Source organism: Spinacia oleracea, chromosome 1 (assembly GCF_020520425.1).
Source record: "Spinacia oleracea cultivar Varoflay chromosome 1, BTI_SOV_V1, whole genome shotgun sequence".
NCBI classification, from domain to species: Eukaryota; Viridiplantae; Streptophyta; class Magnoliopsida; order Caryophyllales; family Amaranthaceae; genus Spinacia; species Spinacia oleracea.
In genome coordinates, this window is record NC_079487.1 from 28,761,611 (window position 1) to 28,833,699 (window position 72,089).

Here is a 72,089-nt window from a genome sequence, read left to right on the forward strand (position 1 = left end):
GACTTGGTGGTTCCATCAAAGAGCCAATAGCTATAGCACTTGTGCTAAATTCTCTTCAAAGGGATTATGAAGGGTTTAAGATGCACTATGTCTTTAATTAGAAAGAGAGCACATTCAGTGAACTTGTGGAATTTCTCAAGAAATTTGAGAGAATCCTAAAGTTCAAGCAAGACCCTTTGAATGTGAAGTGCACTAAATTCAAGAAAGTGTGCAAGGGGAATAAAAGCAAGGCTGCATCTTCATCCACTCCCGGAGGGCAACTGACTCCTTCCAAGAGCAAGATGAGGAAGAACGCTTCTCCTTCTACATCGCAATGCTTAAATTGTAATGAAATTGGTCATTACAAAAGAGATTGCCTCAAATTAAAGGAAGGAAAGAAGGACGAAAACGTTGTTTCTCCTTCAAGGATGTATGTTATACATTGTAATCCTTGAAAATTCTACTTCTTGGGTATTAGATACTGGTTGTGGCTCACACTTATGTTCCAATTCACAGGGACTAAGGAGAAGTAGAAATCTTGATAAAGGCGAGATGGATCCACGCGTGCGAAATGGAGCACGGATTGCTGCATTAGCCGTAGGATCTTATTTTATATCTTTGCCTAGTGGTTTTGTTTTGGAACTAGAAAATTGTTACTATGTTCCTAGTATCACCATAAACATTATTTCCGTTTCATGTTTGGATTCTAAAGGTTTTAGTTTTCAATTTAAAGACAATAGTTGTTCTTTTTCTTTGAATGGAATGTTTTATGGTTCATCACAACAAGAAAATGGTCTATATGTGGTAGATACAAGCAAACAAATTTATAACATAAATACCAAAAAGGCTAAAACTAGTGATTCTGATCTCACATATCTGTGGCATTGTCGATTAGGCCATATAAACACAAAGCGCATGGAAAGACTTCAAAGGAAGGGCATTCTAGAATCATTCGACTTAGAGAAGATTGTTCAATGCGAATCTTGTTTACTTGGAAAAATGACAAAGCGACCTTTCTCAAAGGTGGGAGAAAGAGCAAGCGAACTACTAGGGCTAATACATACGGGCATATGTGGGCCTATGAGTACGAAAGCTAGAGGTGATTTCAGCTATTTCATAACGTTTACGGACGATTTCAGTAGATATGGCTATATTTACTTAATGAAACACAAGTCTGAATCGTTTGAGAAATTCCGAGAATTTCAAAATGAAGCATAGAATCAACATGGCAAGAAAATCAAAGCTCTAAGATCAGATCGAGGAGGTGAATATCTTAGCCACGAGTTTGATGACCATCTAAAAGAATGCGGTATTCTTTCTTAATTGACTGATCCGGGGACACCTCAATGGAATGGAGTGTCGGAACGGAGAAATAGGACTTACTCAATATGGTCAGGTCAGTGATGGGTCAAGCCAAACTTCCTTTACAATTTTGGGGACATGCGTTGCAAACAGCAGTACTCACACTGAATCGTGCTCCGTCAAAAGCTTTTGAAAATACTCCATACGAATTATGGACTGGGAAACTTCCAAAGTTGTCTTTTCTAAAGATTTGGGGTTGCGAAGCATATGTAAAGCGATTAATTTCGGACAAGCTCGAACCAGAATCTGACAAATGTTTCTTCGTTGGGTATCCAAAAGAAACTAAGGGGTATTAATTCTACAACAAGTCAGAGAACAAGGTATTCGTTGCTCGTGACGGTGTCTTTTTGGAAAGAAATCACATTTCCAAAATGACAAGTGGGAGAATAATAGACCTCGAAGATATTCGAGACGAACAATGAACCAAGAACTCTTTAGAAGCAGTTCAAGGTGAAGAACCTCCAAGGCCTTCAGAAGAGCCAGTGGGAGTGATTCCTCAAGACGCTGTTTCCCCTCATAGGTCACATAGAACTAAGGTTCAGCCGGACATATGGACAGACGTCCTCTTGCCTGAAAACTTAGAAGTTCTCATATTAGATAGTGATGAACCTATGACCTACGAGCAAGCTATGACGAGCCCAAGCTCCACTAAATGGTTAGAGGCCATGAAATCTGAGATAGACTTCATGTCTGAAAATCAAGTCTGGGATTTGAAAGATTTGTCGGATGGTTTACACCTATCGGGTGTAAATGGGTCTTAAAATTGAAGAAAGACAAGGATGTAATTATATAAATATACAAGGCTATATTGGTAGCAAAAGGTTACAGGCAAGTTCACGGCGTTGACTACGATGGAACATTTTCTCCAGTCGTTATGCTTAAGTCTATTCGGATAATCCTTGCGATTGCCGCGTTTCATGACTATGAAATATGGCAAATGGATGTCAAAACTGCCTTCTTGAATGGTGTTCTTGAAGAGACTGTGTTTATGACACAGTCGGAGGGTTTTGTCGATCAAAAGAATCAAGGAAAGGTATGCAAGCTTAAGAAATCCATCTATGGATTAAATCCGGCATCAAGGAGCTGGAATATACGATTTGATGAAGCAGTCAATGCATCTGGATTCATCAAGAATCAGGAAGAATCTTGTGTATACAAGAAAGTCAGTGGGAGTAAAATTGCATTCCTAGTCTTGAATGTAGACGACATACTGCTTATTGGAAATGACATTCCTATGTTGGAGTATGTAAAGACTTGGCTTGGAAAGTGTTTCTCAATGAAAGACTTAGGAGAGGCACAATACATATTAGGCATTAAGATCTATAGGGATAGATCTAAGAGGATGATTGGACTAAGCCAGAGCACTTACATTGACAAAGTGCTAGCTAGGTTCAATATGATGGGAGCCAAGAGAGGCCATCTACCCATGTCACATGGCACATATCTAAGCAAGACTCAGTGTCCCAAGACATCTGATGAGCGTAGAAGGATGAGTGAAACTCAATACGCTTCGGCTATTGGATCCATCATGTATGTTATGATTTGTACAAGGTCGGATGTTTCATTCGCACTCAGTGCAACGAGCAGGTACCAGTAAGACCCAGGTGAGGCGCATTGGACTGCTGCCAAGAATATCCTAAAGTACCTGAAAAGGACAAAGGATCAGTTTATGGTCTATGGTGGTACAGATGAGTTGATTGTTAAAGGCTATACGGACGCAAGCTTTCAAGCCGACAGAGATGATTTCAGATCACAGTCTGGTTTTGTGTTCTGCCTCAATGGCAGAGTAGTAAGCTGTAAAAGTGCTAAGAAAAGCACTATTGCGGATTCTACAACTGAAGCCGAGTACATTGCTACCTCAGATCAGCAAAGGAAGTTGTTTGGATTCGGAAGTTCATCGAAGAACTTGGGGTTTTCCCCTCCATTAAAGGACCAATGGCTTTATATTGCGGCTATAGCGGAGCCATTTCCCAGGCAAAGGAGCCTAGGAGCCACCAGAAGTCCAAGCACGTACTGCGGCGATTTCACATACTTCGAGAAATCGTTGAAAGGAAAGAAATCGAGATTTACAAGGTTGGAACTGACGACAACGTCACAGATCCATTGACTAAACTGTTGCCACAAGTGAAGCACAACGCACATGTAGAAACCATGGGAATCAAGCATGTTGGAGAATGGCTTTGATTTTCTAAGTTTTGTTTTAGAACATCTGTTAGATCTGTGTTTAAAACAATTGGTTTAACCATTTTATATTTATGAAATTATTTATTTCATATTCATTTAATTTTGGTTTAGTATTAAATGAAAAGTCCAAGTGATTCAAAACATTCAAATGGGATGTCAAGATTGATTCTTCGACAAAGAAACACCCATAAGTGAACTTGAATATTGAATTCGCAAAGGATCCCTAATCCAGGTCATTGAAAGGTGGACGACCAATGACTAATGAAGATTTAGATTGCGAGTAGATTTGTAGTTCAGTTTCTTGAACTAGATTGACTGGATATGAAAATCTTTTGCATAGATAGTTATTGGATCTTGTATCGGATTGACTATGAGAACACTTTAAGAGATCAAAGTCATGTCATAAGCAGTTCTCATTAATGGTGATTAGAACCATTCCTAAAAACATGAGTAATTATGATTGCTCGTTTGAAGATTAGTTCGCTCTGATGCTCACTAAACGTCGCACCGTAAAAGGAGACTATAAAAGAAGTTATTGGGCGTACTATGAATCAAAGTGAGTGTTCATAGATTGCAAGACTGGATTTTCCTCCTATCTTTGATAGGATATGGTGTTGTTGTGTAACAAGGCCTCTCGGAGAGGTAGATACTGTGAAAATGCATGGTCGTGCTCAGAATGGTTAAGGCTTAACCCACTAGAGGAAAAATCGTCATGTGTTTCCCTTCAAGTGCGGCTCATTTAGTAAATTGGAAGCACTTGAGAGCATGGAAAATAAAAGAAAAACTACATTTTCACAAGTGCGGGCTATTTTAAAAAAATTGGCAGCACTTAAACTCAAATACGGGCTTTAAACTCAAGTGCGGGCTCATTTTACAAAAGCCGCACAAAAGATTTCTAAAATATTGCAAAAAAAAAAATCTAAAATTAGAGAAGCCTTCGTTTTCTCTCTCCCCGATTCTTCTCCCTTTTTCTCTTCAGCTTCGTTTTCTCTCTCCTCTGTCGTCGTCGTCGCTTCTTCACCACCGGAGATCGATCTCCCCCACCGCCGTTGATCTCTACCCTCTTCCAGATCAGACTACTTCAGGTTTGTTCATCGATTTTTTTTTTCTGGTTATTTTTGGCGATTTTTCTCTTCGATCCTCCGCCCTAATCAATTTCTTTACTCCAACTTCATGGACATTGGAGGACCTCTCATTTTTTGTTAATTATCCATTTTTATGCAAATCTGGGGTTGATGAACTACTTGTTTGTTGCAATTTTCTTTCTCAATTGCCAGATTTACAAAATTGTAGAAGTTTATTTTTGGGTTTTTGTTCTGTTTTGTTGTTCGTTCATGTGTGAATTCGACAGGTTGTCTATTTAATTTCAAAAAGTTATACTATATTGACCTCGTTCTTATAAAAGTATGGGATTGCATTGTTTATTTGGGAATATCAAGGTTTGTCAACAAAATTTTCTTGTTACAGTGATTCCATTTTAGTTGTTTTCCTTGTATTAGGTAGTTTTACAGATTTTCAGAAATTGAGCTTCATTTAAGCTTAATCTGTACTCAAGTACACGTTTTTGATTAATTTCTTTGTAAGTTTTATAGAAAAATGATATATTATTGCAAAACTATTTTAAACTATTTTGCTTTGAGGTTTAATGATCTCTCTGAGGGAATTGGAAGTAATAAATACTTAATTGATTGGAAGTTATAGTCATGATTTGCAGGTCATCGTTGCTACACTCTTCTGTTTGTTCTGGGCTTCTTGTTTTGTTGATGATGGCTGTTGTAGCCTAGATGCTGCTACTGCAGTTCCTGGAGTGAAGCTGATATCTTCTTCTCTGGTAGCAGCTGCTGTTGCGAGAAGTTTGTTGATGGTTGCACTTTGCTAAGTTGGATGACCTGCTCTTCTTTGTTGTTGTTGTGTTAGATGAAGTATTCAAACATACTACTTCACCCGGTAAGTTCTTCTACTTTCTCTCTTTTATTTCATTCACACATTGAAGGTGACGTGTATGTTGGTTATTCTTTTATCAGTTAATGAAGTAGCTAAAGTCTATTCAATAATGAAGTTCTATGTTGGTGTATATATTGTAATAATCAATATGTATTCATTATGGCCTCGGCTAAGCTCGTTTGTGTTTGTTTCTTTCCCTGCTGCGATATTATTCTGCTATTCTTCCTACTACTATTCTGCTATACCTACTGTGATTCTGATATGCTTCTTCTGTTTGACTTGATCTCCATAATTTTGACTTGATCTCCATAATTTTGACTTGATCTTCTGTTTTTGATCTTCTTTTGTTCTACTTCTTCTATTAAGATCCTGTGTTTTTGTTATGATATGCTTATGTTTTGCTTCTTCATGCAACCAGGTGGTCATTTATGGTAAGAGTTTACCACAGTTGACTTTTTGGTGTTTGTGTTTTTTTTGTTTAGCTTGTATGCTCGATTTTTTTTTGGTTTGAAGCACTTTAGGTGTTATTTTTGTTAAGTTGACAATTGTTTTATTTTAGTTCGGAATATGTCAAAATATGCTAAGTTTAAACATCAGTTGATTCCTTTAGCACTTGTTTAACAACCCCCCATCGGTTGATTCCTTTAGCACATGTGCGTAGGTATTTAGGTTCACTATTTCAAAGTTAGGAGCGAACTTACATATTTTAGACAAGGTGTGACCTATATTGATCGAATCAGCCCTAAATGTGCAAACTAGGTGGATTGAGTCTTAGAATCATAAAAGTAAGAACACAAAACATGAATAGGTTTTTCATTATATTATTTGAGTTCATTTTACAAAGTTAGGAACCCATTTTAGATAAGATAAGACTTATATTGAACGAATGTGCCCTAAATATGTGTAACTAGAACAAAGTAGGAGAGATTGAGTCTTAAAAATCATACAAATAAGAATATAATACATGAATACTTTTTATGTTCATTGTATAGGTTTATTATTTCAAAGTTTGGAAAGAAATAACCCATGTTAGACAAGATATGAGCTATAATGATGAACGAACCCTAAATGTCCATAACTAGACCAAACTAGGTGAGATGGACTCTTAGTATCATAAAAATAAGAATATAAAACATGAATAGGTTTTAAGTTAAATATTTAGATCCATTGTTCCAAAGGTAGGAGTGAAATAGCCTATTTTAGGCATGATATGACCTATATTGATCGAATGAACCCTAAGTATGCATAAGTGAATAACTAGACCAAAGTAGTTGAGATTGGGTCTTACAATCATAAAAATAAGAATATAAAATGAGTAGGTTTAAAACTTCATTTTTAGGTTCATTTTTTCAGAGTTAGGAACGAAATAGCCTATTTTAGACAAAATATGACCAATAATGATTGAATAGGCCAAAAATGTGGATAACTAGACCACAATAGGTGTGATTGACATAAAACTAAGTATGTTAAACGTGTAAAGGGTTTAAAATACTTATTTAAGTTCATTAGTTGAAAGTTGGGAGCGAAATAGGCCATTTTAGTAAAAAAAAAAATGACCTATAATGAACAAACTAGGCTTAAATGTGCATAACTTTACCAATGTTAAGTGAGAATGAATCTTAGAAACATTAAATAAGTCTAATGAACATGTAAAGGGTTTAAAATACTTATTTCGGTCATAAGTTGAAAGTTGGGAGCGAAATAAGCCATTTTAGTCAAAATGTGACCTATAATGATCAAACAAGCCTTAAATGTGCATAACTTGACAAAAGTAGGTGAGAATGAGTCTTAGAAACTTAAATATATACATTAAACATGTAAATGGAAAAAAAAAAATACTTATTTAGGTTATTAGTTGAAAGTTAGGAGCAAAATAAGTCAAAATGCTACCTATAATGATCAAACGAGCCTTAAATGTACATAAATTAACCAAAGTAGGTGAGAATAAGTCATTGAAACATAAAACCAAGTATATTAAACATGAAAAGGGTTTAAAGTACTTATTTAAGTTCATTAATTGAAAGTTGGGACCGAAATAAGTCATTTTAATCAAAATATGAGCTATAATGATCAAACGAGCCTTAAATGTGCATAACTTGACCAAAGTAGGTGATAAAGAGTCTTTGAAACATAAAACTATGTTTATTAAACATGTAAAGGGTTTAAAATACTCATTTAAGTACATTAGTTGAAATTTAGGAGCGAAATAAGCCATTTAACCTAAAATATGAACTATATTGAAATAACAAGCCTTAAATGTACATAACTTGACCAAAGTGGGTGATAACTAGTCTTTGAAACATAAAGCTAAGTGTATTAAACATGTAAATGGTTTAAAATACTCATTTCGGTTCATTAGTTGAAAGTTGGAACAGAAATAAGCCATTTTAGTCAAAATGTGACATGTAATTATTAAACGAGTTTTAAATATGTATAATTTGACAAAAGTGGGTGATAATGAGTCTTTTAAACATAAAGCTAAGTGTATTTAACATGTAAAGGGTTTAAATACTCATTTAGGTTCATTAGTTGAAAGTTGGGACCGAAATAAGACATTTTAGTCAGAATATGACGAATAAAAGAGCCTTAAATGTACATAACTTGACCAAAGTAGGTGATAATGAGTCTTTGAAACATAAAACTAAGTTTATTAAGCATATAAAGTGTTTTAAATATTTATTTAAGTTCATTAGTTGAAAGTTGGGACCAAAATAAACCATTTTAGTCAAAATGTGACATATAATGATCAAACGAGCCTTAAATGTGTATAACTTGTCCAAAGTAGGTGAGATTGAGGCTTAGAAACATTAAAATAAGTCTAATAAACATGTAAAAGGTTTTTAATAGTGATTTAGCTTCATTAGTTCAAAGTTGGGACTAAAATAAGCCAATTTAGTCAAAATATGGCCTATAATGATCAAATGAGCCTTAAATGTGTATAACTTGACCAAAAGTAGGTGAGAATGAGTATTTGAAAGTTAAAACTAAGTATATTTTTTTTGGCAAATAAAGTTATATTATTACCAAAAGGGAGTCAGCTTAACAAGCTTACAATGGGCATCAAAAACACAACAGCAACAACAAGACACCAGCAAAGAAACAAAGCTACAGCAAGCAAGCTAGTTCAACAGGAACTGCTTCTGACTATCATTAGCTCTACAGGCAACTCTAAATCTTATATCCTGCAGCAAGTCTTTAGGATCTCTGCACCTTTGATTGAGAACCATATCATTTCTCTGAATCCAAACTCCATAAATGCATTCAGCAAAATACATTAGCAAGAGCTTGTGCCTGTCTCCAGTTCTCTTTGTAGCCTTTAAAATCCAAATGAGCTCTTGATCAAGTTTAGCTGGTATCCTAACAAAGTGTAAGCTATATAATACCTTCTGCCAGATACCAGAAGCAAACTCACATTCAAAAAAGAGATGTGAGACTGATTCAGAACATTTAGAGCATAAGGGGCATAGATCATCAGTCACTACCTTCCACTGTAATAGCCTGTCTTTTGTAGGTAATCTATTCCATAACACCAACCAAGTAATGAACAGACTTTTAGGAGTAGCTGCATTATTACACACAATCCTCCTCCATGGCACCTTCACATGCTCCCCCAGTAAGGCTTGATACATAGTTTTAATAGAGAATTTGCCCTTCTTGCACACAGCATCCCATCCACCAACATCATCAATGCTTTGGTGAGAAGAGAGGATTTTCCTCAATGACCAAGAGATTGTAGCAAGCCACTGAGTAGATAGTGACCTCCCTTTAATATAATAGGCATGAACCTACCTGCACCACAACTTGTCCTTCTTATGGGTGAGGGCCCACATGAGCTTAGAAATAGCAGCTTTGTTCCACAAACACATTTCTTTAAGGTTCCACCCACCTGCACTCCTTGGAAGACATAAGCTATGCCAAGCAACCAAAGATTTCCTTGATGGGTCAGTGTGACCTGTCCAAAGGAAAATCCTGTAGTAATTCTGAATCTCCTTGATTACTTTCTTTGGAAGAATAAAGATTTGGCACCAATAAGCTTGCAAACTCAACAAAATAGACTGAACAAGTTGCAACCTTCCAGCATAGGAGAGATTCCTAGCTGTCCAAGTCTTAGCCCTGCTGACTACCTTATCAATCAAAGTTCTACACTGGTTATAGACCAGTTTCTTTGTAGACAAGGGTACACCCAAGTACCTAAAAGGCAACTGGCCTTCAGGAATATGAACTACATCATCAATTGCTTTCCTTTTTGAATCAGTGACTCCACCTATATAAAAACTAAGTATATTTGACATGTAAAAGGTTTAAAATACTTATTTAAGTTCATTAGTTAAAAGTTAGGACCAAAATAAGCCATTTTAGTCAAAATGTGACATATAATGATCAAACGAGTCGTAAATGTGTATAACTTGACCAAAGTAGGTTAGAATAAGTTTTTGAAACATTATACTAATTATAATGAACATGTAAATTGTTTCAAATACTTATTTAAGTTCATTAGTTGAAACTTAGGGGCGAAATAAGCCATTTTTGTCAAAATATGAATTATAATGAACAAACGAGCCTTAAATATGCATAACATGACCAAAGTAGGTGAGAATGAGTGTTTGAAACATAAAACTAAGAATATTAAACATCTAAAGGGTTTAAAATACTTATTTAGGTTCATTGGTTGAAAGTTAGGAGAGAAATAAGCCATTTTTATTATGATAAGGTTCATTATTTCATTGTTGTGAGCAAATTATGTTTTACTCTAATGTACCATACAATATTTATAATATAACTAACATGTTTTTTTTTTCTTGATCATCAATCTTCTTTAGGTATTCAACAATCCGAGGGAGCATCCTTTTACCATTGAGTAGATAAATGAAGTTCGGGAAAAGTTGGCAAAGTTCATTACCATTTATTGTCTTTGATATTTTCTTGTAGTGAATCTTAGATTATGGATGCTAGTTTTTCATAGGATTGTAATGTAATCAATTTTTATATTTATAATTACATACTATTCAATTTAATTATCTATATTATTGGATACTTTTTTATGTGATGTATGTAGGTTAACTAGTGGGCGTGGTCTAATTGTATAATATATGTAGCAGGGATATCAGTTATATAAAAAAAATTCTAGATCAATTGCGGCTCATTTATTTATCAAGAGCGGCTCTTTTTTTTGTCAAGTGCGAGCTAATTTCCAAAATTGGCAGCATAAAATTTGTCAAGTGCGAGCTCATTTTCAAAATTGGCAGCACAAACTTTGTCAAGTGCGGGCTCATATTGCAAAATTGGCAGCACCAAATTTGTCAAGTGCGGGCTCATTTTGTAAATTGGCATGACTTGAAGTATCAAGTGCTGCCAATATTTTGGCAGCACTTGAGAAACATCAAGTGCGGGCAAGCCATGTGCCGCACATGTAAAAGCCCGCACTTAACCCCTTAAAATGAGCCCGCACTTGAGCTTTTTTCTTCTAGTGACCTTCTGCAAAAGTTTAACAGTTGAACTCAGTAATCCGAGAAACACTTATGGACCTAATAAGGATGGTTTAGATCTTACCTTATGTTCAGCAAGTAACACTAAGCGACAAAGGAATGTGAATGCACACTTGTCTGAAAGACAAGTGGGAGACTGAAGGAAATATGTCTTTCACCCAAGGTGCATACCAAGGTTCAGATTAATTACAAACAATTAATTCAGTGAGATCAAGTGATCGAACAGCTAGCTGGAGCAATGCTTCCAATCAGTGAGTTCTAATCTATATTAGGCTCACAACTTACTCTTGACTGAACCTATAAGGTCACACCATTGACATGTAACAGATCATCGGATTAAATGAATCGAAAATTCATTTAATAGCTTTCCGGGAATTAGTTCGGAAAAACATAAATATACGATATGACGTTGGATCGGAATCGTATATCGTATCCCGAATATTCGTAAGCTAGGCGATACGAATAATCGTATCGTACAACAGTGATTCATCAAGTACTATACGATAAATAATAGCCGTAAGGCATTGATCGCAGATACGAGCAAGGCATGGCTGTCGGCCCGTCGAGCCAAGCGCGCAAGGCCCAACGAGCGCAGCAGCTCGCCAGCGCGAGAACAAGGCCCGCAGGCCTGCGGCTGGGCGCGCGGGACAGCAGCAGTGGCAACAGCGAGGCCTAAAGCCCATGGATGCGTTGGTGTGTGCGCGCTGCTCGTGGGCTTTGTTAGGTTATGATTCATATGACAGTTCATAAATCATGCGGAAAAACCATAAAGCCAGGAAACATATTATTTACACATAATCATTTAGCATAGTTTAGATGCATACTCTTTGTTGCGTGCCTTCCCTAGCTGCGCCCGAACCGAACAAGAACAAGTCTTTAGGACTCCAAGTGTCGTCCCTCCGTAGATAGTCCACAGCACGTCCGGATCCGCCTTAAGATTGACCAACTAGAATCGCCCTTAAGGTTCTAATATTTTCGGTTAGGTAGGCAAGAATATTGGCTGATTTTTCTGCTTAAAAATCTTAGTTTTGAATACTTAAAACTTGTGTATAAATAATGACCCCTAGGCCTTTATTTATAGAGTTATGGAAAAGGAATCGTAATCCTAGTAGGATACGAATTAATTGAAATTAGAATCCTACATGAATTCTATTTAATTAATTTATCCAATTAGGAATAGGAATTTAATCATACACTAACTCTGTAGATTTAGGAATCACGCATGAGCACAAACTCACACACACACGGCAGCCACAAGGGCTGCCCATGCGCGTGCGAGCAGCAGCCCACGCAGCGCGGCCCACGCATCCGTGGCCTTGGCGCGCGCTGGGCCTGCCTTGCGGTAGGCCTGGGCGCTGCCTTGGCTGGGCTTGTGGCGCGCGTGCTTGCTGGGCGATGGCCCGGCTTCGTGCTGGGCCTTCGTCCGGCAGGCCTCGTCCGATGCTAATTCGTACGATACGCTTCCGATTAAATTTCCAGTTCCGGAATTTATTTCCGATACGAACAATATTTAATATTTCCGATTCCGGAATTAATTTCCGTTTCGAACAAATATTTAATATTTCCGTTTCCGGAATTATTTTCCGACTCCGGTAATATTTCCGATTCTGACAATATTTCCGTTTCCGGCAATATTTCCGATTCTGGTAATATTTCCATTTCCAATAATATTTTCCGATACGTACCATGTTTCCGTTTCCGGCAACATCTACGATTTGGATAATATTCATATTTCCGATACGATCCATATTTCCGTTTCCGGCAATATCATCGTTTCCGGAGTATTCATTTCTTGCCTGTGACGATCTTAGCTCCCACTGAAACCAAGATCCGTCGGTTCCGAATATTCATAGATGGAGTATTTAATGCCATTAAATACTTGATCCGTTTACGTACTATTTGTGTGACCCTACGGGTTCAGTCAAGAGTAAGCTGTGGATTAATATCATTAATTCCACTTGAACTGAAGCGGCCTCTAGCTAGGCATTCAGCTCACTTGATCTCACTGAATTATTAACTTGTTAATTAATACTGAACCGCATTTATTAGACTTAACATAGAATGCATACTTGGACCAAGGGCATTATTTCCTTCAGTCTCCCACTTGTCCTTAGGGACAAGTGTGCATTTCCTAATTCCTTTGTCGCTCGATGCTTGCTCTTGAACATAAGGTAAGAGTTGTCATCCTTATTATGTCCAGAGGTGTTCCTCGGTTTCAGAGTTCAACTGATCAAATAAACAGATAATCATAGCCTATGATTCATCCGAGCACGGCCATGCATTTCACAGTTTCTAGCTCTCCGAGTGGCCTTGTACAACTTTTAAGCATCTCATCCCGATTTATGGGAGGACAATCCCAATCTTGCGATCTTGAGATTAGACTTCGTTTGATAGGTGATTACCTGAGCGTTGCCTTTATAGCCTCCTTTTACGGTGCGACGGTTGGTCAACGTCAAAGCAACCAGTTCTCAAACAAGTAATCTCAAATCACTCAGGTATTGAGGATTTAGTGTCTAATAATTTAATGAAATTTACTTATGACAGACTTTCATCTCTTACAGTAAAGTTTCATAGGTCTTGTCCGATACTAGTCTTCCCAAAGTAAGTATCTATGCAAATGGTTATGACATTGCCATGTCCACATAGTTCAAGAAACAGAACTACTAGTCATCTTGCATTCTAATCGTCTAACGTTTTCTATGCGTCCAATTTTATAGAAAACTCCGATTAGGGACCATTTTCAACCTTTGACATTCAAGTTCACTTGATAGACATTTCTTAGTCACAGGACTGGTCCTGACAGTCTATCTTGAATATATCGTCAAATTGAAGGGACTCATCATTTAATAAACCACAAATTAAATGGAAAAATGAATTCCTTTCATTTATTGTGAATGATTAACCAATAATGTTTTACAAAGATTTAAACTCTAAAACTTTAAAACATTAAACAGAGACATCAAAGCCATTCTCCAATATGCTTGATTCCCATAGCTGCAGTGTGCGAGTTGTGCTTCGCTTGCGGCAGAGGTTTAGTTAATGGATCTGATATGTTGTCATCAGTTCCAATTTTTCTTATCTCGACTTCTTTTCTTTCAACGAACTCTCGTAGAAGGTGAAATCTACGAAGTACATGCTTGACTCTCTGGTGGTGTCTAGGCTCTTTTGCCTGTGCAATAGCTCCGTTATTATCACAATACAGGGCTATTGGTCCTTTAATGGAGGGGACTACACCAAGTTCTCCTATGAACTTCCTTAGCCATATAGCTTCCTTTGCTGCTTCATGTGCAGCAATGTACTCCGCTTCAGTTGTAGAATCCGCAATGGTGCTTTGCTTAGCACTTTTCCAGCTTACTGCTCCTCCGTTGAGGCAGAAGACAAACCCAGACTGTGATCTGAAATCATCTTTGTCGGTTTGGAAACTTGCGTCCGTATAGCCTTTAACAATTAATTCATCATCTCCACCATAGACCAGGAAGTCATCTTTGTGCCTTTTCAGGTACTTTAGAATATTCTTGGCAGCAGTCCAATGCGCCTCTCCTGGGTCTGACTGGTACCTGCTCGTAGCACTGAGTGCGTACGCAACATCCGGGCGTGTACATATCATAGCATACATTATTGAACCAATCAATGATGCATATGGAATCCCATTCATTCGTCTACGCTCATCAAGTGTTTTTGGGCACTGAGTCTTGCTTAGAGTCATTCCATGAGACATGGGTAGGTAGCCTCGCTTGGAGTCCGCCATCTTGAACCTATCAAGCACCTTATTGATATAAGTGCTTTGACTAAGTCCAATCATCCTTTTAGATCTATCTCTGTAAATCTTGATGCCCAATATGTACTGTGCTTCTCCTAGATCCTTCATCGAAAAACATTTCCCAAGCCAAATCTTGACAGAGTTCAACATAGGAATGTCATTTCCGATAAGCAATATGTCGTCGACATATAATACTAGGAAAGCAATTTTGCTCCCACTGACCTTCTTGTATACACAAGATTCGTCCGCGTTCTTGATGAAACCAAAGTCGCTGACTGCTTCATCAAAACGTATATTCCAGCTCCTGGATGCCTGCTTCAATCCGTAGATTGACTTCTTTAGCTTGCATACCTTTTTAGCATTCTTTGGATCCTCAAAACCTTCAGGTTGTGTCATAAACACAGTTTCTGTTAAAACGCCGTTTAAGAAAGCAGTTTTGACATCCATCTGCCATATTTCGTAATCGTAATATGCAGCGATTGCTAACATTATTCGAATAGACTTTAGCATTGCAACTGGTGAAAAGGTTTCATCGTAATCCACACCGTGGACTTGCCTGTAACCTTTTGCAACCAATCTAGCTTTGAAAACTTCAAGTTTCCCATCCTTGTCCTTTTTCAGTTTGAAAACCCATTTGCTTCCAATGGCTTGGTAGCCATCTGGCAAATCGACCAAATCCCATACTTGGTTTTCAGACATGGAGTCTAATTCAGATTGCATGGCTTCTTGCCATTGCTTGGAGCTAGGGCTCGTCATAGCTTGCTTGTAAGTCGCAGGTTCATCACTTTCAAGTAATAGAACGTCATAGCTCTCGTTCGTCAAAATACCTAAGTACCTTTCCGGTTGAGATCTATATCTTTGCGATCTACGCGGGGTAACATTTCTAGATTGACCATGATTCTCACCAGATTCTTCTAAAGATCTCTGAGTTTCATCCTGAATGTCATCTTGAGCATTCTCTAGAGTTTGTTGTTCGACTCGAATTTCTTCGAGGTCTACTTTTCTCCCACTTGTCATTTTGGAAATGTGATCCTTTTCCAAAAAGACACCATCTCGAGCAACAAACACTTTGTTCTCAGATATATTGTAGAAGTAATACCCCTTTGTTTCCTTTGGATAGCCCACAAGGATACATTTGTCAGATTTTGGATGAAGTTTGTCTGAAATTAATCGTTTGACGTATACTTCACATCCCCAAATCTTAAGAAAAGACACATTTGGAGGCTTTCCAAACCATAATTCGTATGGAGTCTTTTCGACAGCTTTAGACGGAGCTCTATTTATAGTGAGTGCAGCTGTATTTAGTGCATGTCCCCAAAATTCTAATGGAAGTTCGGCCTGACCCATCATTGACCTGACCATGTCTAGCAAGGTTCTGTTCCTCCGTTCTGACACACCGTTCCATTGTGGTGTTCCAGGAGGAGTCAATTCTGATAGAATTCCACATTCTTTCAGATGGTCATCAAATTCATAGCTCAGATATTCACCGCCTCTATCAGACCGCAGTGCCTTGATCTTCTTGCCTAATTGATTCTCTACTTCACTCTGAAATTCCTTGAATTTGTCAAAGGATTCAGACTTATGCTTCATTAGGTAGACATAACCATACCTACTGAAGTCATCAGTGAAAGTGATAAAGTAGCTGAAACCACCTCTAGCATTTGTACTCATTGGTCCACATACATCTGTATGGATTAAACCCAATAGTTCATTTGCTCTTTCTCCAACTTTAGAGAAAGGTTGCTTTGTCATTTTGCCAAGTAAACATGATTCGCATTTACCATAATCCTCTAAGTCAAATGGTTCTAGAATTCCTTCCCTTTGAAGTCTTTCTAAGCGTTTCAAGTTTATATGGCCTAATCGACAATGCCACAGATAGGTGAGATCTGAATCATCCTTTTTGGCCTTTTTGGTATTTATGTTATATACTTGTTTGTCGTGATCTAATAAATAAAGTCCATTGACTAATCTAGCAGATCCATAAAACATCTCTTTAAAATAAAACGAACAACTATTGTCTTTTATTATAAAGGAAAATCCCTTAGCATCTAAGCAAGAAACTGAAATGATGTTTTTAGTAAGACTTGGAACATGGAAACATTCTTCCAGTTCCAAAACTAGCCCGGAGGGCAACGACAAATAGTAAGTTCCTACAGCTAATGCAGCAATCCGTGCTCCATTTCCCACTCGTAGGTCGACTTCACCCTTGCTTAACTTTCTACTTCTTCTTAGTCCCTGTGGATTGGAACATAAGTGTGAGCCACAACCTGTATCTAATACCCAAGAAGTTGAATTAGCAAGTATACAGTCTATAACGAAAATACCTGAAGATGGAACGACTGTTCCGTTCTTCTGATCTTCCTTTAGCTTCAAGCAATCTCTCTTCCAATGCCCCTTCTTCTTGCAGTAGAAGCATTCGGATTCAGAAGTGGGTTGACTGACCTTCCTCTTTGCAGATTTGGCGCCAGTTTGCTTAGTTGGGCTGGCCTTGTTGCCACCTTTCTTAGCATTCCTCTTCTTTCCAGATTTCTTGAACTTGCCCCCACGCACCATAAGCACATCCTGCTTATCACTTTTGAGCGTCTTTTCAGCGGTCTTCAGCATACCGTGAAGCTCAGTGAGCGTTTTGTCCAGACTATTCATACTGTAGTTCAGTTTGAACTGATCATACCCGCTATGAAGAGAATGGAGGATGGTGTCTATAGCCATTTCCTGAGAAAATTGCTGATCCAGCCGACTCATATTCTCAATGAGTCCAATCATTTTTAGAACATGTGGACTTACGGGCTCGCCTTTCTTAAGCTTGGTCTCAAGAATTTGCCTATGAGTCTCGAATCTTTCGACTCGAGCCAGATCTTGGAACATGTTCTTCAACTCACTGATGATTGTGAAAGCATCTGAGTTGATGAACGTTTTCTGCAGATCCGCACTCATGGTGGCGAGCATTAGACATTTCACATCCTTGTTGGCATCAATCCAACGATTGAGGGCTGCCTGAGTGACCCCGTCGCCTGGAGCTTCGGGCATCGCCTCATCTAGGACATACTCCTTTTCTTCCTGCATAAGAACTATTTGCAAGTTCCTTTGCCAGTCAAGGAAGTTTTTCCCGTTCAACTTCTCCTTTTCGAGAATTGATCGAATGTTGAATGAATTGTTGTTTGCCATATTAAAAACTACAATTGAAAAGAATAAACAAATAAATAACCATTCACAGTTTCTCTTAATAAACTTAAACTCTAGCATACATGCATAATTCAGTGTTTATTAAGCATTTTATTCAAATTATGTGTTCCGGCAGGTGTGAATAAAATGATTCCAAGATCCTAAAATCATTGAAGAACTAAGCACAGTTTGTCGACTTAATCCTAGAACATCTTAGGTAAGCAAAAGCCTTTTGCTAATAGTCTAGAAACTATTCTTGGTTGATAGGTACGTCTAAGAACTTATTAGGTAAACCTATCGAATTTGCCACGACATAAAAGGACTCCTTACTTATATCGTTGAGTTTCACCAAAACTAACATGTACTCACAATTATTTGTGTACCTTGCCCCTTTAGGACCAATAAGTAACACCTCGCTGAGCGAAAACTATTACTAGATTGATGTAAAGGATATCCAAGCAAGTGTATATTTTGGCATGGCACCTTTTAACTCAATTTTTTTAAGTTTGGAACTTAAGGCTCTTACTATGTTGGTTAGATTTTAAGTGAACTAAAATCCTTAATCATGCAACATAATCAAGCTTTTGATCTCATGCATTTTAAGACATATTTAAAACAATAAATAACTTAAAACATGCATAAGATATTTGTGATCTAGTATGGCCCGACTTCATCTTGAAGCTTTGACTTCAAAGTCCGTCTTGAAAATCTCCGTGGGAGGCACCATTTTCTTCAAATAGGATAAGCTATAACTAATTACAACTATTTGATGGTTCGCAGACCATATTTGAATTGAAAAATAACTTTGGTACTTTAGACCAATTACATTCAAATTAATGGTACACAGACCATATTTTCTATCCTATTTGGGCCATACTAGTCACTTCATAACCTGCAAAACAGTACATATACAATATATACCATTCACCCATTCATTATCATGAATGGCCCACATAGCTGGTTAGTCAAACACATTATGCATCACGTAAACATTTGCAGCAATTAATCAAGGGCACCAATAATCTACCAATTATTCAGTCCTTATTAATTCTAATCAAGTTGTTTTAACCTTAAGGATTTGTAGACCTAATCAAGAGTTTATGACTAAAAAGCGCTCCCACTTAAACCAATAAATTCATATGCTTTACCAATTTTAGACATAAAAATGTATTTCTAGTCTAACCGGAAACATACAAATTTAATTAAAATTTAAAGCTCATATCAATTTATAATTGAATCCAAAAATTTAATTTAATTTCAGTCGTATTTAAATTAATTCATGATTTTAATTTTAGTAAAATAATTAGAATAAATAACATTTATTATAATTATAATATTCAAAATTAAAATCCAAGAAAATAATTCAAATTATTAATTTTAAAATTAATTAAAATTACGTGAACTGAAATTTTCAAATTAAACATTCAAAACGATCTAATCGTAACGCAAACACCCTACGCGTTGCACGCCCATGGACCGTACGCACACAGCCATTGCTGGCCATGTGCGCGCAGCCCATGCGCTCGTCGCATAGCTGCTGCTTCCCTATCGCAAGCCTCCGCACGCATTGGTGCTCGCTGCGCGCGCCAGCGCTCATCGCACGCGAGCTATCGCTCGCAGTGCGCGCGCGCGACATCGCTCGCTGGGCGCGCGACATCGCTCGCTGGGCGCGCGAGCCATCGCTCGCTGGGCGCGCGACATCGCTCGCTGGGCGCGCGACATCGCTCGCTGTGCGCGCGAGCCATCGCTCGCTGGGGCGCGACATCGCTCGCTGGGCAAGCGACATCGCGCGCTGTGCGCGCGAGTAATGCTGGGCGCAGCGCTCGTGGCACGCGAGCTTGCGCTCGCTGCGCGCTCTTGTGCGAGGCAGTGCGCGTTGTGGCGCAGCTCGCTTGCTGCCCACACGCGTCTGCCTTGGCTCGCCCTTCGCCCATGCCCATTCGTTCATTGCTCGTGGCACACGACACAAGGCAGGGCTGCTGCCTTGTGCTCGTGCACTACGCCCTTGCTCATTGCATTCGTGCCGCACGGGCGACGAGCTCCCTTGCTCGTCGTCGCATGCCCGCATTATACAACACCCCTTAAGGGTAACACGAAGCGTCCATTGCTTCGTGCGTGCAAGTTTTATGAACGAATCGCATAAAATTTTAAAATTTATATTTAAAATTAATGACAAATTAATAAATAATATTAATTTCATAATTTTAGGGCGAAAAAATCGAAAATTTATTATCCAATTGATTTCCGATTGTTATGGATTCAAGTCTAGGTCATAAAAATTTAAAATTTATCATAAATTTACAATTTTTATGGTGGTTTTTAATCATAGGTTTCTAATTAAATTACAATTAATTATGAAAATCAAATTAATTCTAAATTTTTCTAATTTTCAACAAATTAATCATAATTACAAATTAGATTGCATAATTAACAAGACTAGGCATTCAAACTTGTTAAACATATGCAGTAGGTCAATCAAAAATTCAAGATTTATCAACAAGAATCGCAAATATTTAATTTAACATCTTAAATTTACGAAATTTTGCATTCGAAAAACTAAAACCTTCGAAAAGTCATAGTTAGGCTTCGAATTTGAGAATTCTGGGTTCGGCAGAAAAATACTATTTTTGTCAAAATTTTAGAATGCCTTTTACATGCGGAATTGACACAAAAATCACTCAATTCGGATGAGTAACGAAGAAACTGCCGAAAAAACTGCGTACGTATAATTAAATAAACGCAATTTGCAATTAATTAACAATTACGAAAATTAATCACCCCTTTTAATTCTTGCAAATTTGTAATATTTAACCATGTTCATGCAATTTAGATTATGAAAATAATAAGGGGCTCTGATACCACTGTTAGGTTATGATTCATATGACAGTTCATAAATCATGCGGAAAACCATAAAGCCAGGAAACATATTATTTACACATAATCATTTAGCATAGTTTAGATGCATACTCTTTGTTGCGTGCCTTCCCTAGCTGCGCCCGAACCGAACAAGAACAAGTCTTTAGGACTCCAAGTGTCGTCCCTCCGTAGATAGTCCACAGCACGTCCGGATCCGCCTTAAGATTGACCAACTAGAATCGCCCTTAAGGTTCTAATATTTTCGGTTAGGTAGGCAAGAATATTGGCTGATTTTTCTGCTTAAAAATCTTAGTTTTGAATACTTAAAACTTGTGTATAAATAATGACCCCTAGGCCTTTATTTATAGAGTTATGGAAAAGGAATCGTAATCCTAGTAGGATACGAATTAATTGAAATTAGAATCCTACATGAATTCTATTTAATTAATTTATCCAATTAGGAATAGGAATTTAATCATACACTAACTCTGTAGATTTAGGAATCACGCATGAGCACAAACTCACACACACACGGCAGCCACAAGGGCTGCCCATGCGCGTGCGAGCAGCAGCCCACGCAGCGCGGCCCACGCATCCGTGGCCTTGGCGCGCGCTGGGCCTGCCTTGCGGTAGGCCTGGGCGCTGCCTTGGCTGGGCTTGTGGCGCGCGTGCTTGCTGGGCGATGGCCCGGCTTCGTGCTGGGCCTTCGTCCGGCAGGCCTCGTCCGATGCTAATTCGTACGATACGCTTCCGATTAAATTTCCAGTTCCGGAATTTATTTCCGATACGAACAATATTTAATATTTCCGATTCCGGAATTAATTTCCGTTTCGAACAAATATTTAATATTTCCGTTTCCGGAATTATTTTCCGACTCCGGTAATATTTCCGATTCTGACAATATTTCCGTTTCCGGCAATATTTCCGATTCTGGTAATATTTCCATTTCCAATAATATTTTCCGATACGTACCATGTTTCCGTTTCCGGCAACATCTACGATTTGGATAATATTCATATTTCCGATACGATCCATATTTCCGTTTCCGGCAATATCATCGTTTCCGGAGTATTCATTTCTTGCCTGTGACGATCTTAGCTCCCACTGAAACCAAGATCCGTCGGTTCCGAATATTCATAGATGGAGTATTTAATGCCATTAAATACTTGATCCGTTTACGTACTATTTGTGTGACCCTACGGGTTCAGTCAAGAGTAAGCTGTGGATTAATATCATTAATTCCACTTGAACTGAAGCGGCCTCTAGCTAGGCATTCAGCTCACTTGATCTCACTGAATTATTAACTTGTTAATTAATACTGAACCGCATTTATTAGACTTAACATAGAATGCATACTTGGACCAAGGGCATTATTTCCTTCAGGCTTTGTGTGTGAGATGGCTGGTTGAGGCCTTGTGCCTTGGTCGGTCGTGTTATAACCCTTGGGGTTATAACACCTCACCTCATTCATTATGTTTTTCTAACACACACAACTAATTACGTACATCAGTTTAACCTAAATCAAAAGTGAAACCCTATTCTCTTTTGAGTCTCCGTTCAAACTGCTCTTCCCTAAAAAGCTAAAATATCTTGAGTGACGTCTAAGCTTCGAATCTCAAGACGAATCTGAACGTGTCGGTGAACCAAGTAGAGGAACAACATTTGGAGTTCTTGTTCGTGTTCGTGATTCGTTGAACTAGGGAAAATACGCTACAAACATAAGTCTGCTTGATCTGTACTTTATACATGGTTCTTGGCTTTGGGGATTATTCCACTGCGTTAATATGTATTTAACTGCATTCCCCTACAGGATTATGTGATGCCTATTTGGTATCCGGTAGTTATTAAGTTCATTCCAGCATGGTTATGTCTCCACCCTAGGGGGTGGAGCTGTATCTTGAAAATCTTGCAAGCAATCTTGTACTATATGCAATGACTAATATAGAATATGAATGTATTGCTATTGGATTGGCAGGTTATGAGGCAAAATGGTTGAGGAATGTGCTTGCAGATATTCCATTGTGCGGGGGGGGGGGGGGGGGGGGGCAACTCCTTTAGTTGTAATCGTTTTTGCAAGCAACCATGCCTACAATGGGAAGAAAGACACATTCGTTTGAGGTATAAGGCTGTCAAATAATTGTTGTCAAATGGAGTGATATCACTAGACTATGGAAAGTCTGAAATCAATGAATGTGGATCCGTAAACGAAAGGCCTATAGTGAAAACTAGTTTTTGGAAACATTGGAAAGGATGGGTGTAACACCCTAATAATTCCTTGCTTTTTATAAAAGATTTTCCAACTTAAAACACGGGAATTACCAAGATATTACCGCCACTGTAATAACGGCTAAGGCTATTTACCAGAATTACGCAGCGGAATTAACTAACTTTCAAAACATATTAAATAAATAGTTAATGGTTATTAAAACAAGTTGAAACCACTGAGGCCCAAAACCAAAGTATTAAACCATTTAAAAATCCATTAACTATAAATAGTAGAAATAGTAGTAGTCATGACTAAATAAAAGTAGAGTTTATAAAATACGGAAGATTAAACTCTCAACACGAATCCCATGATAACTTCTCCCGCAAGTTATCTCTACAAACCTGTTTTATTAAAAATCTACTCCCCAACAACGCAAATGCAATGATGGATCATCATAGGGTCATTAAGGCGAAGGTCATGACCAGAAGACATGAAGCACGAAGTCAGCAAAAGCTGAGTACGAACAAGCTAGAATAACATTCTATCCTAACATTCTTCACTCAACGAATTAAATAATCCACATGCAAAAGCCGTTTAATAAACAAGTAAACATGGAGACAAGACTCGACACTTGACACGACTCTTGACTCACAGTTTATTAAAGAAGTAGCTTCGAACGGGTAAATAAAGTATCCTCAAAAGGAAAGAAAAGGGTGATGGGAGCCAACCATACACCAAATAATAATAAGTCGGGCTACTACCAACAGTCGGGCCATACCGACGGAATTCCAATGCACAACGGCATAAAAAGAAGAATGAAACAACGTCTTGTATCATTCAAGGAGTACAAGTTTTCCGGCAAGACTCCCCCCATTGTTCATACTCAAGGTATATACGTTCCAAGAGTTTTGAAACTCTTTCGGGTTACACTTTACGTTAATTAGTATGTTATGTTCAAGGCGACTCAAGACTCTATCCAAGACATAACTTGCAAACAATTAAACAATTAAACACTCAACAATGACACTTCATTTTTAATCCTTTAGAACTTGTGATCAAACATAGACTCAAGTGAAATTACTCCCATTGTTCCTTCTCAAAAACGCTGTTTGAGATAGCCCGACATTGCCTATTAACAAGCGGGGTGTGCCCTTAGCACGAATTGTCCTTAATTCAATTCACATAGACTCTCTAACATATTCTACCCCTTGGTAGAATATATATTGCTCTCTGGCAATATTCAATAGGCTCAACATATGCTAGACATCCCGTACTATAGCATAATAATAATAATAATAATAATAATAATAATAATAATAATAATAATAATAATAATAATAATAATAATAATAATAATAATAATAATAATAATAATAATAATAATAATAATAATAATAATAATAATAATAATAATAATAATAACTTGCATGCGCAATAGTCATACATGCAAACCAATTTGAACAACATGCTTGACATAATTCAACGATTATAAAAGTCCAATCATGATAGTTCAACAGAATCTATAAAGCATAAATCAATTCATAACATGCTCGTTCACATAGATTCAATAATAATAATCACATGTTTGTCTACACATCAAACATGAATTCTCAACATATAAATTCACATAATTCGCATTCAATACACTTCACAAAATCCTCAAGGGTGGCCACCCTAGTCTTGTACGTACCTGGAATACCTAAGTACGGGGGCCACTGTGCGAATCACGACTCACTAGAAATCAACTCCTATAAACACAAAAGGAGAAACTAAATTATTATCCATGTTTACTAAATTTCCAGCAACTATTTAAGATTCTAAAACCCTTGGTTTAATTAGAAATCAATCGCTAATCGTCAACTCAATTCCTAGCATAAAAATATTGACTTTTTAGCTTTAAAACCATTAAAACCCAACTTTTTAAAGCTTATAAACAATCTGAAAATTTAAGTTGATTCCCATATTTTAAATTGTCATTAAATTATGTGAATCAATCGCTTAATCCATTGGAATTAAAACCCTAACAATAGGTTATCATAAAAACCATGTTTTGACTTCAAAAATTGAGACTTTGTTAACTCATTAAATCAAAAAATAAAAATTTCAATCATCAAAACCAATCTCTTTAATTTAAATACGATAATAAACCAATACGGTTGTTCACAACCGTTCAAATCAATTTAAATAACCCAAATTATTAAATAATCATAATAATTAAAACAATTTAAAAACTGAAATAAAAGTTTAAAAAGTATACAATTGATTATCACCAATCAACAACACACACACACACACAACAATTGATGTGTTGTGTGTGTGGGCGTCGAGCAACAACAACAACAAGCAACACGCCGCACAGCAGCACGCAAGCAGCACAGCAATGCAGCAAAGGGGCGAGAGGGAGGGGTGCTGGGGCACGCAACACAGCAGCAACGAGCACGAGGCTCAGCGCTGCGGGGCAAGACGAGGCAGGGAGTGCAGGCACGCGGAGCGCAAGGCCACACAGCAGCTACGCTGCGGCTGCGAGGCAAGGTGAGGGCTGGGCGAGGGTGAAGGAAATAGTGCCCTTGGTCCAAGTATGCATATAATATTAAGTCTAATAAATGCGGTTTAGTATTAATTAACAAGTTAATAATTCAGTGAGATCAAGTGAGCTGAATGCCTAGCTAGAGGCCGCTTCAGTTCAAGTGGAATTAATTATATTAATGCACAGCTTACTCTTGACTGAACCCGTAGGGTCACACAAATAGTACGTAAACGGATCAAGTATTTAATGGCATTAAACACTCCATCTATGGATATTCGGAATCGACGGATCTTGGTTTCAGTGGGTGCTGAGATCGTCACAAGCAAGAAATGAATACTCCGGATGATATTGCCGGAAACGGAAATATGGATCGTATCGGAAATATAAATATTATCCAAGTCGTAGATGTTGCCGGAAACGGAAACATGGTACGTATCGGAAAATATTAATGGAAATGGAAATATTGCCGGAAACGGAAATATTGTCTGAATCGGAAATATTATCGGAATCGAAAAAATAATTTCGGAAACGGAAATATTAAATATTTGTTCGAAACGGAAATTAATTCCGGAATCGGAAATGTTAAATATTGTTCGTATCGGAAATGAAATCTGGAATCGGGAAATTAATCAGAAGCGCGTCGTACGAATTAGCATCAGACGAGCTTGCTAGACGAAGGCCCAGCACGAAGCCAGGCCCACGTCCAGCAAGAGAAACGCGCGCCACAACGCACCAGCCAAGGCTGCGCCAGGCCCACCGCAAGGCAGGCCCAGCGCGCGCCCAAGGCTGCGGCAGCGTGTGGGCTTCGTGGCAGTGGGCTGCGAGTGCTCGTGGGCTGCGCGCGCGCGCGCATGGCGCCCATCGTGGGCTGCTGTGCGTGCGTGTGTGTGTTTGTGTTCACATGCGAAACCTAAAGCGTATAGGATTCATTTAATGATTAAATTCCTAATCCTAAAAGATAAATTAGTTAAATAAGAGTTCTACTAGGATTCTAATTTAATTAATTCGTATCCTAGTAGGATTCCAATTCTCTTTCCATACCCCTATAAATATGTGGCCTGGGTTCACAATTTATAACGAGTTCTGAAGTATTCAAAGTGATTTTTGAGAGCAAAAATTCAGTCACATTCTTGCCCATAATTGCCGAAAATTATAGTACCTTAAGGGTGATTCTAGTTGGTCAATCTTAAGGCGGATCCGGACGTGCTGTGGACTATCTACGGAGGGACGACACTTGGAGTCCTAAAGACTTGTTCTTGTTCGGTTCGGGCGCAGCTAGGGAGGGCACGCTACAAAGTGTATGCACCTAAATTATGCTATATGATTATGTGTAAATAATATGTTTCCTGGCTTTATGGTTTTTCCGCATGATTTATGTTTATTCATATGTATCATAACCTAACAGTGGTATCACGAGCCTCTTATTATTTTCATAATCTAAATTGCATGAACATGGTTAAATTTTACAAATTTGCAAAGAATTAAAGGGGTGATTAATTTTTGTAATTAATTGCAAATTGCGTTTATTTAATTATATGTACGCAGGTTTTCGGTAGTTTCTTCGTTACTCATCCAAATCGAGTGATTTTTGTGTCAATTCCGCATGTAAAAGGCATTCTAAAATTTTGACAATATTAATATTTTTCGGCCGAACCCAGAATTCCCAAATTCGAAGCCTAACTATGACTTTTCGGAGGTTTTAGTTTTTCGAACGCAAAAGTTTGTAAATTTAAGATGTTAAATTAAGTATTTGCGATTCTTGTTGATAAATCTTGAGTTTTTGATTGACCTACTGTATATGTTTAACAATTATGAATGCCTAGACTTGTTAATTATACAACCTAATTTGTAATTATGATTAATTTGTTGAAATTCGAATAACTTAGAATTGATTTGATTTTCATGATTAATTAATAATTTAATTAGGTACCAATGATTAAAATCCACCATAAAAATTGTTAATTTATGTTAAATTTTTAATTTTTATGACCTAGATTTGAATCCATGTTAATCGGAAATTAATTGATTAATAAATTTTCGATTTTTTGCCCTCAAATTATGAAATTAATATGATTTATTAATTTGTCATTAATTTTGGAAATAAAAGTTTTAATTTTTATGCAATTCGCTCATAAAACTTGCACGCACAAAGCAATGGACGCTACTTGTTATCCTTAAGGGGTGTTGTATAGTGCGGGCATGCGACGACGAGCAAGGGAGCTCGTCGCCCATGCGGTACGATGCAACGAGCAAGGGCCATGGCACACGAGCACAAGGCAGCATGCTGCCCTGTGTCGAGTGATGTGCGCATGTGGGAGGGTGGGCAAGGGCGAAGGGCGAGGCGCAAGCCAGTGGCAGACGCGTGTGGGCAGCAAGCGTGCTACTCCACAGCGTGCGCTGCCAAGCCCAGCAAGCAAGCAGACGCAAGGCGACGAGCAAGCGAGCGCGCGCAGCGTGGCCTGCAGTGCTGCGTTGCGTGTGGCCTGCAGGCGCGACGAGCGAGCAAGCGCGCGCGCAGCGTGGCCTGCAGTGCTGCGTTGCGTGTGGCCTGCAGGCGCGACGATCGAGCAAGCGCGCGCGCAGCGTGGCCTGCAGTGCTGCGTTGCGTGTGGCCTGCAGGCGCGACGAGCGAGCAAGCGCACGCGCAGCGTGGCCTGCAGTGCTGCGTTACGTGTGGTTGCTTGCGTGTTGCTGTACGAACAATCAAGGGGCGCTAAGCCTCGTGCACTCGATGGGGCTTGGGCGCAAGCCCAAGTGCCTCGTCGTGTCTCGATTGAGTCGTTTTAAATTTTAATTTGAGATTTTCAGTTCATGTAATTTTAATTAATTTTAAAATTAGTAATTTAAATTGTTTTCTTGGATTTTAATTTTGATTATTATAATTATTATAAATTTTAATTTATACTAATTATTTTACTAAAATTAAACCTTGAATTAATTTAAATTCGACTGAAAATAAATTAAATAAGTGGATTCAATTATAAATTTATATGAGCTTTAAATTTTAATTAAATTTGTATGTTTCTGGTTAGGCTAGAAATACATTTTTATGTTTAAAATTAGTAAAGCATATGAATTTATTGGTTTAAGTGGGAGCAATTTTAGTCATAAACTCTTGATTAGGTCTACAAATCCTTTTAGGTTAAACAACTTGATTAGAATTAATAAGGACTGAATAATTGGTAGATTATTGGTGCCCTTGTTTAATTGCTGCAAATATTTATGTGATGCATAACGTCTTTTACTAACCAATTATGTGGGCCATTCATGATAATGAATGGGTGAATGGTATATATTGTATATGTACTGTTTTGCAGGTTATGAAGTGACTAGTATGGCCTAAATAGGATAGAAAATATGGTATGCGTACCATTAATTTGAATGTAATTGGTCTAAAGCACCAAATTTGTTTTTCAATTCAAATATGGCCTGCGTACCATCAAATAGTTGTAATTAGTTTAATTATAGCTTATCCTATTTGAAGAAAATGGCGCCTCCCACGGAGATTTTCAAGACTGACTTTGAAGTTGAAGCTTCAAGATGAAGTCGGGCCATACTAGATCACATTTATCTTATGCATGCTTTAAGTTATTTATTGCTTTTAAATATGTCTTAAATATGCATGAGATCGAAGCTTGATTATGTTGCATGATTAAGGATTTTAGTTCACTTAAAATCTAACCAACATAGTAAGAGCCTTAAGTTTCAAACTTAAAAATTGAGTTAAAAGGTGCCATGCCAAAATAACACTTACTTGGATATCCTTTTTTAATCAATCTTAGTAATAGTTTTCCGCCATAGCGAGGTGTTACTTATCGATACTAAAGGGGTAAGGTACACAAATAATTGTGAGTACATGTTAGTTTTGGTGAAACTCAACGATATAAGTAAGGAGTCCTTTTATGTCGTGGCAAAATCGATAGGTTTACCTAATAAGTTCTTAGACGTACCTATCAACCAAGAGTAGTTAATTTATAGATTATTAGCAAAAGGCTTTTGCTTACCTAAAATATTTTAGAATTGAGTCAAAATACATAATGTGCTTAATTCTTCAATGATTTAAGGATCTTGGAATCATTTTATTCACACCTGCCGGAACAATAAATTTGAATAAAATGCCAATGACTTGTTTAAATTGCATGATTGCTTTAATTTTCAAGTTATTATTCATGATAAATGTTTAGACTTTGCATGCTTCAATGTATGTTTTAATTATTGTTTATAATTATATATCTTGCACTGCAGTAGATCCTTTTAGAAAGGCAACAGTAAATTTCCTCGATTGGTAGTGAATCCAAGAACGATTCACGGAAATGAGAGAAAATGAGCAATTTAAAATGTACGTTTCTTTTAGCGACTTTTATGGTTGTTTTCGAGTATCAAAGTCGAATGGCGAACCGATTGGTGCTTGTGAATTCAAAATACAATGTAGTTTTGAGATCATAAAGCATTGAGTTTAAACGCTCAGCCTTACCAATGGTTAACAACCTAATATCTTTGTCCATTTAATTCTCGAATGAGTCTAGTCCCTAGACATTCGAATAGATCGATGCTTAGAGAACTTTAGAAGCTTCTGGTAAGATCATCTAGTTGAAAAAAAATATTCAATGTAAATTAAATGGTAAGAACCTTGTTGGAGTGGCATTGGAAATGTCTAACAAAGTATAAAAGTCAACACTAAAGAATTCAATTCTTAAGACTATAAGAAAGGGTACAAGAAATAGGAAACAAGGAACAAATGAAAGGAATTTACGATTCCGTTTCTACCTATAAGTTTATGTTTAAAGAGAAGTGACCTAGCAATCAAACTTCCTTGGTATCATATACCGCTTGAGGTTCTTACTTCGGTAATAACTCAAATAATGGAAGCTAGGCTACACTAATGGCCTACAAGTGGGAAATGAAGCATGGCAATGCTACATTAGTTGTAGGGTCATCTAGTTTGTTTTTAAGTCCTTTCAAGGCTGGAACTTAATGGCTATTTTGTTCCATAATTAGCATACCTAAATTTCTGCTTCAAATACAGAAAGACTCGCATTCAAGAAAAACAAAAACAATGTTTGTTTGTTTATTTGAATGAAATGGTCATTTGCGGGTTGAGTCAATATGCTTGATTAAAACAAACAACTCTTTAACAATAAGAACTTTACTAGGTTCAAATCAACCCCTTGATTTGAGTTCCACTAATCTTTGGCATTTTTGCTTAGACCATATCAACAAGATAACGTTCAAAAGCTCTATTTTGATGGACTTTTGAAAGTTCATTGATTTCTAGATCAATTTAAGACAACTAGTCTTACTTGTTGAAAGTAACAAAATATATGAACTATTGTTAGAACGCCTAGACAATAGAGTTCAAAGCTAAAGAAAGGTTTTATGACTTTATTATTTCACACAGATTTGAGTGAATATCGGTTTATTTACTCAATGTGATATAAGTTTGAATCTGTTTGGCTAGTTCAAAGATTCAGAAGTATAAATCCCACTTGGTAAGAAATCATAAAGATCTAGGATAGATCATGTTAATGATCGCTTGAGACCAAAAATGATCATCAATGATTGTGTGTTTTAATTTCACAATCTAGCTCCATGAGATATGGCATATCTAAGTGGAATGATCGAAGTCAATTTGTACTTGATTCGATCAATGATGAATCATAAAGACTTTTCCTATAATTTCTAAAACAAAATGCTCAACTACCACCAAACTAAACCAAATTCGTCAAAGCTATTGAAAAGTAATTTCAGAATATCTTTTCATAATATATCTAAAGAGTCCCTAAACTCAGTGGAAGCTTAGTGTTTGTTATTCAACAAACTAAGGCCCAAGTATAGATATATGTTTCATTGTGATTTATTCAAATGAGACACAAGGGTATTGTTTCTACCACGAATTTTTGAGAACATAATGTTTGTTTGCTCAAAATAATGTCCTTTTGGAGATTCGTTTCCAAAATGACAAGTGGGAGAAAATAGACCTCGAAAGTCTTCGAGGCGAACAACAAACATAAACGGACATTCCGGAGGCTTTTCGAAGTTCTTTAGAAAATCCGAACATGTATTCTTTAAGGACTTTAGAAGTGGCTTTAAAGAATAGACATCTCTAAGAAGACTTTACAAGTGCTTCAAGGAGAACAGAATATTCAAAGGACTTTCAAGTGGCTATTGATATTCTATTGTTTGATGTTCTATACCCAAGTAGGCATAGAGTTCAGGCCACTGAAGCTATGCGATTCTTCTAATTAGATAGTGAAGAAACCTACAACTTGCAGTCAAACTATTATCATATAGATTAATGAGTTTGTGACCTGTAAGAAAGCTATGACGAAACCTAGATTCCCTAAAATGGTTAGAGGCCATATATAGACTCAATGTTTTAGACGGTTAAAGGCCATAAAACATACTTAATGTTTTAATGACAAAATTGAAATTTTGTTGATTTGCAAGAATAGTTTCACACCTATTGGTTGCAAGATTGTTTTAAGGATAAAAACCATCAAACATGAAAATGTGTTCACACACAAAGCTAGATTAGTTGCTAAAGGTTACAAACAAATTCACGGTGTGGATTGTGTTGAAACCTCATGCAAAATCGTAATGCTTAAGTCTATAATTCAAGCAATAATTGCATATTGGTACATATGGCAATTGGATGACAAAACGTATTCCTCTATCAAATGTTGGAAGAAAACTATGTACATGGTATGTCATAGGATTTGTGGATCCAAATAATGCTTGAAATGAATGCTAGCTTATGAAATCTAAGTACAGAATTAAGCAAGCAATTGGGAATTGGAATTATATTTTAGTGAAGCTAATAAGTATTTTAGTTTCATAAAATGTACATGATTCTTATAGATATATAAGAAGTTTAGTGGGAGTACATAAAACTTAATTGGTCCTATGTGTATCACACACATATCTCTCTATTATGAAATAACATTCAAATGCTAATGACTTAGATTTGAAATTATTCATCAATGACAGACCATGGCGAAACTTAGTACATACTGGGTATTAAGATCTATTTACTAAGATCTTATAATATTGTTTTAGATTAAGTAATGGCATTTACTAAATCAAACTCGAAAGACTCCATTGGAGATATTCGACCCATGTGAATAAATCTAAGTAAAGAATGTTTGAACTATGTATAAGCATTTACTAAGTTAAACATCAAAGGATCTAAGTAAGATTCTTAACCTATATTATATGTCAAAGAATTTAGCTGGATTTAGTATCTACTGAAACTAGATGAGCTAAAGTTACATGAATAGAATTCAGTTGGGAATTATTCTGCAAAAGCATTTATCATGTATGATATAATATGAGGATCGCCAAATACGTATCGTATGACTTCAGGCATGACGAACATATACCAATCTCTATTGATCTAAGTAAAGATCTACTAGATTGAGATCAAGAAAAACTTATGGTACTTGAAAAGGGACATAAGAGTAGTTTTTTAATTCAAGGAAATAAAGATATGCTAAATATTGATGCTACACGCATAAACACTGGCAAAGGATCAAGCAAGATTCCCTTGGAGTTAACCATTGGCAAGGACGAGCTATAGAACATCGTGTTTTGAAAATGGCAACATGGATTGGAGACCATGAGTTGTTGCGTGGGAAATTAAATATTAATTTCTATGTTCTAAGATACAGCTGGAAAGTCTTCCACATATCTGTGAACTACTTGGATAAGTAAATCCAACCAAAGCATCACTAGCAACCAAAACAGTTGAAGTAGAAGTACTTATTGCCTAAGAAGCAATAAAACAGAGTTGTTTGTATTAATGAGTTCTTCATTGAACTTAGGTAGATCACATGTCTGCTGACTTGATGATTCTTCATTGAAAAATGTGTAGAACCACTCTTGTAGCTGGACAGACTAGATCACAAAATAAACATACTCAGTAGATCTTATCATCATATCTCGAGAACATTCGAGAAAAGGAGATTAAGATTGGCAAAGCATGATAACTAAACCTATGCAACAAGTGAGAAGCAACACTCACGTTGTAGCACTGGAAATCAAGCATAGCTTTGAATTCCATGAACTGTTTTAAAGATGGGTTTGAGGCCCATGGTTGTAAAACAATGGGGTTGAACATTTATCATATATGAAATGTATTTTCATATTCCATTTAATTTGTGGTTTATTAAATGATGAGTCCCTTCAATTTGACGAAATATTCAAGATAGACTGCCAGGACCAGTCCTGTGACTAAGAAATGTCTATCAAGTGAACTTGAATGTCAAAAGTTGAAAATGGTCCCTGGTCGGAGTTTTCTATAAAATTGGACGCATAGAAAACGTTAGACGACTAGAATGCAAGATGACTAGTAGTTCTGTTTCTTGAACTATGTGGACATGCAAATGTCATAACCATTTGCATAGATACTTACTTTAGGAAGACTAGTATCGAACAGACCTATGAAACTTTACTGTAAGAGATGAAAATCTGTCATAAGTAAATTTCATTAAAATTATTAGACACTAAATCCTCAAACCTGAGTGATTTGAGATTACTTGTTTGAGAACTGGTTACTTTGGCGTTGACCAACCGTCGCACTGTAAAAGGAGGCTATAAAGGTAACGCTCAGGTAATCACCTATCAAACGAAGTCTAATCTCAAGATTGCAAGACTGGGATTGTCCTCCCATAAATCGGGATGAGATGCTTAAAAGTTGTACAAGGCCACTCAGAGAGCTAGAAACTGTAAAATGCATGGCCGTGCTCGGATGAATCATAGGTTATGATTATCTGTTTATTTGATCAGTTGAACTCTGAAACCGAGAAACACCTCTGGACATAATAAGGATGACAACTCTTACCTTATGTTCAAGAGCAAGCATCGAGCGACAAAGGAATTAGGTAATGCACACTTGTCCCTAAGGACAAGTGGGAGACTGAAGGAAATAGTGCCCTTGGTCCAAGTATGCATATAATATTAAGTCTAATAAATGCGGTTCAGTATTAATTAACAAGTTAATAATTCGGTGAGATTAAGTGAGCTGAATGCCTGGCTAGAGGCCGCTTCAGTTCAAGTGGAATTAATTATATTAATCCACAGCTTACTCTTGACTGAACCCGTAGGGTCACACAAATAGTACGTAAACGGATCAAGTATTTAATGGCATTAAATACTCCATCTATGGATATTCGGAATCGACGGATCTTGGTTTCAGTGGGAGCTGAGATCATCACAAACAAGAAATGAATACTCCGGAAACGATGATATTGCCGGAAACGGAAATATGGATCGTATCGGAAATATAAATATTATCCAAGTCGTAGATGTTGCCGGAAACGGAAACATGGTACGTATCGGAAAATATTAATGAAAATGGAAATATTGCCGGAAACGGAAATATTGTCTGAATCGGAAATATTATCGGAATCGGAAAATAATTCCGGAAACGGAAATATTAAATATTTGTTTGAAACGGAAATTAATTCCGGAATCGGAAATGTTAAATATTGTTCGTATCGGAAATGAAATCCGGAATCAGGAAATTAATCGGAAGCGCGTCGTACGAATTAGCATCGGACGAGCATGCTAGACGAAGGCCCAGCACGAAGCCAGGCCCACGTCCAGCAAGAGAAACGCGCGCCACAACGCACCAGCCAAGGCTGCGCCAGGCCCACCGCAAGGCAGGCCCAGCGCGCGCCCAAGGCTGCGGCAGCGTGTGGGCTTCGTGGCAGTGGGCTGTGAGTGCTCGTGGGTTGCGCGCGCGCGCATGGCGCCCCTCGTGGGTTGTTGTGCGTGCGTGTGTGTGTTTGTGTTCACATACGAAACCTAAAGCGTATAGGATTCATTTAATGATTAAATTCCTAATCCTAAAAGATAAATTAATTAAATAAGAGTTCTACTAGGATTCTAATTTAATTAATTCGTATCCTAGTAGGATTCCAATTCTCTTTCCATACCCCTATAAATATGTGGCCTGGGTTCACAATTTATAACGAGTTTTGAAGTATTCAATGTGATTTTTGAGAGCAAAAATTCAGTCACATTCTTGCCCATAATTGCCGAAAATTATAGTACCTTAAGGGCGATTCTAGTTGGTCAATCTTAAGGCGGATCCGAACGTGCTGTGGACTATCTACGGAGGGACGACACTTGGAGTCCTAAAGACTTGTTCTTGTTCGGTTCGGGCGCAGCTAGGGAGGGCACGCTACAAAGTGTATGCACCTAAATTATGCTATATGATTATGTGTAAATAATATGTTTCCTGGCTTTATGGTTTTTCCGCATGATTTATGTTTATTCATATGTATCATAACCTAACAGAGGGGTGCGCGTACGGGGTTGGGAACGACTCGTGCCTTGGGCTGCAAGCAAGGGAACGGTCGAAGGAGAGGAGAGGAGAGGGTGCCGCAAGGAGAGAGAAAAAGAGGAGAGAGAGGGAGCGCTAAAAATTTTGTGAGTGTTTAATGGGAGGGTCTATTTATAGTTTTTCTCTCCCACATGGGCTGGGTTTTGGTAGTTTGAGTTAGGCTTATGTCCGGGCTCAATTAATTTAATCCGTGCAAGCTTTGTTGGGTTTGATCATGGAAAATTAACCGGGCTTTAAATAAATTAAATTCGTTTTCAAAATACGACCCAACAAATCCCGATTAAATAAATTCGTTAAATCTATTTAATAAAAATATGGTTTTCGTAATTAATTAATAATTAAATTAATTAAAAATAAAATGCATTTAATTCTCATTAAATGGAATTAAATTTATAAAAATACTTTATAAATACAACGAAATAATTTATAAATATAATAAAATATATTTATAATTATAGAAAAATACGAGGTATTACAATGGGCTTGAGACCCATTTGATGAATTATAAAGTAATGAACTCCTACTCTCAGAGTTTAAATGACGACACTATGATATAATTCGGAAGCACAAAAATTTTATTTTTGTCCATCCCCTAGATGTTATTATGTGCTTTTTACTATTGGAAAGAGGTCGAGCATACGACTCTTAATGAACCCATATCCATAATTTTGGTGGTGTGAAGGTAGCTCACACATGATAGGATTCACCTACTTAGGTGTGGAAGTGTGGCCGCTTCCTATGAGAATTGTGATATGGGTTATTCTCTAGAGCACCTATGAGCATCCAGGTTTCGGACGTATGGCCGGTATAATGCGTCACTTTTATTATATTGGCGGAGATTCAGAATATTATACATGTTCAATTGTGTGCCTTGATTAATAGGTTTGTAACCTCATATTAAATTCAAAACGAAAGTCACTTAGTAGGAAAGAGATCCTAACTTGAATGTCACTAAGTGTTAATTCAAGTCGCAAGACATTAACACTTATTCAATTGTCTGTTTTGCCTAGAAATTCAATTCCTTCATTTTTTTTTTCTTTTTCCTTCTCATCTTCGTACCTGTAGAGGATTGTTGGAATTCCTTGTTGGAAGTGCAAAAGAAAAAGAGTGGAAAAAGTGAAAAGTTCCACATTCATAAAATGCCAACCTTATTCCTTGTTTATAATTGGGGGCTTGAGTGCAATACTTGTTTAAGACAGTGTGAGAGTGGTATGGGTGGACACATAACACGCGCGCACGCCGGCCGGGTCGGGCTCAGGTCGTGGGCTGAGGGAATGCGGTTCGCGGGAGTGGGGTGGGTTTTGTGGGCCCGTATATTCTTTTTGGTCGGAAGCGGTTTGGTTAATTCTTTCTGTAACGCTCAGAAAAATTAATCAACCGCACTAAATGTTGAAACTGCTCCACTACGTACGTTTATGGCTGTTACAGTCCCAAAAACTCTCAATATATATTTTCCACTTCCGTTCCTCACAACACAATTCATTAAAACTGTAAACTCATTATCTCTCTCAAATTCTCTTTCGTTTTTGGGCAAATATTCTGATCTCCAATCGAGTCTTGTGAGTGCACACAAGTCTTGATGTCGTGTTAACCTTGGAGGGCAATCGCAAGCATTCTATTGCACTGGGGTAGTACAAAATTGTCTTTTAGAGCAGTGGTTTAGCCACGGCACGACAATCGTTCACCTCGTTCATCACGATATTGAGATAAGTTTATTCTAATTATATTATTGTTGCAACATTATTCTTTTATCGTATTAAATCGCAACAGAAATCACCTACATGTCTGACAGACAGAAGGTACACGTCTTCCCCTATAATTTTTCTTGTTTTCAATATTATGCGACGGCATGTTTCATTTTTATGTTTAAGTTATTCGTGTCCAATACCAAACACGAGTCTAACAATTGAACATGCTTAGGTAATATGCCACTTAGACACTTCATCATGCCTTGTTCTTCTTCAACCTGTCAACCTCTTCAGCTAGCCTATCCTTCTCTTGCTCAATACATGCCAATTTGTTCCTCATAATGGCTAGATCAGTTGACGACCTATGCTTTTCTGCTATAAGCACATTAGTAATATCTCTTTTCCAAGCAACTATACCTTCATCAACCCAATCAAATTTTTTGCAACCACTTTGCCCAATTTTGGGGTTGTAGAATTTGGAAGCTACGAACTTCCTTCTCGGGTTCTCATGAGTCCAAACAGTCCTCTTAGCAACAGGAAACCCACATCCACATCTCACTACCTTCGTAGGAGTCATGGTACTGCAATTTCAGCAAGAAATTCAATTCAATCCAAACATTTGGGAAAAAACCCTAACTTTCCTACATTACAATTATACAAAATTAATTAACCAAACTTACTAAATTGTAGATGTAAAGTGTCGAGAATGATTGAGTTAAGATAAAATCAACCGTGGAGCAGTAATTTCAGCGAATTTCTTTGAGTAGGAAGAGAGGGAGTTTGTAGTTGGGGGAAGAAGAACATAAAGAGAAGGAAGTTTGAGGGGTTTTTTTGCTCGTTTTTTGTTTTAAGGAGAAAAATTGGAGGAAAAGGGGGTGAAGTTAGAAAAACCGACGAGTCATTGGCCGAAAATGTGTAGTCAACGCCAAAAAATGAAAAATGGTTGTCTCTCGCAATTTTTTTTACTTCAAAGTCTTTCTTCGCAATTTTTTTTAAAATATTATTTCTCGCAAACACACGGATTTTACTAGATTATTTTTTACAAATTTACCTCGATTTTAAAATACTCAAATAGGTCTCCCCCACCCATACTCCAAACTAGACCTGGTTATTGGACAGGGTAGTCCAATGGATATAGGGTTAGGGTCAAGTTAATAGGGCTTTTATTGGACAGGGCTCTTATTGGACAGGGCTCTTATTGGACAAGGTCTTTATTGGACAGGGTCATTATAGGGTCAAACTTATACTACAATTATTTTGAAAATTAAAAGAGTAATGATACAAAAAATTACGTATATTGCTTCGTATTCACTTGTACTTGCACCTGGCTCTTTTGTTTTTAAGTTTTTATTGCTCGTTTATTGACCCGCCCACTAATGACCCGCTATTGACCCGCGACCCGCTTTTGACCCGCCCATTATCGACCCGCTAAAAATGACCCTTCCAATACCCGACCCTCTTTTGACCCGCACCGACCCTGACCCGCCCCGCCCGATAACCAGGTCTACTCCAAACCAATTAGAAAAAGGGGCAATAATTGTGGAAAGCAAACATTAAGGGAGACAAAAAGGAAAAAAAAATATTAAGTGGGAGGATCAAAGTAGGAAAAGGATACGGAGTATAACATTATTACAATAAACATTGAAATTAAAATAAAATAATAGGGGACATATAAATAGACCCTAATCTCATAAATTCATACTCCTTTTTTGGGTGGGAGATAAACCAAAGAGAGTTTTCCTCTTTTTCTCCCCATCTCTCTTTCTCTCTCCTCCTACAGCCGGTATGCTTATGAACAACAACACACTTTCTTCGTCTTCTTAAACCCTTAATCTTCCATTTTAGGCAATACCCAGAAGCGAGATATTTCCAATAGAAGAGGAAATTGCTGCATCCGCAATCGGAGAGAGAGAAATTTGAGGAGTTTTTGTTTTTTGTGGGTGATATTAGGGTAATTTGGTGAAGGGATTTTTCTGAGTTTGTTTTGTTTTGTTTTTGTGTTTTGTATCAATTGTTAATGGAATCAACTCAAGCTTCGTCGTTAATTGAATTGATGGAGAAGGAAAAGGAGGCGGCGTTGGTCAACAACAATTGCGTTTCGTTGGTCGACCCTTTTCTCGTTGAAGCTCTTCAAAACCCTCGTCATCGTTTAACCAGTTGAGTTTTTTAGGCTTGTTTTCGGTTTATTGTGATTTAAATGGCTTCAATTGGTTTAATTTTGTCTTATTTTGAATTTTGGGGGATTTTTATTGGAGGTGAACTTTCGCAGATTTGGGCTAAATTTGTTTCGATTTAATATTAATGTTGTGGTTTTATCTGTGTGTTAGTGTTGAATTATGCTTAATTTTGGCGGGTTGTTTAGTAATACCTTAGATCTGGTTGATTTGGTTCAGTAGGAAAAACAAATGTGTCATAGGTTCATGGAGATTTGTGTCTATATGATGCTATCATGCTCAAATTGTAAGGATTGTTGTTGCGTGTGAGCTGTTGTAATAAAAACGATGCTTGTAATTTTAGGCGATGAGCTACCAGACTGAAAATTGTAGGGGTACTAGCTGTGCAATAGTTCCATTGCCGTCGGTGTAGAGCTTGTTTAGACTATATGGAGTAACATACTGGTGATTTGGAATCCACTTGGCTGTAGTCTTCTTTAACCGTAACCCATTGTAGATTGTGTCTTATGCTTTAGATTTAGATCATGTTCTTCTGTAGTTGGTTATTTATTACTTTGCATAAAGGTAGTGATGGATTGTGGTAGAATTAGTTCTGCATTATTAGTCAGATTGTCGGAATCGGTGCGAGGAATGAGGTATGTGTAAATATGTATGATCTTCACCTATGGATGTTTTGGCTTAGTACAAACTGCAGAGGCTATGATTTATTTGGCCTAAAGTGGTCGCCTACCTATGTGGCTATGCCTTTAGACTTGAGTATTCTGTGTGTTCGGTGGCAGAGGGAACACGGGTATTGTAGTTATAGATACATGTTTTTCTTCGACATCCGTGTTAAAGTCCCATGCCTTTTCTTTGGGTCGAAAAAAGTCAGATAACCAATACTCGTATACTCCCGTATTCTGTATGTGTAGTGGCATATGGTATGTGAGAAATTATTTTTAGAGATTTCTTTCCCCAAATATGTATTTCCCAGTAGTTTACATGTAGAGGCACCCTTATAACTTATGCAGAAAATCACTTAACTTTTTATATCTTTAAAATCTGTGATTGAATCTCGTCATGTGGTCTAAACCCTAATTAGGTTCATGATTAACTTGTTTCGTGTTTTGATGTCTCTTCTTCGATATATAAATGTAATCATCGTGTTTCAAATCTCAATGAGAGCAAAAGAATTCTATTCCTTGATTATCTTCCCGGGTAGCATTATAGTTGACATGCAACCATTTGGTATTTAAATGCTCCCCGCCAAAAAGCAGTTGGATTTTTGGATATTTAAATGTCAAATCTAATGGAAGGTAATCAAGGAATACAATGTTTTTGCTCTCATTGAGGTTTGTATTACTGTCAATTACCCGTTGAAAATTTTGATGATAATTTACTGGTGGAGCATACTCTCTCAGATTTTCTTGGTCTTTTGTATTATTTGTGTAGTGTAGATTTGTAAAGGTCTGAAGATGTGATGAAGTGAATAGAGGCTTTAGTTTCTGTGCGAATGGTCATGAGTTTATTAGTTAGTTTCCAAAGAAGGTCCTAACAATTTGAATATCAGGCCAGATGAATCAAGCTTTTACTAGATGAATTTTCCATGTTTCAGATCCCCTGATGGCTACATTCTTTGTCAAGTTGGAAAGAACTATCCTCATGTCTCAAATATCATGTCGTTTGAACAATTATTTCCTTGATACTTTGGTTGCATCTTTACGAGTTGTTATTTTTGTTGGATGCAACTTCACAAATCTAAAAAAGAATTGTGTAATGGATAATCATATTGGTAACTGGTAAGGGTGTTACAAGAATAGGTTCATCAAATAAGGTGGCAAGGTCAGGATTGTTGATTCAACCCTACTATAGTCTAGAGGGATGCATGATAATGGTGGAAGTCTGTGGATTTAATAAATATGTGCGTAATTGTTGTGTTGGGAAGCATGCCTTTACTGTAGAGAGGCGTAATTCATGGAGGCAAAATTACCTAAAATTGGGGGAGAATTTTCATGTGAGTTATTGGTATTCCCTTATAACTGTCGACCTTTTAGGCTTCTTGTGAATCAGTGGAGAATTGTGCTTATCCAATAAGCTATAATTTTTCCGTTTAAAACTATGCTTGTGTAAGGCATTCTTTTCTGTAAATAAGTTCCCATATGACAATTATAATGAGATGATGTTGTGGGATTTGATTCCGTATTTTCTCGTTATCGTGATAAGGTATTTACAAGTTTAAGTATGACGTGCTTCATTTTGTCGTTAGTCATCATCAATTGCACATTTTTCAGCCCAATGCTTTTATTCGCCTACTATTTCATCTGACCAAACAACTTTGCTTGTATCTTTGGTTTTTTAGTATTGCATTCGTCTTGAGCTGTGAGGGTAAAGTAAATGGGCTTTGTAAACAAAGTTTGGACATCCACGATCATCTGTGTCTAACACACCAAAATATGTTTTAGATTTGGGTTCTCAACTTAATACTCGTATAATCTCTTGTTGTTTTGTCTTTGCTGCTATCTCCCTGTGAGGTTCCATGGAGGGTGGGCCAGAGGCTGAGGGATAAAAGGGGGAGAGGTTGATCACATGCCCCCCTTTATCTGTCTATATATATGTACTTATGTTGCCATGTACTTGTACTCTTTGATTGCATGGGTTTTTATCATAATTTCAGTGGCAGATGAACATGCCTTAACATAATAGCAATATTCTTCCCCCTTTCGTATTTTTTGGTTGAAAGGATGGGGTGGGGGGTCGGTGGGTGGGGTGTCCTCTTGTTTGACACTTACAGCGTATCGGTGGAACTCACCCATGAAGTGTGGTTGAAAACTGCAACCTGTCAGTATGTCTTGAAAGGGAGATGAAAGATAACTGGATGAATAGTTTCTTCCCATTGGAGCCAGTAGTTCCATTAAGTGCGATTTCATTCTGCTGATATTGACACTTTGTCTGCAACAGCTTGTTCCTGAATAAAAGCATAAATTGCAGTGACTAAGGTTTCACTATGATACAGAATTAGTGCAGGATGAAGTCTTAAGTTACAATACGATTAATTGTTTCCTTTAATTTGCTAACTTTCGACTTCAGGACATCCCAGAACACCATAATTCTTGTTCATATACTTACAGGTTGCTTTTGTTATTTATAGTAATTATCTTTTCTAGAGGCCCCTTCCTGATGTTAAAATCTTATTAGGCGTGGGAATGAAAGTAAGCCCTTGTGGCGAACATGCACTGATTGTTGGGTCACTGTATTTGTTCTATGATTTTGTTTGTGCACTTGCATTGTGTTTTTTTGTTGAATCTGATTTCTTTATACACCTGTGGGAAGTTGGGGTGATGTTGGTGTCATGTCACTCATGTGAGATAGTGTACCCTTTTTTATGATTATTTTTTATATCTATTTTTAGTTTTACTTAAAAGGGTTGCTCGATGAATAATTATTTTTTCTTTATTTGTTTATTACTGGTAAAAAATGAGTTCCCCTGTTTCATTCTCATCTTAGTTCGTTTCAAGAGTATTAGTATGTGTTCTCTGATCGGTGAATATCCCTTGGGGGTCCAAAGTCCAAAGACTCCAACGTCATACATCTGATATTGTTTGAAATTAGATTTTGAATTCCTTTCATAAAATCTTAGTCCTTTTTATTTCTAGGCATGCCTCATACGGTGCTTCTACTCAATTACAACTCCTGACTGGTGTCCTGTCTTTTCTCTTACGAATTTGGCGTGTTATGTTATTTCACATGATTTACTTTCATGGATGGCTGACATTTGCCAATCCCAAATGTGCTGATTATTGAAGAAGTGCATAATTGTGGGCCCGTTGACCCCTGGAGCCTAGATCTGTTCATGGTCTGTTTACTCTTTTCTGATTTTGCTGGGCTGATATCTTGAAGAGCCAGTCCTGATCCAAATAACCATTGACAAACGTTTGTTTAAAATCAGAATATTGAATTAGTCTTTCTGTGCCCAGAGAATCTCAAGGAATATGTCCTTGACTGCATTCCAGGGTTGTTGCAGATCTTAGGATTACCAAGCTGACATCTCTTACTTGATGCCTTTTCTCCAAGCTTTAAAGCTAGTGAATTTTCTCGCCCTCTGCTCCTTTGTCCTTTTTTATTAATTTCCTTTCTTTCTTGGTTTATAAGAGAGGATGTAGCTTGTGATTAAGTTCCTGAATGTACATGATATGTATTATTTTTACGTGACCTCCTTGATCTGACTGAATGACAAGTTTTATTTATTTATTATATTGTTTCAGTTCTGCGAATGGAGCTCGATATTCAGAAATTCTTGCAGAATCCTGATCAAGTGCAGTTTGAGTTCCAACATTTTCCTACTTCCTATTTACGGCTTGCAGCACACAGGGTTGCTCAACATTATGGTCTGCAGACTATGGTGTTGGACACTCTCATTGATGGGGCAGGAACCAAAATTATGGTTATAAAAACAGCTGAGAGCAAGTACCCATCTGTTTGTTTATCAGACATACCTAGGCAGTCAGATAGCAACAAACATGATCAGGTCAAAATAGCTATCAGGCGTAGGCCTAGTGGAACATCTTCTGGTGATGCAGGAGACGGTCTTAAACAGAACTCTGTACGGAGTGTAGAGGAGAGGAAAGAGGAATATGATAAGGCAAGAGCTCGGATCTTTAGCAGCCCAAACAGTCCTGTGTCAGATGATGCAATGTCTCAGGTCTCAGCAGATGGAAAAGGTTTGTATCCCAGCAAGGATGAAAGCCAAAACTTTGTTAATGATTTGGATAAGAACATCAGTGTCAGGGATGTAGGAAATTCTTCTCGTGTTGCTGCCATCTTCAAAGATAGAGAAAAAGATAGATATGATCCAGACTATGACCGTAGTTATGACAGGTACATATCTGTGCTGGTTTGTGATGCATCCTTACTTTAATCTCTCTTTTAAGTACCGGTTTTACTTGAGGGATGGTATTTTGTTGGCTTTGTACTGATACTACTCCTAGGGAGCATGAAAGCAGAGGTAACTCTTTCATCATAGTGTATTCTGAATGCTGGATGATAAAATAAAAAATTAGTATGAGATCCTCGCTGCTGCAATTAGTTATTTTTGGTTAAATAAATCCCGTAAGCTGAAAGCATCCTTTTCTTTGATAATGATCTTCTTATGTGCTATTCTTGTCCTTGTCCTCTCTAACGGACTCTATATTGTTCTCTCGGCTGAACATAGAGAAGGTAATTGAGTTGAACTTGTTAATGACTTTTGCTTTGATTGTTCTTGTCGTGCAAAATCCAACCGAACTTAATATTGGTGAAGGTATGCGATTGCCCTGGATTTTTGTTTGTTGGGCAATTATCTGGTAAATATTGGCTTAAATTATCCAGTATCTATGTGAACAACTGAACATACTCGACCAGATTGATTTTTATGGCCCCTTTATGTTTTGCTGTTTTGGTTATGTGTCATGCATATTTGTCAATTTATAATGCTTGGTATGTTCCCTTGCAAATATTTATGTGGAGATACCCCTTAACACACTTGTATGGCCATTGGTGAAAGAAGTTTTACACTAAATACACCTTTAAAGTGTGTCCTTTGTCTACTGTTGCCATATTGATGATGCTATTGTGTTATAAGCATACGAGAAGTTAATTTCATTAGTACTTCATATATCAGTGAATGGCCATATGAACGTGACAAGGGTTTTGTAAATGTTTGTATTAGAGTTAATTTGTCATATTTTGACATTTGCAGGTATGTTAAGAGCTTTCCTACAGGGCAGAGGTTTATGCCTCCTTTCAACATGCCCAAGTTTCAGCCAGCGTTTGTGCAGTATGATGCGGGTTTTCATCAGATGAGTCAGATTCCCAGAACACAAACTGCCCTCAACTATGGTCCTCCATCAGACCCAAGCATGAATCATTATTGTGCCATTGGATTGAATCAAACTTCCAGAGATGCGGTATATATGCAGTGGCCTAGTCCTGCTATGATGTACGCACACTCATATGATCAATTCAGGCATTCTGTTTTCCAGGTAGGCTGCAGTTCAGAAACTCAGTTCTTTTAATGGCCATTTTCCCAGTCATCAGTTTTAAAATAGTTTACCTGGAAGTTACAGAGATTATTTTGGATAACTCCACTTGTGTGCGCCATATTATGGATTTATCTATCATACAATAATTTGAACACATCAATTGAAATAAAACTACTCCGTATTAAGTATATCTGGACATCTGGTTGTCCTAAACTCCTAATTGAGAGTCCAGACGGCACACAATGACTGTTGGTCAGTTATTATTTATGCTTGTGCATTCGAATTACAGACTATAGTCTTAGCATATGTTTATGTGTATACAAATACTTGATAGGAAGAACCAAGCTAAGTTGGCCTAGTGAAAAGGAGAGCACCTTCCAACCTCAAGGTTGGGGTTCTGTCCCAGTAGTGCACTTCGTCTTACAAACCTGAAAAGCAAGACAATCAACCAATTATATGTGTCTCTCAATCAATGCTTCTAGGGATTAGGTTAATACTTACTCCGTACATAAAATTAGACTTGTTAATCCAACCCTACGGATCAACCAGATATCTGATGTTATGTTTGGCTTTGTTTCAGGCTCCTTTCTGTCAGCAGCCTCTCAGCTTCGACTACTCACAAAACCTTTGACAATCCATGCTGGTGGATGCATCCTGTTTTCGTTAGGTCTATATCTTACTACTTACTACTTACTAGGCTCTGTGATTTAAGGTCATTTGTTGAATTATATGTGGAGAAATTTAGTGTGTGTGCTACTTATATTTCTTTAAAGAATAGGACCTTTTGTAGTTACTTTCAGTTGATACCTGGTGACTGAGCCATTTCTTAGTCTATGTCAAAAGACTCAAAACTCTGTTAGATCAACTATAATTCGTTCTTCATTCTCCTCATCCTACACTTGTGTTACTTTCTGCCGTGCAGTGAATCTTTATGATATTCTATAATGTAATGATTTATTCTGTTTAACCAAACTACTCTTCGTACCTCTCTCAGTAGCCTAATCGTAGTTTGAGGGCTCCATTAAATTTATGGGCTGAACTCTAGTTAACTTTAGGCATCGATCTCTCATTCTCTCTGTCCAAGTGACATGAAAAATCAAGGTGTTAATTTAGGTGAAAAAAAAGTTGTTGAAATATAGGCATGCTTGTGATATTGGACATAATGACATTACCATAAAAGTCCCAACAACTTTTTGCTAAAGATTCCATTTGGCAAAAAAAGCTTTAGCATTTGATGGAGTAAATGGTAAAATATGGCCATGAGTCTCTATTCTTCTTGGAGATCTCAAATTGCACCCTTAAGATTAAGGGTAAGTAACTAAGTATGGTCAAACCTCCCCAAAAGCTAAGCCTATATTTTGAAGTGACAAACACTTGATGCCAAAAACTTAAAAAAATTTCACATGGGAAAGAACTTGTAAAGGAAAGGTAGGACATCAAAATGCACCACAAATTTATCCAGATTCTGTCTTATTTCATGTTTTTATTTTCTACTCTTTAACTTTTCTCCCTGTAAGGGCCCTACTGAATCATAGGCAAGTCAGTCCAACTACGTAACGTCCAACTACGCAACATAACGTTCGATAGCAGATTGATGGTAAAGGAATTCCTACCCCAAACACAAGTAGATGGTGAGGTTTCAGGTTTGAACTTGTATCTCCAAGTTACAAGAAGAGTTTATCACCAGTCTAAGATGATTATAGTAACGTTTGACTAAGGTGGAATAGATTAGAATATGAGACTTACCAACTACCGTACACAAGCTTTCAATTTTTACCATAAGATCAAGACCTCATTGGCTCATACTCAATGTAGTACGACTAATGTTGTTTTAAAAGATTTAGATGGAATACTCAAATCCAAATGGAGGGAATAATGTATGAGAAAGGTAAAGGTTACTTGTGTAGTACTAAATTATGGGCTAATTATTTGTTTAGAAGTGATTCGCCAGGTTGTCCTTTTTATTAATACCCCTCATAAACGCCAAAATAGAGATTACATTATTCCTTATCCCATTACTTAGTTTATTACTAACTTTTGTATTGGTAAGTGGAGGTTTCGTGCGTCTCAATTTCTGAGCTGTCAAACCAAACTTATTTATGAATACAACTGACAAACTAGGCATGCCCTGAAATACCCGACTCGTATTCAAAACGGGATGACCAAAAACTAACCCGATCTGAAATAGACCCATCTCAAACCCATAACAAAGTATCCGAAATGGTCCGGCCTGAATGAACACGACATCAATTAAATCCGACATAATAAGTTATTTTTCAATAAACATAAAAATGACCCAACATACTATATCCGAACCAAATTCTCCTACCCAAAATTAACTCATACCGGACCTGAGAATACTCAGTAACCCAATGGGCCCGAACGATACCCGACTAAATGACCTGTTTCCTAGGTATATTTATGAACCCTCCTTTTTCACAAGAATTTTGTATCTCAATTTCATAACTATTAGGACATTCTCTTTCCTTTAATAAATAAGTTCCACGTCTAATAATTAAGGGGTATTTTTTTATAAGGAGCTTACTATTTACCGCCCCATATTACTCAAAATCGCCCTAATATTTTACCCATATATCCCCTTTATTTACCCCCTCATTTTAGCATTTACCATTATCCTTTACCTTTTCCCTTTTTACCGCCCACCCTAAACATAATGTGAAATAATTTTTACATGGCCGAGACTACCGGTGGAACATCAAATTCACAAGAGGACTTTTTTTCGGAAAAAAATATTCAGAAACTTATGCATTTCTAGTTTGTACCATGGTACAGACTTATGAAGTTTAAGCCTGTACCATGGTACAGACTTATGAGTTTTGAGCTCCGACCATGGTATAGACTTATGTAGTTTAAGCTCGTACCATGGAAGGAGCTTAAACTTCATAAGTGTATACCATGGTCGGAGCTCAAAACTCATAAGTCTATACTATTTAATGTTTTGATTTGTTGTTGAATTTGATGTAATTTGTTTCGGAGAAAAGATTAAGACACTTATGCATCTTAAGCTTGTACCATGGTACAGACTTATGAATTTTAAGCTCGTACCATGGCAGGAGCTTAAAATGCATAAGTCTATGCCATGGTGTGAGCTTAAAATGCATAAATCTATGCCATGGTGTGAGCTTAAAATGCATAAGTCTCTACCATGGTGTAAACTTAAAATGCATAAGTTTGTGGAATCAAAATTAAATTAGTATTTTTTTAATTTATTGATTAATGTACTTATTGACAAATAAAATTGCTTGGTTTAAATAATTTTTTTTATGGGTGTATGGTGGTGGTTTGGATGAAGATACTTTCTCTCTTCAAAATAGATGGGGTAATTAATTTGGGAGAAAAGTTTCATTTTATAAGGATATTAAAGTAAAATAAGGGCGGTTTTGAGTAATGTGAGGCGGCTTTTAGCGCTCCACTTTTATAATCAGGTTTAATTCGGTTCAATCGGATTTTCGCTTCAATAAATCCCGATAAGTTCAAGTCTCACCTAGTTACGTCCTAACATAGACAATGAATTATATATGCATGCATTGATTAAGATTTACCTTATTGTACTACAGTACCACTCTAACTGCTTTCGAAAAAAAACCATAATTAATCTCTTACCCGTAGCTCGTATTTTCTACCTCATTTACTTCCTCCTTTCGTAGAAGAGTTGTAGCAACAAAAATCAAGGAATCGAGAAATGGAAAATGGTTCAAATTTTTGGCTTTTAGATAGGAAAGAGAAAATTGTTGAATATTGATACTATTAAACACCAAGACACCTAGTATTTGAGGAACTAAAAATCACGATCTGTTATGTTTTTACAAAAACATAACAGTAAAAAAATTCAATGAAATGGTATATTTTTTAATCGAAATGGTACTTTGTTTTTAATGAAATAGTACTTTTTTTAACGAAATTGTACATGTTTTTATCGAAATGGTACTCTGTTTAATGAAATTGTACTCTTTTTTTAATGAATGATACTCTTTTTTAAAAGAAATGATGCATGTTTGGCGTTGTGATGTGTTTACTCACACATCACAACATGCCCATCTCCACCCTCCCTAGTACTTAGGTTTGAACAATGCCTCGTGTTATACTTAGATAACAATTCATGTTATATCATGATACATGGGGTTTATGGTTGAATATTTTTTACAAAATAGTTTTTACACAATAGTTTTAAAGAGAACATGTAGTAATGACATAATTCATTGAATAAGTTTTTAATGATGTATGTAAAAATACATATAAAAATACAAATACAAATGTATCAGACAATCAAGTACTCGTAAAGCTCTTCATAAAATCAAAAGGTCACTTTAATTAATTAATTAAGTAAAGAGATAATAGAAAATGAAGGGAAATTAAATATAATATTAAGATTATTTTCGTGGAACCTTCTTTTCACTAGTTGATCAGATTTGATCCAGTGAATCCTAACCCTTGGAGATTAGTTGATGATTAAGATATCTTGGAACATAATAAGAGTAGTACACTTTCTGTTAATTAATATATAATTTGTGGGGCCAACATTGTCCATTTGTTCCATAATCATCCAATGGTTTTATTATTAAAAAAAACTAATAATATGGAACATATATATGCTTTGCAATTAGAATGGTTGGTGGATTTTGATCATCAGACAATGTGGATGGGAGTTGTGAACTTGGACATATGATGCCAAATTAGATTTTCCAAATGACCTGGAACCTTTATTTAATTTTTATTAACAAATAATTTATTATATATAGAAATAATTTTAATCAACGTTTACTCGCTTTTAATAACACATTTTATTTACCTTTTAACGTTATAAATTAATTTTTGACGGGTAAATAACTAAATATTTTGAAGGTTATAAGTACCTTTATATATTTTGAGTAATTTTTAAAGGAGTAACTTTTATTAAAGAAAATAAACTTATCACTATAACATAGACATACAAATATTGTCATAAAGTTGTCATAAATTTACACTCGTCTTACAATATTATTGTACACCCGTTTTAATTAATTATTATTTTGTGTTGTGATGTTGTCATAAAGTATACTTCATCCATTCTATATTAACCGTTATATTCACATACTTCTATCTGATCACTAATTATGATGAAAATATGAAAGAAAAATAATAGTTATGTGAATCTAGACTCGACTGGATATATAATTTTGATATATGAACTTATTTTTAATCTCATCCCTATTAATCGCTAAATTTGAACTTTACAATACTCACATATACTTATCTTTGACCGTATGATTTGGACACGCAAGAAAAAACATAGTCAACGTAAAATATTTTAAATTCATCTCGATATATAATTGAAGATATCCTTAATTAAAGTTATGGGTTAGTAGACGTGATAGTGTCACATGTTGTGATTGTAATTAATATGAAGCGATTGAAGTATATAGTTCATCATTCATGACCAACAAGGTTTATGTATAATTGTATAAACTAGTATTTGGCTCGGACGATGTGCGCCCCAGATTATTATGTGAATAAAAATTAATTATTATTTAGGATTTTTTTAATTAATTATTTCTTCTGGTAGAAAGATATATGTAACATTACATTTAGTATTTTTTTTTAGTACAAAGTAGTATGTGTTGTGGAAAACTAGTTTTATTACCACTAAATTTAGATTGAGTCAACTAATTTGGATCTTATAGACTTAAAAATTTACCTCACCAATCAGAACTGTCAAGGTTTTCCAAAGGAGAATTATGCTGAAATAATGATTTTCTCATATTTATGTAATTAATGTAATGTGACTTGTGAGTTGTGTTGACTGTTGAAGAAATGATCATATATCATACTTCGTATATGGTTGGAAAGATGATATTTACAAGTATTATAGATTGTCCCTTTCTTTTATAGTTTAATTATGTTTTCAATCTTATGATACGGCTTTGACTATTGATGGTGATGAATATCGGCCAGTGTGTTCATATCTTAGTTGCTATAAAAATGTTATGAATAATTAAAAATGAAAAGAGAAGTGGAATTGAAGCGTTACTAGGTTAGATTCTGTCACACGTATATTAATAAAAAAAACTATTTATTTTTCGTTATATGCTAATACGTTAAAAGAATTCTTAACTAAAATAAAATAATGTTTTATCAAGTATTAATGGGAAAAACCTTCAAAAAAAAGTATTAATGGGAAGGATAAATTGTTTTTTACCACCTACAAAAATCAAAAAATTATTTTTTACCACCTAAAAAACTAAAATTTGTATTTTACCACATAAAAAAATTTAAAAATTATTTTTTACCACCCGAAAAGTAGGAAAATAGATGAAAATGTTACGTTGGGGGGCACAATAACGGTAATATTTCATATATGTACATTTCTTCCACTATTTCATGTAATTAACTCTCTTCTCTTTCCCCGCTTTCTTATTTTCCATGAATTCACATAATTTTTCACCATTATTAATTCATAAAATTAACAAAATTTTAATGAAAATAAAGAGAGAAGGGTGAAAGAGTTAAAGAAATTCATAAAGGGAGTGTAAAAAATTGGAGAGAAATTGAATTAGGTAGCCACACATAAAGGTTGCATCTACTTTTTTTGTTTTTAGGTGGTAAAAAACAAGTTTTAATTATTTGTTAGGTGGTAAAATACAAGTTTTAATTATTTTTTAGGTGGTAAAAAACAATTTTTCGATTTTTATAGGTGGTAAAAAATAATTTGTCCTAATGGAAAAAAGAAAGAAATTTACCATTTATTCTTATATGACTTTTAGTTAGATATTGAGGCTTAATTATATTAAATTTTATATGTATAATCTATTAATAATTTGCTTAATGTAATTGATTTTTATTCGTAATCTATGTGATTGTTTCTTAATGTAGATTATTTTTATTCAATTTTTTTTATTCTTTCCATATAAGTATTTTCAAATATTTTTTAATTAAAGAAAAAAAAAATCTTATGATGCACCAGGAGATGACATGTGTCATTCCTAATGTCCTTTTAATATATTGTAATTGATTATACTGAAAGAAGTAGAGTGGCATGTTGCCTCGCAAATTAAGATGCAATTAAACATGAAGTAATAAATTTCTAGTAATATTGAATATCTTTTGAAAGATCTTTAGTGAGAGTTACTAATTAACTGCCTTTATTCTGTTGGGGTGCGCCCTTCACTAAATCCAAAATATTGAATTGCGTATTATTTTTAATACACTCTTTATATTTAGAATATTATTGTTATTTTTAAGAATTAAACAAAATTCAAATATGAACATTATACTACGGAGTACGTATAAAGATAGTGAGATATTTTCCAATTTTAAAGAGAATCGTTAGTTAATTTGCTCTCATTTAATGTTTTCATTTGATATAGTTACAACAACAACATCATGAAAGACATGGTACAAATCATCTTATTGTTGCATAATATGTGGTATAACATTCATACAAAATGGCATAACAATACAAAATCTCAAACGAATGTAAGTTGCACGATGTAAACTCGATCATTATTTTTTTTTTGTTTTTTTTTAACTTTACTCAAATATTTTGCTATTTCATTACATATTAATATTATTACAACTCACATAATTCCAAAACACCTTAAACAATTTGGGAGAATAAACCAGAAACTCTCAATAATTACGATATTTATTAAGGGTTGGAAGGCAATCCAGATCAGATACAAACACAAGGTCAACTAAAGTCATTTCTATGTATTTTTTTTATGTATTTCTTCTTATTTTATCTATTTAATAATACATATCTGCTTTCATTGGTGGGGGTCTTGGATCAGGGTATAGAAAAATAAAACAAAAATAAAAAATAAATTAAAAAAGTACTAAAATAGCAGGATATGATCATATTCATGCCGCCCCACATTGCCACATATGATCGAAAATTCCTTGTGCCCTGTTTGGTCCCAAATCTGAAGTGTGTTAACACGAGATATACTCTATTTAAATTTGGCCTATTGTCATATATTGTTGTGGGTCCCACAACAATCCTTAACCCCAAGAAATTTAAAGTAAAATTAAAGTTATTCTTTTATATTTATCAATGTCCTTTGATGCCTATGTCTTCTCCAAAACTCCCATGTGAAAATACCTAGCATTATTACCCCTCAAGCATCAAGGCCTACCATTTTTGTATATGTATGTCTCTATTTTCATTTTGTTTGTTACCTTTCCTTATGTATATCACTTTGTGAACCTTGATTTTGTCCATCCACAAGTATTCCATGGATCATCATAGGAGTAACTAACAACATGTCATTTGTGAACTTATTTTAGAATGAGTTGTGACACAGAAAGCGATACTAATTTTGTATTTCGGGAAATGTATGTTAGAGGCATGCACCTTACATGACATATGCACCACACAAGCTCACAAGGCGCACATGTCACCCTCTTTTACTCACACCCACTGGTGTAAACATGTTTCCCGTACACGAAGTGTTTGTTTCCTTTAGAAATATATTTCGTGTGATATGATCCGCTATTGTGCAACTAATAAGTTCTCAAATAATAGATGAGCTAACATTTTGTCAATTTCAATAGTCTTAGCCAAATGATGTGATTTTTAAAACAATATTTATCCTTCATAGTCGGCGGAAAGAAATCCATTACTATACAAATTATTGGGTCGCGCGGTCCAATATTTATCACTTATAAGTCCGATCAAACAATAAATGTTCTAATGTCCTGTCAATTTGAACAGTCAATCAAATATCGTGATTTTAAAAACACTATTTATCATTCATATCCAGAGAGAGGGAATCCATTGCTATAGAAATTATTGGGTCACACAATCCAATATTGACCATACAATTGCTTTTGTACTCATAATTGCATCTGTGCTATATAGCAAAAGAGGGAGAGAAACCTTTTGGAGAAAGCTAAATGATGTGGTTCAAAAGTGATAGTGAGTATTGGCACCTTGTGACTATTTAGCCTACTACTACCACTATTACTTAGGCCAGCCTTTACTACTAAGATACAAATCCTTGTAATAAGGACATTTACTTAAGTATAGCAAAAATAATGACACAATGTTTTGGAATCGAAGTCATATTACTATTTCAAGCTCTTCCCAAACAGTCACAGAAATTTAGACCAAACAAGGCCTAGTATAGCAGACAATAGACACCTATTTTACTCGAACTTTTCATTTTACCTTAAGTATTGGTGTAAGATTTTCGACTCTCGGACATGAATATGGACACTCGATCACTTCAATTTAGACTAAATCATGAGAGTTTTTCATTATGTTGCTGAGCGGGACACTTTGACACGTGTCCGTATCCGTATCTGGGTAACATAGGTAGACACCCACAAATTGCTTGTTTCTCCGGGAATTGCTGAAAACACTAACATGCATGTTCTTTGTGAGATTCCTACTTCCTAGTATCTTTCCTCATTATGTTATAATCCTAATCATGTGTAATTAGCAATTTTAATACTACTTCCTTTTAAGATTCTATTTAAAATTAAACCTGCAGCAACATCGAAGCTTCCACATTTGCTGGACAAGTTTAACAATTCAGTTCTGATATTCAGAAGATTAGAGCAGGCAAATGATCGACCCATTTGGTTCGGTTATATTCGAGTGATGAGTCGGGCCGTTTGAGTTTCCAGTGTCAAAGACTCAAAGGACCAGCTCAACCAAAAGATTAAGCAGGTGGTTGAAATTCCAAAATTAGTTTTATACTCTATCACACGCCTTCCCATAAACTCTGATACCGTATCAAAATGACCAACTCAACCAAAAGTTTAAGCTGATGGTTAAAGTCCAAGATTAGTTTTGTACTCTATATTCGAGTAGATTATATTGGTCGGGATTGGATCATATTAGTTCGGGTTTGGGTCGGATGATATATTCGCAATCTAACAACTGAACTACTGGATCATGATCAAACATAAGATACAGGTGCAATGCAAGTACTAAATTTGAACATTCCAGCAGAAAAAACTGAAATGATTTGATTTGGAGAACAGGGAAACTGGGAACTGATACTGTCGAACACGTACATGATCGGAAAGCAGAGAATCCTGTTTATCAGTTCAAGTAAACACACATATTGCCAGGTCCTAACAGCATGGAGTTGTCTAAAACAGCTGTTAAATAATGCAATTTGAATGATTCAACCTTGATTATAAAAATAACAAACACAAAGAGATCTGGCTGAATGCGATGGATCTAGTTTTAGATTACAGAAAAATTACTCGTCCATAATACAAAGATTAAGGAGTATCGGATCAGGTTTATTTTAATCCGGTTAAGATTCGCGCTGTTCGGATATCTAATTGTAGTTTGTAGAGGGAGAAATAGTCACCAACATAACAACACATGCATACAGCCAGGTTGAATGTTCAGACTTCAGAGATAACTAGGACAGAAGTACAAGTACTACTAGTAGTACACAACATGAGAACAACACTACTTCATGCAAGTCATGAAAATCAGAGGCTTTTTAATATATGGAATGACACAATTTACAACAAGGAAGAACCCAATAAAAATAAAAATAAAAACTACACTTGAACTGTTACAGGGGATCACTAGATGAAGGCCCCAGTTGAACGACGAAGGGGTGGCCGAGGTTGGAGGCGCTTTTTTCCCTGGCATTACCGGAAAAAGGCGATTTTGTGGCCGCGGTCCAACTATTGGAACCATGATGATCCAAGACATGATCTTGATTGAACTCATTGAAGTATCTATAATGAGGACATGATCACATACTCAAAAACAACAAGATGTATGATTGCAGGTTGCCTCCAAAAGTAACATCATGATCAAGTTACTCAGTCGATCACTAGAAAAAGCCTAATAAAAAGAGAATGTGAAAATGATTTAACACCTCTATAGGATAGGATAACCTTTCCTTAATTACACCTTGATTAATAATAATAATAATTATAATCATAATAGAAGCTTAATTATGTCCAAAGAAGCCAGAATTAACACAACACCCTATCTAAAATGGGACTAAATTACCCATCACCAAACACTAATTGGCAATTAATTAACTAGAATCCAACAAATAATCCCAAGTTAATCATAGGAATTATGATCCAATTTTTATTTTTTTTTGCAATTGATGAAATGTTTATCATAATTATTTTTATTTTTTCAATTTTTTTTTACTAATCCTCCCCAGTAGGAAAGAGAGTGAGGACTTTCCTGCCACCATTGTTGGCTGTACCAGACTCCACATCTTCCACAAACCCAGAATTACTCTGCATCATCCCATTCCTGGTTGGGCCCAAATGGGCTTGCCTTGATAAAAATGGGTGGTCAAACTGCCCATTACCTTGGGCAGACCCGAAATGGCCCATCTGCCTGTGATGATGATGTTGGTATTGGGCTTGAATCTGCTGGTGGCCTGCCACTGCTGCTGCCATCTGATGGTGGTTGAGAGCCGCCACAGGCATATAAGGCATAAAATGGTCTGAATTGGGCCTCCCGCCACCACCTCCTCCGGGTCCATTCTGGTGTAAGAAATGGGCTGGCACTGGTGAGCTGGCGAACAAATGATCTGTGGCAGCGTCACCTGATCCTGTAAGACCACCGTTAGGCCCACCAGCAACACCTCCACCTCCGCCTCCTCCACCATTGTTGAGCCCTTGCATCCTTTTCAGATAAAGGCGATATTTCTGAAGATGACTGGCAACATTCTCCCTCGTCAGCCCATCCACGCTCATCAGCTGCATTATAGTCTTGGGTACAGCATTCTTGATACCCAAGTGGGCCACAGCATCCACGAATCTCTTGTGGAGCTGTGGGGTCCACACGAGGCGGGGCCTCTTCAGGGTCCTCGCTGGCTCGTCGGCCCCACCCCCTGAAGTGGCCCCGCCGCCTCCACCACCACCACCCCCGCCCAACTCGGCTGAGGATGAGTCAAACTCAGATGAATTGGGCTGGGGAGGGGGCTGTTGGGGCGCTGAGCTGCTCTGCTGCTGCTGTCCATGGTGATGGTAATGACTTAGCAGCTGCGGCGACGACGCCGAATGGTGGTGAAGGATGGATATAGGGGTGTTCCCGTTGCTCCGGGGGCTGTGGATATCGAAAGCCGAGGCAAGATCGGGGGTAATCAGCGTTTGAGATATAGAAATTAGCTCATCAGGGGATGGAAGATCCTCATCCCACCTTGAAAACCAATTTGAGTCTTCTTCCCTCATATTTTTTTTTTAATTTTTCCACTCTTATATGTAAGTCTTTTTTTTTTCTTTTTTTTTTTTTTGGTACAATTTGTACACTCTTACACAAATTGAACAAATACCCAACAAAATTAGTGTACTTTCTCAAATGGGTATGGCTCAATTTCAATTTTGGTGGGAAAAAAAATTTGTGGATATACTAGTACAAGTGAAGATTAGTGGGGTTTTATTAAGAATAATAATTGAAGAAATAAGACAATTGAGATAATTCCATGTAATTATCTCTCTTTATAGAATGGTAACAAGAAATAATCTCAATAAAAATGCTTGTTTGAGCTGTTGGTTATGGAGGAGAGAGAAAAAATACGGAGAAGGGGTGGTGGGTGGTGGAGGAGGGGTGTTCGAGGTGGATCTTGTTGGTGCTCCTTTTCAGCTTTTTATTATGGGATACTATTTCTATAAAAATAAAGGGAAATATTAAAAGAGAAACAAAGGAGACTTTTCTTATGATTTTTTTGGGGGTGTTTATTTTTTTCCGGGATTTGAGGGTCCTTGCACAGTTATACTCCCCTCTACCCTTTAAAACTTGAGGAGTTTTGATTGTGTTGGCTATTTTGTTTGAGAAAGTATTGGAGTACTTTTGAAACCAAGTGTTTTTTTAAAAAAATGTTGAGGGTATTTACGTCATTTTGTACATAATTAAGGACATGAAATGGACACATATATCCTTGCAAAAATGGCCTTCGGGCGAATTGCCCGAACTGATTGATTTGATCCAGTATATAATTTTGATCAGGAACGACAACTTAAACTTAAGTCAATTAACCCCCGAAAAAGGATCCGAACCTTAACAAAAAATGATACAAAATTAATTGGACATAGTATGACCTGATATGAATTACCCAAAACTAAATAACCGAAGTGAATTGACTAGTATCAAAATAACTAAACCATATAGATCAGAACCTTATGGTTCCATATACTAAATAGTTTACTACATTATAATAATTTATTGTTTATTTACACTATGCTAAACCGGGTCCATGCTATGGACCAGGGTATTATTGTCTTTGTGGTTTCGTGTGTGAGAAGTTGCGTGTTGCTGAAATGTAACTGCCACGTGATTTCTTAATTATATATGTTTTTTTTTTTAATTTCCTTTTTCCCGGCTTTTGAACTTCTCACTCAACTTCTCTCTCTAAACTGCTTTCGAACTTCTCTCTGAATTTCTCTCTCCATTTTAAATTTAATTTCAGTGATTATTTTCATCCATTTGCATCAAATTACTCTTCCGATCTTCTTTTTTCTAAAAAATGGTGAAGAAACCGGCAGCGAAGAAACTTGAAATCGACAATTTCGTCGCTGAAATGGCTGTTGAAGCTCCTCGAAGGCGAGGAAGAAGGCCAAATGCTGTTTCTGAAGAAATTCCTGGTAATTCGAACTTATTTTTTGTTTGATTTTGAATTATTGAAATGTTTGTGGTTTTTGCTGAAATTAGGTTTAGTGTTTCATGCAGTTACTGTTTCAAAGATATAGTTACCTTTTATTTGCTGTTTCTGAAGAAATTCCTGTTAATTCGAACTTATTTTTTGTTTGATTTTGAATTATTGAAATGTTTGTGGTTTTTGCTGAAATTAGGTTTAGTGTTTCATGCAGTTACTGTTTCAAAGATATAGTTACCTTTTATTTGCTGTTTCTGAAGAAATTTCTAGTAATTCGAACTTATTTTTTGTTTTATTTTGAATTATTGAAATGTTTGTGGTTTTTGTTTGAAGTTACTGTTTCAAAGATATAGTTACCTTTTATTTTATGTTACGAAGTTTTTAAGTGTTTTTATTAGTGACTGGTTTGTTCGTAGTGCTAGTAGTTTTTCAGAGTAATTATATTTTTAAAAGGTTACTATATTTCTAAAACAGTAACTATGTTTTTAAAATAGTTACTGTCTTTTTAGAAAGTAAATTAACTTTAAAATAGTAACTATGTGTTATAATTAGTTACTATCTTTTTTAGAAAGTAAATATAACGTAAAACAGTAAATATGTGTTATAAATAGTTACTGTGTTTTTAGAAAGTAAATAAACTTTAAAATAGGAACTATGTGTTACAAAAAAATACTATCGTTTTTAGAAAGTAAATATAACTTTAAAACAGTAACTATGTGTTATAAATAGTTACTATCTTTCTTAAATGTTATTATAAAATTAATTAAACAGTTACTATGTCTAATAAATAGTTATTATCTGATTTAAATGGATACTCTATGTTTATGTATTTATTATATTATTTGAAAGGTTACTATATGGTTTTATTGGTTACTATGTGATTGTAATGGTTACTATATAGTAATATTTTGTTTTATAATTGTTTTGTTTCAGTTGCTAAGGAATCTGTGTCTATAAAGAAGAACAAAAAGGCTGGCAATCCGAAAACAAAAGCAATTGAGCTTGTACCTGAAAAAGAACCAATTGAAGAAGAACAACCTTGTAACACCCCGACAATTCCCTTTTTCTAAAATAACCTTTTTTTTTTATAAATATAACTATAGAGAATTATCAAAGTATTATCGCCCGTGTGAAAACGTAACGGCTTATTCAGAATTTTGCAGCGGAAAACATAAATTAACTTTTAGGTTTATAAATAATTAATTACATATTAAATCCAAAAAAACAATTAACGAAAATAAGGAAATATAAATTGTATGACAAGTTTCAAGTCTAAATTAACAAACCAAGTCACTTAGCAAAACAAAACTAAATACAAGCTCTCTAATCCCGATCCCAATGATGCAACATCTTCAAACCTGCAGATGGACAATGCTTATTGATCCTTAGAGACTGCTCACCAAAGATTGGGTCATCACAGGATCAATAAGGCATAGCCATGATCAACATGCACAAGCAAAAGCACGTAATCAGCAAAGCTGAGTACTACATACTAAATCAATAATAATCCTAACATGATTCTATTAAACGAACAACTCTAACATGATACTAATGAACACAAACAAGGGCAGACAAAACATGATAGTTTGACGACCATACTTGACCAGACTAGACTAGGCTGGACTTTTAGCAATAATATTATTTTAGTTGAAATAGACAATGGACCGAGTTGTCCGTCCAACAGTCTTCACTAAGGAAGACGAGGTACGGGCGCGACTCCGTAACCTCACTGACCTGCGATATCGAGGAACGTTTGAATAAAAATAGAACACGGTGATCAATCCGGTCCCAGAAAAGGCCATGGGCTACCACCATGAACCCCAACTCCTGTTTGTCCGTCACTTTAGACGTGCACAGTCTAAAGCTATTGCTACTCAGTTTCACTTTACATGATTTACAAATTGAGACTCTGTTATGACTCAACAATCACATAAGGCATATAATCCACATTCGTTCACAACTGTTTTTATCTTGGAATTAAGTACGTGATCATAAAAGCATCAATCAAGACTCATTCCAATTTACCAAACCTTTCCTTTAACCAAGATCAACCCTGTATATGGGTATAAAGTTAAACTTACTAAACAAGGTCCTCGGCCCTCATAAAGTAGTGAAAAGCTAAAAAGGGAACAACAACCAATCGATCCAAACCAATCATATAGAATAATCTAGTGTTCCCAACCAACATGTTTGTATCAATCATCCATACTAACATGTTACAGTTCTCTTAGTGCAAAATAAGTTCAATAAGTTTGTCCAACAGTATTAAACATGCACATTCCATATAACCAAGTTCGTCCATAATCTCAACATCACCAAGTTCAACAATAATATCAACATAACCAAGTTCAACAACAAATTCAACATGGTTTCAACAATTAGCACACATTCCAAGCACGCAGGTATGTACGTACCTTGTATAAACAACTAATAGGCCACTTTAACACTTTCAAATCTCGTCTAAGAGAATTCTCCTCCTAAAACAACCAATAAAGATTCCCAATCAACTTCTACTAATTCACAATCATAATCAAGCATTCTAGATATATCCTAAACATATTTAGAACATTCCCCAACATTAAAATTCGAACATTTGATTTCCTAGCATCATAACTATTGAATTAGTGATTGAAATTCGTTGAAAACTTTTCGCAAAAGACATACTTTAAATTTCAGCAATATAAACTCGTTCAAAACTTTGCCAAGGCCAATTTAACATGCCTAGAACGTTGAAACAATAATTTTTAATAATCCATACTCGTCCTACCATGATTTACAATCATAAAAACCTTGAATTTCATACTTTAAATATTTAAAAATTAATATTTCAATGTAATTAGATAATCTGAAAATTAAACATATTATTTGAACATAATATAAAATTCCAAAATTCTAATTAAATTATAAAAATCATAAATTTATTAAATCAAAGCATAAATTAAATTAAAAAATATAATTAAAAAAATTAGTTTACTTAGGGTTTAAGAAATCACCAAGTAAAGAGGAGAGAGGAGGTCTGCCGGCGGACGAGGGCACGGCTGGAGGCGTGGCTGGGCGGCAGGGTTGCACACGGAGGTGCGCTGGTGGCAGCGTGGTGGTGGTGGCTTTGCGAAAACATAAACAACCGTTGTTAAAAAAACGAACAAGAGGAAGAATGAAGCAAGAGAGGGAGGAGGAATAAGAGAGTATCGGGCGACGTCTCAACGGCATGGCAAGGGGGTGGCTCAGCAGCGGCGATCAGGTGGTGGTGGCGGTTGTCGCAGCAAACGGAACCGAGTGAGGAGGAGGAAAGCGAAGTAATCGTGAGAACGAGAACGAAACAACAAGGAGCGAATGAAATAGAAAAGAAGAAGAAGGAAAAGGAGGAGGAGTTACCGGCGGTTGGGCAGCGGTGGCGCAGGGACGGCGGTTCGGAAGGTGTGTGGTGGCTGGCGGCTGCAAAGTCTGAGGGTAGCAGTTCATGTGAAGGAGAAACGGGTTACGTGAAACAAAAGAAAAAAAGGGGGGTTTGAGATTTGGTTTCACGTGAAGGGGGGTTTTGGGTTTATTTTGGTTTACTTATTTTGGGCTTTAACGAGTTGGGCTAGAATTAGAATTGAGCTTTAATGTTTGAATCCAAAACCGAATAGGATTGTTTTCTAAATTCAATTGAACGTGTTTTCGTAATTCGAATTCTTTTCAGCGTAAAATTCTAAAATTATTTTAATTTCATAAATCGTTGAAATATTTAAAAAGTATAAAAATAAATATCCGTTAATTACATTTTTATTTCTAAAATTCGTAAATTCTATTTCAACATAATTAATTATACATCAAAATATATAAATAACGTTTATAAATTTACGGGAATTACAATCTACCCCTCTTAAAAGAAGTTTCGTCCCGAAACTTGACACGAAAATCACCCATTTTACAAAAGTTTTAAACTTATTCTTACTGGAAAAGTACTTGTGCCACTCATGTGCACTCTTTTGCCAACTTAAAGTTGTTTGTGTTACTCATGAACACATTTTCTTATGCAGTGAATCTATTTACTTTGCACCAACATGTATAAGTCGCTAAAAATGACCATAAAATGCATGAAATTGCTATAAAAAAATGGGTAAAAAGCGCGAATTTCTAACGCATTCTAGCCCCTTAAAGAAAACGAGTTACGCCCTCGTAACTCATCTCAGGAATAACTTTGGATATTTCTCTTTCAACGAATTCTGTCTCCAATACAATATCTTTACGAAACTCACTAGCAAGTGGGATTTCTACAATTCTTTCCATACAATGCCTCAAAAGGTGTCATCTTAATGCTCGCATAGTAACTATTGATGCACGAAAATTCAATCAAATCTAGATGGTCTCCCAAACTTGGAAAGTTTACTCCCATTTGTCACTCCACTTTAATTTCGATTCCTTTTTCAAATAGGTTGGTCATTGGTTTTTCTTTCTTCCAGAAGTCTTTCACAACCTCCTATAATGGTCATCTAGGCCTAGAAAACTTCAAATATCGGATGCGTTCTTTGGAGTAGGTCACTCACTCACAGCTTGAATCTTAGCATGATCTACCGAACCTCATCACTCCTTTCATGGATGCATAACTTTTGGGCTTAACTCTTAGCTCTTTCACCAATTCATATAATTCCTCCCACCTTTTCAAGACAACAAATGATTTCTAACGATCCTGGACCACTCGAATCTTCTCTTAAATTTATTCCCTCACGTAACATAGTTTTCAATCAATTTAATCCTACAACCACTTTTCCGTCGGTGTCACTTTTACACACATGACTTCAAGATTTGTATACTTCATTTACCTAAAACTAGATTCTTCCTAAGCATCTCCAAATAATCCTCAAGTGTTTGTCATGCTCTTTCTCATTCCTTGAATAAATCAGGATATCATCAATAACATAATAACGAACTTAATTCGGAATTCCTAGAAAATCTCATTCATCAACTCCATAATTAATGCAGGTGCATTGGTTAACCTAAAAGACGTTATTCTAAACCCACAATGACAATACGAATCCTAATGAGGTCTTAGGCCCTTATCAGCTATTCTCAATTGGTGGTACTTCAAACACAAATCAGTTTTCGAGAACACACTCGCCCAATTCAATTAATCCAACATGTCGTCTATCCTAGGCAAAGGGTACTTGTTCTTGATGTGTTTAGTTCCCTAAATTCGATGCATAATTCCATACTCTTATCTTTCTCCTTAATAAACAACACAGGAGCTCCTCACGGTGACGCACTAGGCCTAACATACTTCTTAACGAAACAACTCTTGCAATTGTGTCCTAATTAGATCATTTATAGGTGTCGTTTCAGGATTTAACTCTATAGTGAACTCAAATGCTCTAGCTGGTAACATACTTGCAATTTCACTCGGAAACACATCAATGAATCCACTCACAATGGCAACATCCTCGATTTTAACTCCAACCTCTTTACTCACCTCTAACACACTACAGAAAAATCGTTCACACTCTCTATTCATCGATTTCCTCACTTGCATTACAGAAATAACTAAGGTTCTTGGACTTCTCAAAACATCTACATGAGCTCAACCTTTCAATAGGGTTCCTTAAACTTACTTTCTGAATTTCACAGTCTACCTTAGCCTTGTACAAACTTAGCCAGTTCATCCCCAGAATTACATCCAGGTCCCTCAGATTAAACTTTTATCAAATCAGAAGGGAAAACGCAATCTTTTATCTTCAAAGGCAAGTTCTTCCATAATATACACCTTATGGTTACACCAGTAGGCATAATAACAGGTAAATCAATCATTCAAAATCTACTAACTTCAGACTCTTAATGACAGATGACAAAACAAAAGAATGAGTTACTCCCAAGTCAAACAACGTTTCAACTAGCACAAAGTTAATAGGAAAAGTAACATGAACTACGCCTGCAGAATGTTCGGCTTCATTTCGACTCATCAAGAATAGTTTACCCGGTGCCTTATTATGGTTGTTGTTTTCATTGGCAGACTTACTGTGGTTCCCTAGGTTATTCTGCGACCCTATAGGCTTCGAACTCTGATTTCCGGATTGATTAAACCCTGGTTTCCCTTGGTTTTCCCCAACATTAAACTCTTTTCTTTTCTCCCCAACAACAATATTTTTCTTGTCCCTTCTAGACTACGGGCCATAAAAATGAGCAGCTCCCCCATACACAATATATAAAGACGTAAAGATTTCCCCACCTAATTCTAAGGTGGTCATGCTATAAGTCTGCATAGTATTCAGCTATGGTCATGCTCCCCATACTAAGGTTTATGAATTCCTAAGCTTTTTTTTTTCTTTCTCATAAAAGATAGGGTAAAACTTTCCCTTTAAGGCAGTAACAATTGAATCCTAATTGAATCTCTCAGCAGCACTAAGCCTAACTCTATTCTCTCTCCACCATAAATCAGCTTCATCTTTCAAGTACATGACAACTTGACCCACTCTCATGTTTTTAGGACAGTTCACAGCCCCAAACAGTTTCTCAAACTCTCAAACCCAGTTCTCTAAAAAGGTAAGATCAGTTTTCCCCTTAAAGTATGGTGACTTAACTTTGGCTAGTCTCTCGAACATGTCCCCAGCAGAATCAGAACGCTCAGTTCTCTCTTGGGTCAGCTTTTCCGCCAAGAGGCGAATAGCAACAACTAAGTCATTATTATTGGTCATTCTATAACACGACATGAAATTAATATACTCTATCTTAGGTTCTAAACACTACTTACATGTCATTCTATATCAAGCAATATTTGATTTGACCATAGAGATCGCCTCAATAAACAATATTCACATAAAATCATTTACGAAAGTGCAACAATCATTTACGAAGGTGCAATAATCATTGCAAAATAATCCTCCTCGATCATTCGTGAACGACATTCACATAAAGGACATCCGATCGAGGGAAAACAAATCAAATTCAATCATCACAAATAATAATAATAAAAGAAATTATTCATCTTCGCGTGCCCAAACTAAATCATTGACCACTTGGATAATTAAATATTTATCTTTAATTCCTCAAAAGAAACTTGTATTCCTCAAAAGAAACTTTTATTCCTCAAAAGAATATTAATAACAATTTCTAAACCATAGTAACGTACTTGTCCCAAAATAAAATAAAAGCGCTATGCACTAAATTTAAACTACCGTTGGACGACTTGTCCCACATTATTCCCAACATAAATAAATAATGAAACAATCTTAGAGGGAAACATTATCAATCTTGTTCTTTGATTTCTTATAGCTTTCTGGAGTAAAAGGGCTCGTATTTAAATTAATCCTCATCCTCAGTATTAAAATATTAAGCTAGTTTTCTCTGTCATCCTCTATCTTAGTATCACTACATTATAAATATCAACTCTAGTATGCCCTCTAGCACGGTCAAACTCACGAAGGGTTTCCTCATCCCTATCAGGATCTCCTGTTCTTAATATATGACGCATTGTGCGTTCAAAGCTGGTGTAACTATTAATGTCAGACTCATAATCCATTTCATTTTCATGATCACTTACTATAATTGGGTTTCTCTTGAATCCTAGCAAGATATTCACATCTAAACACCACTTTCTCACGAAAATATCAGTGGTCTCCATATCGATCTTTCTCGAAGGATCCTATGTTAGTATACTTGGAAAGAAACATTTTATTCCTGAAATAAACAATTCCATGTCTCACTAACGATTTTCCAATCAAATCATAAACAAAGTTCAATAATGCAATAAGTTTGGTGGAAGCAAACAATTTTTTTTATGCACATTTAAATGTAACATTAAACAATTAGCACACACACGTACATAACAATCAATTTCTTATGCTAGCATTGACTAGCTACTAATGCACATATAATTCTATCTTATATGCCCTTCTTATACTACCCATCTCTCATAAACTAAAGCATTGAAATAATTTAAATGACAAAGTAAAAGAACGATAATATAAGAAAATTATAACATAAAATAATAACATAAATATAAATGTAAAATAAATAAAGTAAAATAAATTAAGGAAATGCGTAGCGAATAAATTCGAAAATAGAGTTATGAATTCGAAAAAGATTTATATTTCCTAAATAACGAATTCTAACTCTTGAAACAACTTAAAAAAATTTGAACTTCTAAAAAAATTTGTACTCATTTTTTTGAATAATAAAAAATAAGAAAAAGAATAAAAATTTCGAAAGTCACTTTAATTCGAATAAATAATTTGATTTCGAACTTAAATAAGAAATATTATATACTTTCAAACAAGATAAAAGGAAATCGGCCCCCCAAAAAAAAGTACCAATTTTTTGAACACTATAATACATAGAAGCTCGATTTTTTTAAGAAATTCATTTTAAATAACTAGATAGTTAGGCGCCTAAAAATTTATTAAAGTAAAACCTTAGCTTCTAGATACCACTTTGTAACACCCCGACAATTCCCTTTTTCTAAAATAACCTTTTTTTTTATAAATATAACTATAGAGAATTATCAAAGTATTATCGCCCGTGTGAAAACGTAACGGCTTATTCAAAATTTTGCAGCGGAAAACATAAATTAACTTTTAGGTTTATAAATAATTAATTACATATTAAATCCAAAAAAACAATTAACGAAAATAAGGAAATATAAATTGTATGACAAGTTTCAAGTCTAAATTAACAAACCAAGTCACTTAGCAAAACAAAACTAAATACAAGCTCTCTATTCCCGATCCCAATGATGCAACATCTTCAACCCTGCAGATGGACAATGCTTATTGATCCTTAGAGACTGCTCACCAAAGATTGGGTCATCACAGGATCAATAAGGCATAGCCATGATCAACATGCACAAGCAAAAGCACGTAATCAGCAAAGCTGAGTACTACATACTAAATCAATAATAATCCTAACATGATTCTATTAAACGAACAACTCTAACATGATACTAATGAACACAAACAAGGGCAGACAAAACATGATAGTTTGACGACCATACTTGACCAGACTAGACTAGGCTGGACTTTTAGCAATAATATTATTTTAGTTGAAATAGACAATGGACCGAGTTGTCCGTCCAACAGTCTTCACTAAGGAAGACGAGGTACGGGCGCGACTCCGTAACCTCACTGACCTGCGATATCGAGGAACGTTTGAATAAAAATAGAACACGGTGATCAATCCGGTCCCAGAAAAGGCCATGGGCTACCACCATGAACCCCAACTCCTGTTTGTCCGTCACTTTAGACGTGCACAGTCTAAAGCTATTGCTACTCAGTTTCACTTTACATGATTTACAAATTGAGACTCTGTTATGACTCAACAATCACATAAGGCATATAATCCACATTCGTTCACAACTGTTTTTATCTTGGAATTAAGTACGTGATCATAAAAGCATCAATCAAGACTCATTCCAATTTACCAAACCTTTCCTTTAACCAAGATCAACCCTGTATATGGGTATAAAGTTAAACTTACTAAACAAGGTCCTCGGCCCTCATAAAGTAGTGAAAAGCTAAAAAGGGAACAACAACCAATCGATCCAAACCAATCATATAGAATAATCTAGTGTTCCCAACCAACATGTTTGTATCAATCATCCATACTAACATGTTACAGTTCTCTTAGTGCAAAATAAGTTCAATAAGTTTGTCCAACAGTATTAAACATGCACATTCCATATAACCAAGTTCATCCATAATCTCAACATCACCAAGTTCAACAATAATATCAACATAACCAAGTTCAACAACAAATTCAACATGGTTTCAACAATTAGCACACATTCCAAGCACGCAGGTATGTACGTACCTTGTATAAACAACTAATAGGCCACTTTAACACTTTCAAATCTCGTCTACAGAGAATTCTCCTCCTAAAACAACCAATAAAGATTCCCAATCAACTTCTACTAATTCACAATCATAATCAAGCATTCTAGATATATCCTAAACATATTTAGAACATTCACCAACATTAAAATTCGAACATTTGATTTCCTAGCATCATAATTATTGAATTAGTGATTGAAATTCGTTGAAAACTTTTCGCAAAAGACATACTTTAAATTTCAGCAATATAAACTCGTTCAAAACTTTTCCAAGGCCAATTTAACATGCCTAGAACGTTGAAACAATAATTTTTAATAATCCATACTCGTCCTACCATGATTTACAATCATAAAAACCTTGAATTTCATACTTTAAATATTTAAAAATTAATATTTCAATGTAATTAGATAATCTGAAAATTAAAAATATTATTTGAACATAATATAAAATTCCAAAATTCTAATTAAATTATAAAAATCATAAATTTATTAAATCAAAGCATAAATTAAATTAAAAAATATAATTAAAAAAATTAGTTTACTTAGGGTTTAAGAAATCACCAAGTAAAGAGGAGAGAGGAGGTCTGCCGGCGGACGAGGGCACGGCTGGAGGCGTGGCTGGGCGGCAGGGTTGCACACGGAGGTGCGCTGGTGGCAGCGTGGTGGTGGTGGCTTTGCGAAAACATAAACAACCGTTGTTAAAAAAAACGAACAAGAGGAAGAATGAAGCAAGAGAGGGAGGAGGAATAAGAGAGTACCGGGCGACGTCTCAACGGCATGGCAAGGGGGTGGCTCAGCAGCGGCGATCAGGTGGTGGTGGCGGTTGTCGCAGCAAACGGAACCGAGTGAGGAGGAGGAAAGCGAAGTAATCGTGAGAACGAGAACGAAACAGCAAGGAGCGAATGAAATAGAAAAGAAAGAAGAAGGAAAAGGAGGAGGAGTTACCGGCGGTTGGGCAGCGGTGGCGCAGGGACGGCGGTTCGGAAGGTGTGTGGTGGCTGGCGGCTGCAAAGTCTGAGGGTAGCAGTTCACGTGAAGGAGAAACGAGTTACGTGAAACTAAAGAAAAAAAGGGGGTTTGAGATTTGGTTTCACGTGAAGGGGGGTTTTGGGTTTATTTTGGTTTACTTATTTTGGGCTTTAACGAGTTGGGCTAGAATTAGAATTGAGCTTTAATGTTTGAATCCAAAACCGAATAGGATTGTTTTCTAAATTCAATTGAACGTGTTTTCGTAATTCGAATTCTTTTCAACGTAAAATTCTAAAATTATTTTAATTTCATAAATCGTTGAAATATTTAAAAAGTATAAAAATAAATATCCGTTAATTACATTTTTATTTCTAAAATTCGTAAATTCTATTTCAACATAATTAATTATACATCAAAATATATAAATAACGTTTATAAATTTACGGGGATTACAAACCTAATCAACTAGTTTTACAAAATTCTTCTCTGGTTGACGTTCCACAGCCTGAATCTCATCAACTTCATTCACAAGTTTTGAAAGAAGTTGGCGCTGATGGCCTGCCTATCGTGTAAGTGTTAGTTTAATTTAGTTAATTGTTCTAAATAGTTACTATATGTTCAAAATAGTTACTATGTTCTAAATAGTTACTATATTTTTTAAAATAGTTACTATATGTTGTAAACAGTTACTATATGATTCCAAAGGTTACTATATGTTGTAAACAGTTACTATATGATTCCAAAGGTTACTATATGTTTTAAATAGTTACTATATGATTCCAAAGGTTACTATATGTTTTAAATAGTTACTATATGTTTTTAAATATGTTCTAAATAGGTTCTATGTGTACTATGTTTACAATAGTTACTATATGATTCCAAAGGTTACTATATGTTCTAAACAATTACTATATGTTTTAAATAGTTACTATATGTTTTAAACAGTTACTATATGTTTAAATAGTTTCTATGTGTACTATAGTTACTATATTATTTGAAAGGTTACTATATATTGGTAACAGTTACTATATCTTCTACATAGTTACTATGTGTTTTTAATAGTTACTGTATGTTTTAAACAGTTACTATGTGTTCTAAATAGTTACTATATGTTTGAAATACCTGACTTACTTTCATTATTCATTATTTTCAGGTTTAATTTTGATACACAATGTTCAGGAGGATCATTGTGTAAATTAATTAAAGACTTCTCTCCTGAACAAAAGGCAGCTGTTCAAGAGATAGGCTTTGGAGGATTGTTATGCCTTCAATTAAGTCGAAAGAACACTCAAATGATGTACTGGTGCATCAAATGCTTTGATGGAGTGAGTTCTTTGTTCACTATCAGTGATTCCAAGCAGTTTGAAATCACTGATTATGATGTGTACGATTTGTTTATGCTCCCCCTTTCTGAGCTGGAGGTTGAAGGGGTTAAACGCGGGCGCAATTCTACTAATCCTGATTTGGATTTGAAGGTCAAGTGGAGAAAAGAGTTTGTATTTGAAGAAGTCAATGCTCAAATTCATGTGAGGTTGCTTGAGGAAAAGATCAAATTGTTGACAGACGGTGGTGATCTGTTTAAACAATTGTTTGTTTTTGTTGCTTTTTCTACATTTTTGACTCCTACAGCCAATAGGACTGTAGATTTACGATTGGCTAAGGCTTTGGAAGATCCTAAAATGATTCCCCAATACAATTGGTGTAAATACGTTCTTGACGTATTATGTGAGGAAACTGTGAAATTTAAAAATTGTCTATTGAAAGGCAAAGATCAAAAGACATTTGGAGGCTATGTTGTGTTTTTGCAACTTGTTTATTTTCAGAGGATTAAGTTTAGGAATTCCAGTAGTATTCCTGATCAATTACCTCTTATTCAGCATTGGACATCGAAGATGGTAACTGATCGGATTCATGCTGAAAATGCAAATATGAGTGCATTATATGGTTCTGGAATTGTGGAGAAGGAGAAGTATCCAATTTCCAAAAAATTTGTTTTTGTTGATGGTCAAATAGATTTGAGACAAATAGAATCTATTTCCAAAGAAGGTGAACCTGACAGCAGT

General features: G+C 36.1%; 2 protein-coding genes and 2 long non-coding RNA genes across 6 annotated transcripts; 2 read left to right on the plus strand and 2 right to left on the minus strand.

The window, feature by feature from the left end:
- The first annotated feature begins 4,428 nt into the window (after nucleotides 1-4,428).
- On the plus strand, nucleotides 4,429-10,491 carry LOC110802856 (uncharacterized). Of its 2 annotated transcripts, none has more exons than XR_002537334.2 (3): nucleotides 4,429-4,610; nucleotides 5,227-5,472; nucleotides 10,290-10,491. It is a non-coding gene; the product is annotated as an uncharacterized lncRNA (long non-coding RNA). The 2 variants fall into 2 exon arrangements; XR_008926442.1 differs by having other exon boundaries at nucleotides 5,240-5,472.
- Nucleotides 10,492-39,166: 28,675 nt separating this feature from the next.
- On the plus strand, nucleotides 39,167-46,641 carry LOC110802851 (uncharacterized). The gene is made up of 4 exons (XM_022008313.2): nucleotides 39,167-39,655; nucleotides 43,915-44,527; nucleotides 45,387-45,669; nucleotides 46,250-46,641. The coding sequence occupies exons 1-4, from the start codon at nucleotides 39,517-39,519 to the stop codon at nucleotides 46,298-46,300; spliced, it is 1,086 nt and encodes a 361-aa protein (XP_021864005.1). The 5' UTR covers nucleotides 39,167-39,516; the 3' UTR covers nucleotides 46,301-46,641.
- Nucleotides 46,642-56,112: 9,471 nt separating this feature from the next.
- Nucleotides 56,113-58,440, minus strand: LOC110802850 (transcription factor MYBC1). The gene has a single exon (XM_022008312.2). The coding sequence runs from the start codon at nucleotides 57,838-57,840 to the stop codon at nucleotides 56,806-56,808; it is 1,035 nt and encodes a 344-aa protein (XP_021864004.1). The 5' UTR covers nucleotides 57,841-58,440; the 3' UTR covers nucleotides 56,113-56,805.
- Nucleotides 58,441-60,430: 1,990 nt separating this feature from the next.
- On the minus strand, nucleotides 60,431-70,113 carry LOC130465785 (uncharacterized). 2 transcript variants are annotated; one of them, XR_008925801.1, is made up of 4 exons: nucleotides 69,816-70,113; nucleotides 69,619-69,729; nucleotides 69,039-69,102; nucleotides 60,431-60,653 (listed from the first exon to the last, which is right to left on the minus strand). It is a non-coding gene; the product is annotated as an uncharacterized lncRNA (long non-coding RNA). The 2 variants fall into 2 exon arrangements; XR_008925800.1 differs by lacking the exon at nucleotides 60,431-60,653 and adding an exon at nucleotides 67,935-68,016 and having other exon boundaries at nucleotides 69,816-70,112.
- Nucleotides 70,114-72,089: the final 1,976 nt, after the last annotated feature.

Coding starts and splice junctions, on each gene's coding strand:
- LOC110802850 (XM_022008312.2), bottom strand. CDS start 57,840: ATGAGGGAAGAAGACTCAAATTGGTTTTCAAGGTGGGATGAGGATCTT.
- LOC110802851 (XM_022008313.2), top strand. CDS start 39,517: ATGGAATCAACTCAAGCTTCGTCGTTAATTGAATTGATGGAGAAGGAA. Junction 44,528..45,386: donor TATGACCGTAGTTATGACAG/GTACATATCTGT, acceptor TGACATTTGCAG/GTATGTTAAGAGCTTTCCTA. Junction 45,670..46,249: donor TCAGGCATTCTGTTTTCCAG/GTAGGCTGCAGT, acceptor GCTTTGTTTCAG/GCTCCTTTCTGTCAGCAGCC.